Here is a 72,089-nt window from a genome sequence, read left to right as displayed (position 1 = left end):
AGGAGCCAAACTGTCATTAGTGGTGCTTGACAACATGGAGGGAGAGAAAGAAAAAGATAAAGATATTAAAGGATGAGTGAAGCGATAAGGAGAAGAAGGGATGCCATTAGAAGGGGTGAAAAGAGCAAAACCAATTACTGAAAGGGAGATAGAGATGATGGTCAGAGTGCTGGACCAACACGACAATGATTACAAAAAAAACCCCAGCAAATGGAAACAATGCAGAAGCAGATTAATATGCTGCGCAAAATAACTTGGAAAATGAAAAAGCAATTTCCAGATACAGAAGCGATGGTCAGATATGAAGATCAAGGAGCAAGGAACGTTAAAGAAAATACAATTGAACATTAAAAAAATTTAGTATTACAAGTAGTAATTAAAACTTGGTAATTAGTGTTAGTAATAAATAATAACAATAACGATTAGTTAGGGTTAGTAAACTGTAGCATCTATCTACAGAAAGAAAAATACGTGATCAACTATCTACATCAAGCCAGAAAATGTAAAGATTAGAACCCATAGCCAATGTGAAAATAAATCAGGAAAGCATAGACATTGGAATTGTGACAATAAAAGAGGAACCTGAAGAAGGTAATTAAAAATCATTAAAAAAACATAAGGTACCCTGTGCCTATATGTGAAAATTTCACATCTGTATTTCAGTTGATGTGAACCATCACAGCAGCATACCAGGACAAATCCAGGAGGTACATCAGCACAAAGTGATTTCTAGCACTGTCTAAGGTGTGCAATGGTAGTTGAGTGTTAAAAATGATATTGTGTCCCATTTCATTGTTAAAATAAACTACATTTCAGTTACATTCTTCATTTAGATGCTATAATCCTTTCAGATGAAAGTTTGAAAGGAGAGGACAAACTTCAATAGTTTTCAGGCTTCCAGTGATGCAACAAATGTGACTGAAAATATGTGAAAGCTGTAAGAATATCTAAACTAGAGATGGGCGGGTCCGGTTCCCCGAGAACCGAACCCACCCGAACTTTGGGTATACGAGTACCGAGCTGAGCAGCTCGGTACTCTTCCGCCCGTTCCGAATCCAAATCGAGGTCGAACGTCATCGTAACGTCGTCGGATCTTGGGGCTCGGTTCTCGAGATACTTCAACATTATAAATACACGTCTCCACAGCAATCCATCACCATTTGACAGAGAGAGAGAGCAGGGTGTAGTCACAGGCTGATTAGAGCAGGGACAGAGAATCCAATATTCTTCTTGCAATTGCTCTAACAAAAATCGCTAGGGAAGAGAGGAGGATAGAGGTTTATTATTTTTTGTTAATATTTGGCACTCCCCAGTGCTTTTGGGGTGTCCCCCATAATTGTGCATAAATATTTCTGGCTGTCAAAAGTCATATCTGTCAGCAGTATCTACCAACTAATTGTTAGCACTCCTCAGTGCTTTTGGGGTGTCCCCCATAATTGTTCATAAATATTTCTGGCTGTCAAAAGTCATATCTGTCAGCAGTATCTACCAAATAATTTTTAGCACTCCTCAGTGCTTTTGGGGTGTCCCCCATAATTGTGCATAAATATTTCTGTCTGTCAAAAGTCATATCTGTCAGCAGTATCTACCAAATAATTTTTAGCACTCCTCGGTGCTTTTGGGGTGTCCCCCATAATTGTGCATAAATATTTCTGGCTGTCAAAAGTCATATCTGTCAGCAGTATCTACCAAATAATTTTTAGCACTCCTCAGTGCTTTTGGGGTGTCCCCCATAATTGTGCATACATATTTCTGGCTGTCAAAAGTCATATCTGTCAGCAGTATCTACCAAATAATTTTTAGCACTCCCCAGTGCTTTGCGCTCAGAATGGATTCAAAGCAGTCCACATATGATCAGAATGAGCAACCAGGTTCTGTCACCAGTCCTGATGTTTGTGTTCCCAGTACGTCATCTGGCCAAGGCGATGTCAAACAACAGAGTGTTTCCAAATTAGTGCAAAAAACAAAAACCCCAAAAAATGTTACTGTATTGAAGCGAAAAAGAAGTGTAACTGAGCAAAAGTTAAGTGACGATAAAATAAAAATTGCAAGCATACCATTCTACACACGCAGTGGCAAAGAGAGAATGAGGCCTTCACCTTTGACTATTAGTGGCAGATCCCAAAAAGTTACCCAGCCTACAATTGGTGCACAACTACTGTTACGCGTCAAAGCCGAGCTGCAAGATAACAGTAAGGCATTAGAGGAGAATGTTTGCTCTGATTCACAAATGTCAACAATCCCTGTGGAGAGTTCATCCAACAGTGGGATGTCTAATCGTGAGCATTCTGCTGATGTGTGCCTTAATAGCCCGAGTGTAGCCGGTGATACCCAAATTGAGGATGCCACTTTGGAATTAGAAGAGGATGAGGGGGAGATTTGTGTAGGCGACGAGGGCGCTAATGAGGATGTTGATGAGGATGAGGTTGTTTGTGTAAGTCCTGCACCAGTGGCAGCAGTTCTGGCACGTGACAAGAAAAAGGCCATTGTCATGCCTGGGCATAAAACAAAAAAATCCACTTCTTATGTGTGGAATTATTTCTACCCAAATCCAGACAACAATTGTATAGCCATTTGTAGTGTATGTCAAGCCTCAGTCAGTCGAGGGAGGGACCTTAACCATCTTGGAACCTCGTCAATGTTACGCCACTTAACGAGAGTTCATGGCAAAGTGTTGGGAAAAGCTGAAAGTTCTTCCCAAAAAAATACAAGCACTCCATCATTAGCTAAGACCCTCCGCTCACCGACATCCCGACGGCTACAAAATACACCCACCACACCATCCTCATCAATATCCTCAGTAGCGCTCGGAGTTAGCCCGGCATCCCACTTAAGGCTGGATGACTCCTGCACTATTATTGATTCCTCTGAAGAAAGCGTTAGTCCCACTGCTGCTGCTGTTGCTGCTGCTGGGGGTGAATCGTCATCCCAGAGGCAGGTCAAGAAAATGAGCAGTCCTACATTTCAGCAATTAACTGTGAAACAATCATTTGCGAGGGTAAGCAAATATGACAGCAGTCACCCAGTCGCCAAGCAAATCACAGACGCCATGACTGCAATGTTAGTGTTAGATCTGCGTCCAATCTCCACAATAAACGCAGCTGGTTTTTCTTAGTTAATTGAGGTTTTGTGTCCGCATTACAAAATTCCATCGCGACACCATTTTTCCCGTAAAGCAATCCCACAACTATACCAAAAAGTGTGTAAAAATGTAGACATTGCGCTGAAAAATGCCATTCTGCCCACTGTTCACTTAACCACAGATATGTGGACAAGTGGAAGTGGCCAAACCAAAGATTATATGACTGTGACAGCCCAGTGGGTTGGTCATTCACCTTCACCAGCAGGAACAGCAGCAGCATGTACACCACTACGTAACATTTGTCACAGGCAGGCCCCTCTTTGTATCACCGGCTTCACTAACAGGCATACGGCTGACAATTTGTTACGCAAACTGAAAGATGTGATTGATGCATGGCTTATACCACTCGGACTCTCCCCAGGGTATGTCATTTCTGATAACGCCAACAATATAGTGCGAGCATTACAGCTGGGTGATTTCCAACACATTCGCTGTTTTGCTCACACCATCAACTTGGTGGTGCAGAGCTTCCTACGAAATAACCGTGAGGTGCAGGAGATGCTTTCGGTGGCCCATAAAATTATAGGCCATTTCAGGCATTCAGCCACAGCATGTAGGAGATTACAGCAGCTCCAAGAGCAGTTTAACTTGCCCTGCCACCAACTTAAGCAAGAGGTGGTAACTAGGTGGAATTCCACCCTGTACATGCTTCAGAGGATGGAGGAACAGCGCAAAGCCATCCAAGCATATTGAACAAGCCATGACATTGGGAAAGGAGGGGGATGTATTTCACTCTTGCACAGTCTTGAATCCTTTCAGTCCTGTGCAAGGTGATGAAACCATTTGAAGTTGTGACGTGGGAGGTGAGTGCAGACTCTGCTAGTTTGAGCCAAGTCATTCCTTTAATTAGACTATTGGAAAAGCAGTTTGAGAAAATGAAGGTGGAGCTGAAAGCAAGCAATTCAGCAAAGTATGTTGGCCTTGTTGATCAAGTACTTAATTCGCTTCACAATGATCCTCGAGTTATTAAGATCTTGAACTCGGATCAGTACGTTTTGGCAACTGTGCTTGATCCAAGGTTTAAAACCTACATTGAGTCTTTACTTGTAAATGAGCGAGATGTGAACTTTTGCAAGGAGCTATTGCTCAGCAAGTTGGCCGCTGAACTGGGCCTCGGCTTGACAACGTGTCCTCCTTCACTTTCTCAAGCTGCTGCTGCTCGTAAAAAATTAAATTTCCCAAAAAGAAGCAGAGAAGACGCAGGGGGCAGACCAGAACAATTTAACATCTGGGCTGATTTGAAGGATTTTTCAAAAAAATGTGTCACTTTGCCCATAACTCCATCCAATACGAGTATAAACATGCAAAGGATGGTGGAGGATTACTTTCAAGAGGTAGTTGATATGGAAATATCAGACAGTCCCTTTCCTTACTGGGAAGAAAAGCAGGCCATTTGGAAACCCATGTACAAACTTGCTTTGCAATACCTAAGCTGCCCATCCTCAAGTGTGTACTCTGAACGAGTGTTCAGCACAGCAGGGAACTTGGTCAGTGATCGCCGTAGAAGGTTAGTTCCCAAAAATGTGGAGAAAATGATGTTTATAAAAATGAACTACATCTTCCACGAGGAAGGCCTTCACCATCCAAAACATCCAAGCACTGACTGTTCTCTAATGGCGGATTCAAGCGGCGATGAATTGATAGTCTAAGATGATGACGTACACACTGATGAGGGTGAGGATGAAGCTGAAGATGATGACGATAACATCTTTTTAAAACTTTCTATGTAAGTGTAGGGTGCAATCTACCCCCAAAGAGGAAAGGGACTTGTGGCATTTCCATATCACGTACCATCTTGAAAGGTTGCTGTTAGGGCAATTTATCCTTAAGGGTAGGGTGTCATAGACAGAGTGACCCCAAACTGGCTTTGTCCATTTCTCATAATATTGTACAGTCTATAACGGCTGAATTTTTTTGTATTTTATAGAAGTGGAGGGGAGCCTAGAGAGACAGAAACCAAACTGGCTTTCTCCATGTCAATTAATATTGTACAGTCTATAACGGCTGAATTTTTTTGTATTTTATACAAGTGGAGGGGGGCCTAGAGAGACAGAAACCAAACTGGCTTTCTCCATGTCAATTAATATTGTACAGTCTATAACGGCTGAATTTTTTGTTTTTTTAAACAAGTGGAGACAGAAAGCAAACTGCCTTTTTCCATTTCTTTACATATTTAGCTATAAGTGTAGGGTGTAATATACATCCAAAGACGATGGCTGCATTGCCAATATGCATAGATGGAGAGGAAGACAATCTGTTTTGTGTGTAGAATAAATGAAGGCCTACCAACGAAGAATTAAACTGTTTTTTTGGATGATTTATTACCTCAACAATTAGATTACTTATCTCTAAAACAGTTGGAGCACTAAATTGGGTTATTTTAGGCCCAAAAACATTGATTTTCCAACAAAATAGCAAAACAAAACCAAACAAAACCAAAACCAAAACACGCAATGGCGGTTTTGCAAAACCAAAACCAAAACCAAAACACGACGGTAATCCAGATCCAAAACCGAATCCAAAACCAAAACATGGGGCAGTGACCATCTCTAATCTAAACACATTGGGCCTGATTCATTAAGGAAAGTTAAGCAAAACATTGAGTAAGTTTTCTTACTCAAGTTTTCTGTACATAACCATGCTGCAATACAAAGGGTGCAAATGAGTTTATTATTTTGCACAGAAGGAAAATACTGTCTGTTTTTCATGTTGCACACAAATACTAGATAGCTTCTTTGTACACTGAAATTTAAAGATCATCTAGGACATACCTACCATCACATTTTAAATTTACCTCCTCCTCCAATGCAACATGGTTTTGCCTTACGTGCTTACTTTTGCTTAATTGTCCTTAATGAATCAGGCCCATTGTCAGTAAAAAATAATGATGTTAAAAAGGAATTTGCTTAACTCAGCCCCGAAATTAAATTATCTATATATTTCTTTCATTATAATATAGTATATAGTGTTCAATTAGGGTTAAATCATCAGTACCATTTGATAAATAGTTAAATCATATAACCCATTATAACATATATAATATGTTTATGTAATGTAAAAATAAATTTGTAAAATATATATTAAAGACACAAATCTATATGACCACAGTAGAGTATCCAGGCTGTACCCTGGATACTCTATCCAGGGTACCTCCTGGATAGAGTATGTGTACTTGAAATGGTCCTATATGTATCCCTTTAATTTATAGAAAATGTACACATTTGCTTTTACATTACACAAACATAGTATACATACATATGACCATAAATGAATGTTGCTATATATATATGCCTTTTTCAAAGGTTATATTGAGTTAACAGTAGTTTATCTGAATGCTGTAAAGTTTTCATTATGCAGATCTTTATTGTGAGAAGTTTATATTTTAATAGATATGTATCAATCGTTGAATGCTGTATTCATGACAAGTTTGAACAACAGTTTATATAAATCTTTAATATGGACAATAAAAGTTTTGGAAACAAAATTCTGGTTTCTGTGGTGTAATTGACAAGCCTGAAATAAAGGCCTTCACAACTGACATGTGCTATGGTACAGAGATACGGTGTATACAGTAAAAATAGCAGAGGGAAGATGAGGACATAGGGCGCTGACATTATGTACCTAGATATTCTTGTTCTTAAAATGGTTATTATTATTATCAGAATACCTGCTCATCAGGAATGTTTTAGACGTAGTGAATCAGAGTCCACAAAACATATTATGCAAGAATGACATATCTTCTATTAAATGAATGCCTGAGCTTTCAAATGCAACAAACACAATTCACAGTTCATAGCGATGTAAAAGGGTTCACTGGAAGAGTATCGGGACCTGTAAATTCAAAGATCCTCCAAGGAAAAAGAGAAAAAATAAATAATGATGGTCTAGTATGTTACAAAATTAATTGTCACCGATTGCCGTGATCACTTTACACACTCAAATATATTCCGAAAGGCCACGTGATTAGTGCCACTTCTAGATCACAAAGTAATGAGACCCAAGGGAAAAACAAAAATGCTAAAAGGATAATGAGAGGTGATAATGATGGAGGCCTCCTTCTCCTGATATCAGGATTGTACTTACACAACTGTGTATATTTTTAAGCCTTCAAACTCCTTATGACAACTAATTTCATAGGGATCCACATCAATTCTTTTCCTCAAAATTTCCAATGTATTTTCATCAATACAAAATGTATCAGGAATGGAACGCCAGAAAAAAATGGAAAGGGGAATGTTAAATATGATTTTTTGTTAAGGCCTCATAAAGCCTTTGTTCAGCCATTTTTGTAACTCACATAGAAATATTATTTGCTAAAAGAGATTATTCGTTTTTCTGCTGATATGCAGTTTTACAAGATGTAAGCCCACGGGCTTGAGGTTAAGCTGACAGAGAACTTTTGCAAAAATGTATTAAGATAGGTGAACAATAGGTAGTTACATTTTCAGCTCGTAGTGTGGGAGCTGTGCACATGATGTTGGATATGGCAAGTCAGGAGATAAACCTCCAGCCCTTTATTGAGATAAGAATAATTGACACATCTGTCTTGAGAAGGGGGAGAAAGTTAAACACCTCAAGAATACGTGAGATAGTTAATCAGTAACGCATCCCATAGACTACTGTATGCTTATGACATAGGATTCATATATTCAGAAGGCTATAAAAACTTGTATCTTTGTATCAATAAACAGAGACTATTCCTTGTATACAGAACTTGGTCTGTGTCTAGTCTCTCCAGCTGATCGAAGCATTTCCAGATATACTTGACACTACAGGCAAACTTGGATCAGATTTTAGATCTAACAGGAAATATAGTGCTTCACCCTTTATTTTTACAGTATAGTAAATGACGGGTAGTTTCATGTGTACTGAAACCGACACTATGGACTTGACCATATGTGTTATACTGGCCATAATAGGCTAGAAAATATATATATATTGTAACAAAGGGAGGCATTTAGCATGGCAATATGCAGAGAAAGCATGGATGTAGAGTAAAACATTTGTGCAGTAATGCACCTAGATTGATGACTTATGTCTGACAAACAATAGTTTAAAATTTGGTTAACTTACATGGTTTGAAATGTTCCTCCTCAGTGCAAACAAACAGGGTGTGTCTGTCTTAGGGCAAACAGAACCACTGATGGGAGTTTCCTCTTAAAGGGAAGGTGGGTGTATCACCTGCCCATCAAGCTAAGGCTCGGGGAGGAGTATCATGTATAAAAGCTTACTTGTCTCATTTGTCCAGCGAGACCAACGCTGGGGAAGCTGGTTAGTTTTGAGAGAGCTGGTCTATGTCTAGCTAGTGTTTAGGATCTCCAGAATTGCTGTGAAATCTGTATCGTGTCAAAACATTTACCATCCTGACAATAAAACTACATAGAAAGGAAGAAGTTGTTCGCGTGTGCTTCAGCATTAGCGGGCTCTTGCCACAAGATATATATATATATATATATATGTATATGTATGCTCTAGCATAATGGATGTTTATCAACAACAGACAGTAAATGTACTCATAGCATACCAGAAAATAAATTAGACTTTCAAGAGACTTATACGTACATGAGTTTACATTTTATGATCAATACACTTTTGTCAACACACTGTTGACATGTTGTGTGGTACAGAGGTGTGACAGGGAAAATATTATTCATATCAAATTTAAGAAATGGACACATTGCACATCAGTAAATAAATGAAACTTTTTTGACAATATGTATTTCATATGTGTTATAAATTAATGTTGTTGTGGAACTCAAATAAATGGATGCAGTCGGCTAAATAAATCAATATTAGTTTACTTTGCGATTACAATTACTACACCACGTCAAATGACACAATCACACGGGTAAACAACACACACACTTATATTTACACGTACATTTGTTAATAGTACACATTTAAAAAAGTTCCAACTCACATTAGTTAATAAGTAAAACTTAAAGGTTATTTATACAAAGATAAATTTACATTACAGGTGTATTTATGGTTCAGGTATTAAGACATGTATGGTGTTTGGTATTTTATCATTCCTCATTTCACCAGTAGAAATCCGGTATCAGCGGCTAAGCAATCGCACACTGTGATCGCTAGTTATGATTATTATAAGATTGATACTCTATAATACTCTAGGTAGCCCATGCAAATAATTTGGTTTAAACTGGATTTAGTCGGTTCCCTCAGGCACTACATCTGCACAGCTGTTGAAATGAGCTGCCCCCACCACCTTTGGAGAGGAATTATTTGAACTGATGATATGCATTGTACTGGACTGACTTGACCCCTGGACCAATGAACAAATACCTTAGTTTATCTTTGCGTACATTGAGACATCATCACTGTTTTTATGTTAACTCAAATTGTATAGCAAGCCCCTGGCCCAGTATTAAATGTCTTTGACTGGCGACTTCAAGACTGAAGCTGTACCGGGACGCAGGGACGCAGGCGTAATGTATTCGGTTATACTTTTCTGTATTTTATTATATCTTCTTATGCATTATCATGTTTTGCTGTAATTCTGCTATCTTTTGCTAATAAATCTCTTTGTGCGTTTAAACCACATTTATCACATTGGACAATATTTATTTGGTAGTGACAATACGAACATAAAATTGTATACTCTTGCATAAAGGAAAACATAGATGACATGTAAAGCATGCAAAAAAGGTTTATTATTTATTAACTATGAAAAGATCACTATTTCCATGTGCTTTATGTTTAATGTTTAGACAACACAGCAGGGAGGATACAACATCATAGATTTAAACATACACACCCACAAAGTGTCGCTGTTGAAGGAGATAAAGGCAGAATTGTTGAACAGACAATCGTGGGTACTTACACACTTTAGAATTTGACTGACATCCTTCCATCGTTGATCGTGATTTTTAGGAAGATTATAACACCAAATCAAAAGATACTATTTGCTTTAGTGCAACAAAACAGGATCGAGGGAGCGATATCTTACCAAATGGTCGTTTATCATGTGATAATTGAATGAAAAAACTGTAAGGCCAGATTCATCATGGCATGCATACTTAATTGTTTTGATATGTGCTTATTGTTTTAAAATATGCATAAATCAGCTTTGCCCACTCCAAAATTCATCAAGGCATGGGTGTAGGTTTGCTGTGCTCTACTACACAAGACACTGCACAGTATGTTCAAAGTGTATGTGAATTATGAATTCGCAAAAGAGTGCACGGAAAAAAAGTAGAATTAATGCCTTCAGTTAATAATAAAGGCATTAATGATAAAATAGTCAAAAAAAAATTGTTTTCCCATTAAATACATTTATTAGAATGCTGCTAATGTGTGACTCGTATTGTAGCATGGTGGATTATTTTTGGTCTGAGTTTGGTGTTGGGGGGAGGCAATGAATAAAAGAAGGAGAGAGGGTGCTGCCAGTGAGAGTGTGGAGGAGAATGAAAGCAAATAGAGAAGAGGTGGTAGAAGATGTGCAGGCGGACGGAGAGAAGGCAGGGTATAATAACAATGGCCAGGTAGGCAAAACAATATCTGGGTCTCCCATGAGGAAGACTGTGTTCTCATTTCAAGCAAAGAAAACTGTTATTATCAGATTTTGGGGAGTGAGGCAACAAACATGCCACTGAGCCGAAAGCAGTTGTGGAATGAGGTTTGAAATGCTGTCAATGCAGTAGGCTCATTAAAAGAACACTATGGCACACTGCAAGAAGCAATATTCAGACATAAAGAGGCATCTGAAATAAAAGCTGTCTCAGTGAAGAAGGTCTGCTGCAGCAACAGTAGGTGCCTCACTCCACTGCTTGTGGAATACCTGTCATATGAGGAAGAGTTGAGGTGTATTCTGCTTGTGGAGCTTTTTGAATGCATCAATGTGCATGACATCTATAGTCCACCAGCACAGTAACAGGCTGGTGATTATAGCTATGATTTTACCCATAAATGTATGTACTGTATATGTTTTTGTCAGATTTTTTTAAAACAAGAATAAAGCATGATAAATATATACAAATTAATGAAAACACATTTACAAAGTTTAGTAAAGATACATGACGTGTTTGACATGATTTTACTTCATAGTTCGGTATTGGGCAACGGCGTCTTTAAGGGAACGTGATGCAAATTGTATTGCTGCTGTTTCTCAGTTACACCATGGTTTGTTTTAGCTGGGGCCTTACTGAGGAAGGAGGGAGAGCACAGTGCACTTGCACCTTCTCCGGGTATGCCCAATGACCTCCCTGCACTGTGTAGAAGAGGTCACGTGATGTGGAGGTCAGCTGACCCCATTCTGATAAGAATAGGAGCAGCCAGCTGACTTTGGTGAGGGTGGGGTGCTGTTGCTCACCGCTGTCATAGTTTATAGCGTATGCAATCATCATAATAATAATAGTACTATTGTCCCATGGTTCTATCAACAGGTTCCTCAAGCAGACAAACTCTGCAACTGCAATTGAACTAACCACAGATGAAATTGCAGCTGATGACTACACCTATAAAAACGCTATGATATCAACATGTGTCCAAAACAAAATTCTTATAGATATGTTTATTTTTGCAGGACCATCATGCCAACATGCAGCAAGGACTGAATAGCAGTCATATTTGCCAAAATCTGTTGCTACACCTACAGAATCATTACCTTCAATGTTGTCGACAATAATTTTGCACCACCTGAACCTGCTGAAAGTCAGACAACTCAGCATGAAGATACTTCTTCCCCACCACAGAACCCTGTTATTAATATAACAGCTGCATCCAAAGTGACTTCATCCAGAATTGGAAAATGCATCAAATTAATGCCCACTTACAAAGTGGCTTAAGCTAAAATAGCATTCAACTAATGGAAAACAAATGCGTATTTTAAAAGCCCCTGAGAGAATGAATACCCATTTGGTACAAATGTCTGGAATTTTACAGGGCTTAAAGCGTCTGTCAGGGAACTTGATGCAAATTGTATTGCTGCTGTTTCTAAGCTACACCATGGTTTGTTAGCACATCTGCTACTTCTGTCTACTTCCATTGAAAGTAGTGCTGCAAGCATCAACATTTGTGATAGCTCCACCTCCAGGATAAGGTACAGACCAAAGTAGGGACCTCCAAAGTGAGTCATCCTCTTAAAAAGAAAGAAAAATAGTTTTATATGTGATAAAACAAAATATTGTAATTTAATTTATTTTTTACAGCTTCCTCGATGTCTACTGGTATTGATAGGACTATATTTTAGGTCAAGATTGTGCAGCAGACAACAACCAACAATGATATCAGTAACTTTTGCAGGTGTATAAATAAGCACACCACCAGGTTTATCAATGCACTAGAACCTGCTCTTCAAAGGTATGTTCTATCACAGACAAATTCTAATATGTGCATCATTAAATTTGTGCTTGGTAGTAGGGATGTGCACCGGCGACTTTTGGTGTCTTGGTTTTGTGTTTTGGATTCGGATTTTCGCAATGTTTTGGGTTCGGATTTGTTTCGCAAAACACCTGCCGAAAGGTATTGGTTCGGGTTTAAGGTTTTGGATTCGGATTTGTTTGGAAAAAAGCATAAAAAGTTCAAAAATCAAGTTTTTGGGCTTAATTTCACTCCTACGCTATTATTAACCTCAATAACATTCAATAGCAAGCATTTCCACTAATTTACAGTGTATTCTGAACACCTCACAATATAGTTATTAGTCCAAAACGTTGCAACGAGGTATCTTTCTGAACTGCGTAGTGGAGTGGTCCCCACAATATAATAAGAAAACCATCAACTGGTCTTATCGCACCAAAAAAATGTACCTGGGCTGCGTAGAGGAGTGGGTCACCACAGTATAATAAGAAAACCATCAACTGGTCTTAATCGCACCAAAAAATGTACCTGGACTGCGTAGAGGAGTGGGTCACCACAATATAATTTAAAAACCCTGAACTTGTATGATTCGCACCAATAAATGTATCTGGACTGCGTAGAGGAGTGGGTCACCACAATATAATTTAAAAACCCTGAACTTGTATGATTCGCACCAATAAATGTGTCTGGACTGCGTAGAGGAGTGGTCACCACAATATAATTAATAAAAAACCCTCCACGGCTCTGAATTTCCCAAAAAAAAATTCTGGACTGTGTAGTGGGGTGGCCTCGGTACTAAATTTGATACCTGGGCCACAATACCTCCTCCAAGTTCCAAGTGTAGTGTTTATAACATATTAACACTACACTAATTCTAGCACGTCAAACCCTCTTGTTTTAAATAATGACAGGGCATTTAACTTTTGATTTAATTTTTTGAATTTGTTGACATTTTCTTTTACTTTTTGAACATGGCAAACGACTGTTGAATGGTCACACAATGCCAAAAAAATAGTTGCAAGATGGAATTGTCCTTGGGCCCTCCCACCCAACCTTATGTTGTTGAAATAGGACATGCACACTTTAACAAACCAATCATTTCAGCGACAGGGCCTACCAAACAACTGTGGCTGAAATGATTGGTTTGTTTGGGCCCCCACACCAAAATAACAATTCATCTCTCCCTGTACAAACTAAATAGGCTCTACTGAGGAAAGATGTCGTCCTCATCCTCAACCTCTGATTCCTCTCCCCCTACAGTGTGTACTTCCTCCTCCTCACACATTATCAATTCGTCCCCGCTGGACTCCACAACCACAGGTCCCTCTGTACTATCTGGAGGGCAGTGCTGTACTTCATTGAGGAATTGATTATTCATTTTTATAAACATCATTTTTTCAACATTGTGAGGAAGCAACCTCCTTCGCCGCTCACTGACCAGGTTCCCCGCTGCACTAAAAACTCTTTCCGAGTACTATAATCCTCCACCATTTTTTCAATTGTGACAGCATCCAATGCAGCGACAGTAGACATGTCTGCAATGGTTGGCAGGTCCTTCAGTCCAGACCAGATGTTATTAGCATCCCCGCCAGCGGCTCTTTTAGGAAAACTGAGCTTTTTCCTCGCAGCCATAGATGTGGAAGAAAATGAGGGTGGAGCTGTTGGTATGTCACGGTCCTCTTCAGAGGACAATCTCCTGACCAGAAGGTCTTTGCACCGCTGTAGACTTGTGTCCGCCGGAAACAGAGACACAACATACGCTTTAAACCGAGGATCGAGCACGGTGGCCAGAATGTATTCCTCTGACTTTAAAAGAGTGACCACCCTCGGATCCTGGCAAAGCGTACGAAGGGCTTCATCCACAAGAGCTACATGCTTTGTTGGATCGCAATGCTTTACCAGCTCCTCCCTCACTTTCTCCAGCTGCTTCTGCAACAGCCTGATCAGGGGAATGACCTGACTCAAGCTGGCAGTGTCGGAACTGACTTCTCGTGTGGCAAGTTCAAACAGCTGGAGAACCTTGCACAACACGGAAATCAGTCTCCACTGCGCTTGACTGAGGCGCATCCCCACTCCTTTGCCTATGTCGTAGGTGGCTGTGTAGGCCTGAATGGCCTTTTGCTGCTCCTCCATCCTCTGCAGCATATAGAGGGTGGAGTTCCAGCACGTCACAACCTCTTGTTTGAGGTGATGGCAGGGCAGGTTCATGCTTTTTTGATGTGACTCTAGTCTGCGGTAGGCACTGGCTGAATGCCGAAAGTGTCCAGCAATTTTGCGCGCCACCGCAAGCATCTCCTGCACACCCCTGTCACTCTTGAGGTAATGCTGCACCACCAAATTAATGGTGTGGGCAAAACATGGGACGTGCTGGAAATTGCCCATATTTAATGCCCGCACAATGTTACTGGCATTGTCTGACACCACAAATCCCCATCTAAGTGGGGTAAGCCACTGGGAGATAATTTCCCTCAGTTTCTCTAATATGTTGTCAGCATTGTGCCTCTTATTAAAGCCTGTAATACACAATGTTGCCTGCCTTTGCACACATGCACCACTGGACTGATACTGCAGAACACAGCACAGCACAGCACAGCACAGCACAGAACTAAACAGCACAGCACGAGATCTACCAGAACAGAGGACCACCTAACACACCCTCCCTCTACCCTGATCAATGCCCGAGTTAAGATGGCGACGACTAGCGGGGAATTTATAGGTTCCGAGTATCGCGAGATCCGACAGCGGGATTATGACTCAGAGCCTTGGTTGCAAGTTTTCATTTGGCGCCAATACCCGGATCTGTCTCGGATTGGAAAGGTTCGGGTGGGCTCGGATTCAGGAAATCCGAGTGCGCTCATCTCTACTTGGTAGCAGGGGTAACACCCATATAACGAATCACCTGAAATAGCACACCATATATATTTGAGACGTAGTCAATCTGTTGATGACGATCCTCACGAGAGACAGGCCGTTGCCATCAAAATGTCGACAGTCAGTAATATTGACAGATCCACTGTGTCTACGTGGTTAAAATGATGTCATTGTGACTGTCGACTTGTACTATTACCAGTACTAGACTTTGCCCGCCGTGGACAATGGCATTATAGCAGGGGAATCTGCAGCATGGGGTCCCCTTGCCATTATTACAACCAAACCCACTGTGCAGCACATGGCTGAATTCTTAGGGCAATGGGGTATGCCAAAAAAGTACCTCCAGGGGTACCCAGCCCTGTGCTGAAAGCACTAGGGCTTTACAAGTGGGGAACCACAAGTGCCAACATGTCCTGAAACCCAGAACTCACTGGGACCTGTAGTGCACCAAGACAAAATGTTAATTAAACACACACCTCATTTGAAAAATAACTTTATTTGAAGTAATTATAAAACACCCACCCCTGTAATACTCACTTATGTCCAGGTTCTTCATCTGTAATCCATGCTTGACTATAAAATTATATCCTAGGATCTGGCAGCTTTATACCTAAAAAAAATCCATATATTTCATTTCATAAACATATATTGCAAATTATTACATGTGAACCATATAAAAAAAATAAATGTCCAAAACAATGATTGCTTTACATAACTAGTAAATATCCCTCTGGCATTTCCCCTAGGTCACAGTTGTTGCATAGTGATGACTGACATAGGTATAATGTGTTTTTTGGGGGAGGGGGCACAATATTTGTCTTTTTTGTTATGTATTAATTGTTTTGTGCCTGTGTTGGCATTGTGACTGATGACCTTACAACCAGTTGACTGTCACAATGTCACCATATTAACCATGTAGACACACTGAACCTGTCAACATTTTGGTGTCAACAGTCTGGTTGTCTACAGGTCTAGTTCGTTCCCAATCCATATATTTAATTTCATAAACATATTTTGTAGTCAACACATGTGAACCATATAATAAAATAATTGTCCAAAGTAATGATAGTTTCTACTTACCTAGAATATTTCCCCTAGGTCAAAGTTGTTGCATAGTGATGACTGACACAGAATGTAGGAGCTAAGACATGAGCCAGGATATCATGTTTCTACAGCATAGATAAAGGAAAGAGTCCCTAAGGTGGCTGAATGCATAGTCTAGTAGTAGTTATAAAAGAGTCAGAGGTAATGAAAATGAGCAATGTATTAAAACTAACAACGCATGCTTTAGCCGCTGTAGAGTGAAGTATTTGCCTTAATCCCAACTTGCTTAAAGACCCCTGTCGCTCCAGATTTGGCTTTAGATTTACTTCATCTTTACCCGACATCCATTTCAAAGCATGATCGTTACCTAGTGGGCCACATACTGATAGCCGCTAAAGCGGCAATAGCACAAAACTGGAAGTCCCATGTTCCCCCAACTATTACTCTAATAATTTCTAAGATACAATACAGCTTTGAGATGGAAACAACAGATTCGCCCAATTCCTCATCTGCATCAGCCCCTATTATGAGATGGTTTAGATGGCATGAATATATTACAGATGGCCCAGGTGCTCGCCAGGATATCTCTGGCTACCCAATGACTCACTCACCAGCGGCCCTTATAGAATCCCCCCAGTCCACTGACCAGCCCCCATCCCCTGGTATTCTCCCTTTAGTGGAGACATCTTCAGACCATCATAGTGAAAGTTAATATGTCTTACTGTTTTTTATATTTTTGAATATATATATATTTGTATCAGACACCGTCTCCGTCGCTCTTCCTCTCAGCGGAGACGGATGCCTGCTTCAGCCGCTCTGCCCGGACGGTTGCCGGGCAACCAGATAACCGCGCCCCCTAACTCTGTCGGGCGCTTGCACATTGGCTCGTCCCGTTGCTAGGCAACGGGACGCTTTGCCCGGCATTTCCTGTGCCAGCCTATCAGCTGTTCCCTGCTTCTATTTAAACCTGGCTCTGGCGCCAGAGTAACAGGTTCCTGCCTCTAGCTACCACTGTGCTGTATTCCTGTTGTGACCCGGCTTCTACGACCACTCATCTGTATCTGTATTCCTGTTGTGACCCGGCTTCTACGACCACTCATCTGTATCTGCATTCCTGTTGTGACCCGGCTAGCTGACCATTCTCTATTCTGTGTTCCCATCCTGTTCCTGCGACCTTGGCCTGTTTGACTTTGCTCCTGGATTTCCCCTTGTACTTCATATACCGATTGGCTTGACCCGGACCGTCTGACTCCTCTTCACTACACCAGTAACTGTCTGATAGGACCACAACCTTCGTACCCTTTGCAGCGAAGTCCATACCTCCTTGCGGGGGTCCCTGGTGAGAACCAGGGGTACGTTAGACTCCGCACCTATCAGTTCAGTAGTGCCAATACTGGTTAGTGTTCCTCTCATATCCGTGCCTGACATATTGTTGATACTGTGCGCCTTGGTTTACCTGTGTGATTCCCTTCCCCCTGCGTGGGGATTACTTATATGTGTCCCTTTGTATGTATTTTCTTCCCCCCCCCTTTTTTTTTCCTGTATCCTATATACTTTTGTAAAATCTCAATAAAAATATTTATGCAAAAAAAAACAACGAACAACGCATAAATCATACGTTGTTGAGTTATACGTTGTTGCTTAGTTTTAATACATTGCTTATTTTCATTACCTTTGTCTCTGTTATAACTACTACTAGGCTACGGATTCAGGCACCTTGGGGACTCTTTCGATTATCTGTATCGTTTGGAAGGGCTGGAATCCCCCTCCCCCACTTTTTCCATTTGTTGGCAGCCATTAGACATATGTCCATATTACTATATCTGCTTCTACAGTATGTTTGTATCACAGATCTCCTGCACATTGAGAGACTGATAATAGTGTTTATATTTTTGTATATTTCTCCTCTGTGTTGAGATGGTCTCAGACAAACATATGTTCAACCTATGGCTCCCAAGATCTTAGGTAGTCCTGAGTTCGTATAGAAAACACATACTAACTTGTGCTGCCCATAAAATGTCATTGGAGCATGCAGTTAAAGGCCCCAAATCATCCCTCACCTACTCAAAAGTATAAGAGGTTCCAGCGGTTCAGGGGAAACACCTGCATCACCTCCTGATCTGTGACCTTACTTGAAATAGCTTCACTCTGCAGAAACTCCTCCACACATGCTGTTACTCCTCCTTCTCCCTCATGCTTCTAAGGCTTTGTTACAGAGCAAGTAGAGCAATCACACTATTTCAGCAAGTGTTGCCATTTTCACACACCTTCCGTAGCTAAAAGATTTTGTCAATTTTTGTAGGCATTATATTTTAATGGCATATAGTTTTAGTAATCTCGCCTTTCAGAACCACGTCTAAAATTTCTGCTTTATTTTTTGGTCAGTTTTAGAAAACCACAAACTGTGCAGCACATTGCACAGATTGCTTTCTTTCCATGTGTGAAAATTGGGACAGATGTTTCAGATCTAGCTTTTTGAAATAATACGGCTTGATGTACAGTTTGGACTTTAGTATATCACATAGTTTACAAACTGCATATTAAAAGGTCAAAACCATGTGGTTTGTATTAATATATAGCATTTTGATAAGCATTATTTAAGCTATAAGCATATAAATAACTACCTGGCTGCATTTTCCTTAACATCAAGTAAGAGCCAACAGATATAAGCCTATGTACATAAGGAAGGGCAGTAGTACATAAAAATTAGTTCAGTGCAATAGAAATTATTTTGAGACTTGCAAAACTATATATACTTTAAAACATATTGTTAAGATATGCTATTTGTGATTTTATCTTCCATTTGTTTGGGCTGCTTATGTTTACCAGAAATTAAGCATAGAAAGTGCTTCATCCGGATCAATGCCAATTTAAATTAAGCCATTCTTGTTGATGAATAATTTAGCTAGGTAGACCCAGTGAAGTGATGAGCTAAATTTTCAAAACTGCTCCATGAAATATTCACCTCATCTTGCAGAATTTTACACTGCCTAGCAGCAGATTTTTGCCTTAACTGTTGTGTGTGGAATCACCCCTAACCACAACACAAAGCAGAAAGACTTGACACTGTTAATTTATAGACTCTACATTCTACAAACCTTACAATTCAGAATTTTCAGATACAGTTTAAAATAGCTATTCTGCACAACAGCCACCCATTGTGGATTTATACCATAGGGGTATGGGATATCAGATGGGATATCATTCTATCAGCTATGTCTTTTGAAATCCACTTCTTCTAGCGATAATAATCCTGAGAGGAGTCTCAAAAAAGGATATTAAAGATGAGCAAAGTTTTTGTGATTTTTAGCAATCAGATTCCCCTGTGGATCTTGCCATTTCGCAATGGCGTTAAGTTCTGGCAATACAATTTTTTGAGCTCTGCTTTTGCTTCGCCATTATGTGCAGTGACCATTCCACACTGTATTTGGAAACTTGCATTTTGCAGAATTAATGGTCTATGAATGAGACCACAAAAATTTGAGATCAACATGTTTTATCAACTGTAATACACAAGGGGTGACATGTAATTTAAGTTATATAGGTATGACTAGAAGACCCTCGAAACAGAGATTACTGGTATATCTCTGTAATGCTGAACAGCATTTTCTTAATAATGAAAATATAATGAAAGTAAAATGTATATATAAAATCATAATATTGAAAAGTATTCTACAAAAAACTACTCAACCAAACAATTTATTATGTATGATGAAAAACACTGTGCCCCCTAAAAGATGAAGCAACAATATTGTAAGAAATATATTGTAAGTAAGTACTGCATTGATCTATACTTCATCATCATCATCATCATCATCATCACCTATTAATATAGCGCCACTACTTCTGCAGTGCAGTATAGAGAACTAACTCACATCAGTCCCTGCCCCATTGGAGCTTACAGTCTAAATTCCCTAACACACACATACACACACACACACACACACACACACACACACACACGGAGAGACAGACAGGCTAGGGTCAATTTGATAGCAGCCAATTAACATACCAGTATGTTTTTTGGAGTGTAGGAAGAAACTGGAGCACCCGGAGGAAACCCACGCAAACACGGGGTGGACATACAAACTTCACACAGATAAGGCCATGTTCGGGAATTACACTCATGACCCAAGTGCTGTGAGGCAGAAGTGCTAACCGCTAAGCCATTGTGCTGCCTGGGGGCTTAGTGATTAGCACATATAACAACAACGGTAAATACATGAGAAACTGATACTGTCCAGAGGCCAGTGTGAGGCAAAACTCCACAAAATATTTTAGAAGAATTGTATTATGCAGTAAAGTTAAGCCAAGATAAAATTATCTCAATGTTACTGATTACATCATTAACCTGTCTGGATTGCAAGATTACAGCAACTGTGGATAGAGATAAAAGCAGGACATAAAAGCAGGACATAACAAATAAAAGTCACATATACTTAATATAAACTAATGATAAATATAAATATAAAAAGAAAATATAATTAAATAATTTGAAAATATAATAAATAAAACAATTAAATTAGTCAAAACAATTAAGTTCATAATATTAAGGAACTTAGATAATGCTAGAGCACTTTTCAACATTCACGTTTTATTCAATCACTCATATAAGTCACTTGCTATATGCGGCTTAAAGACATAAGTTCATTGCACATTAGGTAATCAACATGTAAGTTTAGTTCATATTGCATTCATTTTCAACTTAATAAGCCTACACTTAACATATACGTTAAACACAATTATTGAGGGACCTAATAAACAGAAAATTCACTCATCATAGATGGAATGCAATTTTACATGGATCGAGAAAAACTTATATAATGAAGTAAATACAACTCATTTAATTAGATAATGGCTTAGTGGTTTACAGGGACATCACTAATACTAATTCTAAGATAAAGGATCATTCCAAAATATAAATGAAAATAAATAAAAAATAGGAAAGAATAAATAAAAAGTAAAAAATGCAAAATTGAAAGGACAAAAAAATGATAAAAAAATAGAAAATAATAAACATAATCGATTAACAAGTTAGCAAGTCCATAACATAAAGACATCAATAGTGTGTACAAAAGCATTATAATCATGTTAATTTATGTTAGCGCACCTTTTAGAATGATTGCATTTTTATCACTTAATAAATCACTTGTTATATGTGGATCAAATACACAAGTACACTGCACAACTTTAATTTAACATAAAATACTATAACTATTTATCACTTAACAAATAAGTAAATACAGTTATACACACTATTATCAAAGGTGTCACTCGCACCTGCTTTATACACACTTCATTTACGAGTAGTATTCTACATCAAGTTGATAAAAAATGTTAATGGAAGTTTGATGCTTACAGATAATAACAAATATCAATTACTTCAGTTGGATCTGGACAAATCTGTATCAAATAAGCAATCTAATATACCTTAACCAACGAATAGGGCAGTGATCTGCGGGATGTGGGAACAGCACTATTTTTAATCCAAAGAAAATAAATCTTTTGATTGAAGGAATGGAACAAATTTTGTTGAAAGGTATAATACTAATCAACTATCATGAACACTAGAATCAAAATACAATCTGCATATATATATATATATATATATATATATATATATATATAAATTTATACATATACATATATATATATATATACATATATATATATATATATATATATATATATATATATATATATATATATATACACATATATACATATATACATATAAATTTATACATATACATATATATATATATATACATATATATATATATATATATATATATATATATATATTAAATACATGATAAGATTAAATACAGCATGACATATTTGAAACATATCAACACTATTCCGAAGATGAGATGATTATGTCAGAACTACTTTTTAAAATAATTTAAACATTTCCATATGAAAACATATGATTAGATAGGTGAACTTAAAATCTAGTGAAAACTCAGAGCTGAGGAGAAAGACTTCCAAAGTATTATCTCTATGAAGCCCGAAGGCTTTCAGTGTTTTACAAAGAAACACATGGGGTTCACTGCAACAATACAGGTATGTATACTTGCTTTATAAAAAGCAGTCAGTCTGTAGGAGTCATTCCATGCAGTATCCTCTGTTGAAGTTATATTAACAATAATGAAATGCGTCAGTAATATAAGTGTTACACACTGGTATATTTATGCTTTATTTTGTTGTTAGACTGTGAAGGATTTGATAGAATTTGATCTTTCTAATTGTGATTACATGCACTTACTTTGGGAGTTCCACTGATGGAGATTTGCAGCATGTCAGCTGCCTTATTATTCCACTGTGCTATGGACCTTTCAGAAGCAGACCTCACAACAGCTTATCACTTCTAATGGCAGACTCCAAGATCGCTCTCTCTGCATCCTATGAATTGCTGCTAATCACTCTTCTACAAGGATTGAGTGGTTTTTACAGATGAAAGAGCTAAATCAGTAAAATCGATATTGCAGATAAAGAGAAATCTGTCAGTTGATGTTTTACTTAAGCACGAGATCCATAGCTACTTATGATTGTGGATACATCTATGTTGTTGTTGTGAGAATCTATTACAGAGTTACATCATACTCCCTACTATTAAATCTACAAGATCTACAACTATAAACTATAAACACATATAAACTCCTAGCACCACAGTAAAGACATTATTTACTTCATAGAGGAATCATTTTGTCTAATCACAATAGTTTACAAAGGCAGCCATCTTGCAGGCATGAATGGATTAGATCAACCTCCCTTTTCTCTACTGTCTGAAACTCAGCCTGCTCTAAACACACTGTATATCATCTTGCTGTCATATTAACTAGTTTATTTATCCAGCAATAAACCGCATTATATCAAAATCAAAATTTTATTATTAATTATTAAAAAGACAAACAGTCAAACAAAGCAAAATAAAAATAAAAATGTATTGTGAGTGTGTGTCGTGTGTTAAAATATAATAGACAACACGGAATCCCACAGTGGCACTTGCTTTCGGCATTACAAGCTGGAGACAGTAATCCCACAGCTAATTTGTTAAGCAAACGTGCATTTATAAAATAGTTAGGTACCTGGTGAACCTTTGATTTTGCTGATCATTACCACAGATGCATAAATAGGATATATGCCGGTTAAGAGGGCTACGATAGTAATAATGACTGACCGTTTGAGGTGGTATTGGTTGTTGCATACTATTTAAGTCCCAATAAAGTCACTCTAATACTAGAAGCACTGTAATAGCGTGTTATTATGCTTTCAATTGGAGAATTCATGCTACCATCTCATACTGTAATTTGTATGGATTTAGACTAAAGTCCCATACTATATAGCTTACGTGTCCTAATTACCACTTAGGAATTACTCTAAGTCTCGTATGAGATATTGCAAATCCAATATATAGGAAGGACTAAGAAATATGTTAATAGAGTGGGCGTTGCTACAGACCATCTGTGTCGGTGCATTTTGATACTATGGGGCAAATAAACTTCCGGAAGTAAGAGGTAAGAGTAATCTCGTAAGTGCAGCAAGCTAAGCAGTGTGTGCCTGTATTATGTAATAACAGTGAACTGATATTGAACTTTGAAGAAATCAATATTATATATGATCTTAAATGACTTTGTTGAACTACTAGGCACTATTAGGACAAATATGTCTGATTCGTGCTATAAAATAACAGGCATGGTGTATGATGTTACATTCCCTTAATCTACTCCATACCTGAACTGCACTTTTCAGCCATGTTGTTATCAGAAAGTATCAGTGAGGTATCTGTAACATATCCATGGAAAAGTACTTCAGGGGCTAAATTCCACCTCCACAGGGAACACTCAGATGTTAAGTGAATTAAGATATAATTTTTATTTCTGTTTGCTCCCCATTGTCCACTAGTGAGCTTTACAGCCAGCCAGGAGCCAGACCCAGTAGGGGTCACCTGATTGAAGACACCTGCGAAGGTTGGGGAGGGGAGGGGGCTGGATACTGTAAGCAGCCCACCAATCAAGACCTTATGCAACTTCACTGGGCAGGCACATCCCAAAGGGGGATTAGAAGGTGATAAAAGAGGCTACCCGGGAAGTTGGATTTGGGTGATTAAATTTTGGCCAAGAGGTGATGCTCTGCCAGAGAGTTGCTGTGGATCATATCTCACTGGATTTATCTGAACTGATTTCCTGACTTGTTGGACCTGCTACTGTTAAGGGGACTGTGCTGTACCTATCCCAATTGATTTCCTAACTTTTTGGACCCGCTATCGCTAAGGAGCTATGCTGTTTTTAATCCTGTTCTGTAGAATAAATCATCCTTCTATTTTTCCTCTAATACCGTGTCTGAGTGATTTGGGAACCACGTATCTTCACATTTGGTGGCAAGCAGTGGGGTCACTCGGCCCGGTGTCGCAAGAACCGGGAAGGCTGCAAAGGACGCAAGCAGTTGCAGTCCAAGATCCTTGTAGGTACAGCACAGCACGGGCTACACAGCACCCAATGGAAGCCTATCAGAGGAGTTGCAAGAAACATGGGCCATGAACAAGTTTTACTCCCTAAAACTGGATGAACTCTGGGGATTATGCCGGGCAAGGGAAATTGCCACTACCCAGGATGACTTCAGGCCACAACAAGTGGAAAAACTACGGAAATGGGACCTGTGCCTAATCGATGATGCGGGCAGGAAGGAAATAGCAGATGTCCCAGCAGTGAAAGCCATCCAAGTTGGAACTTATGTTGCAGAAATCCTGGAAGCCAAGGAGTTGGGTAAGGACCAGGAGCAACCTCGTATATTGGTGCTGAGTGATGGGGGATTCATATGTGCAAAACTGTCTGAGGTGGACTTTATTAAGGAAAGTCAGGAGAACTTTCCAGATGTGGTGGGGGAATGGTCCAAGGAGACTGGGGTGAGCTACTATACTACCTCACTGCCCAAGGAGCAGGAGCGACTGGAACCCTCAGACCTTACCGTACTCTATCAGGAGCAGTCAGTAAGGATTCCGGAGATTGCAGCTACCATACAGACATCCCCCACCACAGGCCAGTCAGCAGTGCACAGTGGAAGCTATGACTATGGTCAGCTTCGTCATGAGCTGCAGCATGTCCTCGGTCATTGGATCCGGAGAAAAGGACTTGAGCTGGTAAAAGCAGGGCTGATTGAGATATTTCCCAGCCTTCAGGATTGGGTGGCAAAGTGTAACCCACAGTCCTGGGAAAAAACAGAAAAGGAACAGAGTGAGGGCTCGAGGCGACCCAGCAAACTAGGACAAGCGATACCATACTCGGGACAAGTCTGGAAGCGGTGCCATCAATGTGGATACCGGGGGGATCTTCGACAGCAGTGTCCTAGGTAAGGATGTCAATTAGGCCATTTACCACCCACGGGGGCTGTTGGCAGGAGCCACCCCCGGCAAAACAAACACTACCATCCTGATGCGCCAGAGGCAAGGGGGTAAGTGCCACTTGCAATGCTGTGGCTGACATGAGGCAAACAACAGGAGGACGCCTTTACAGGTACTTGAAACCTGTATGGGTGGATGGCAGAAAAGCCCAAGGATTTAGGGACTGTGGGGCAGCCATCATCGTGGTACGGTCCGAGTTGGTGGTTTCCAGAAGTATTATCCCCAACAAGTACTTTAAAGTTAGGATGTAGGTTGGACAATGGGCAGAGATTCCAACAGCCCAAGTCCAGTTGCATTGGGGCCATTGTAACAACCTAGTGGAAGTTGGAGTTATGACGGGAATGTTCAATAAGGTTATTTTGGGCAAGACATCAGAAATTATTTTGATGGAAAATATGCCCATATAAAAGAGAGTCCCAGGAAGAGGAAGAACAACCACCCCTACACGCATGCGACAACCAAGTATCAGCAAATTCTCTTTTACATCTCTGGGCCTCTGAGGGTGAGTAGCCAAGACCATCCTGATGGGAGGTTAGTCCTGGGACAGGAGGATAAATCTAGACTGCAAGAAGCCCAGTTGCTAGATCCAGATCTAGAAGGGATGCGGGCACTAGCAGATATGTCATATAAGACTGGGGTGGTAGAGGATTGTGCTTGTTTGGATGGGTTACTGTATACAGTGTCCAGCCCAAATCATAAGTACAGGTTGGTAGTCCCACCTGAATATCGGGATCGGTTTATAGCTCAGGCCCATGGGGAAGGTGGTACCGATCACAGAGGAAAAAGAAGAACACGAGCCAGGCTCAGACAGCAGTTCATGTGGTTAGGTTTAGCGAGGGATGTAGACTGCTACATAGCCAACTGTGCAGACTGCAAGAATATGTTAGGGAAAGGCTGCAACAGTGACAGTTGGACACAGGAGGGGAGAAGGCAGCATAGAAAGCAGGACATTGATGACTGAGTGATGTTACTCTCAGTAGTCCCTGTAGGAGATAGTGTGCAGCAGGATTCCTGCAAAAAGCCAGTCCATAAGCAGACACAGGCTGGGGAAATGAGTAATCCCAGTACAGAAGGGAACTGGTAAAGGGGGAGGCGTCGCCAGACAGGACCCCAGACAACCACGGAAAGGCAGTCGGTAAGGCTATTAGACAGTAGGGCTCAGAGTAGCTACTGGAGCAGGAGACCGAGACTTCCCGCAGAGGCTCTGGGAATTGATAGGTGCTGGCGGCTACAAGAATATAACAAGGTGCAGCAAGTGAATGCTGGAGGCTGCGCACAGCCCAGCAGGAAATTGGTTCATCTCGCGGGAGACCACATAAAACCTGCAGTGGTGTCTGCAGAAGAGACTGGGGCTCAAGTTTAAAAAGTAGGGGAGGAATGTGAAATAACAGGCATGGTGTATGATTTGACATTCCCTTAATCTACTCCATACCTGAACTGCACTTTTCAGCCATGTTGTTATCAGGAAGTATCAGTGAGGTATCTATAACATATCCTTGGAAAAGTACTTCAGGGGTTATATTCCACCTCCACAGGGAACACTCAGATGTTAAGTGAATTAAGATATAATTTTTATTTCTGTTTGCTCACCATTGTCCACTAGTGAGCTGTACCTGCTACTGTTAAGGGGACTGTGCTGTACCTATCCCACTGGATTTACTTGAACTGAATTCCTGACTTGCTGGATCTGCTACTGTTAAGGGGACTGTGCTGTCCCTATTCCTTTGGATTTATTTGAACTGATTTCCTCACTTGTTGGACCTGCTATCGTTAAGGAGCCGTGCTGTATTTAAACTAGAGATGGTCACTGACCCCCGTGTTTTGGTTTTGGATTTGGTTTTGGATCTGGATTACCGTCTTGTTTTGGTTTTGGTTTTGCAAAACCGCCATAGCGTGTTTTGGTTTTGGTTTTGTTTGGTTTTGTTTTGCTATTTTGTTGGAAAATCAATGTTTTTGGGCCTAAAATAACCCAATTTAGTGCTCCAACTGTTTTAGAGATAAGTAATCTAATTGTAGAAGTAATAAATCATCCAAAAAACAGTTTAATTCTTCGTTGGTAGGCCTTCATTTATTCTACACACAAAACAGATTGTCTTCCTCTCCATCTATGCATATTGGCAATGCAGCCATCGTCTTTGGATGTATATTACACCCTACACTTATAGTTAAATATGTAAAGAAATGGAAAAAGGCAGTTTGCGTTCTGTCTCTATAGGCCCCCCTCCACTTGAAAAAAACAAAAAATTCAACCGTTATAGACTATACAATATTAATTGACATGGAGAAAGCCAGTATGTTTTCTGTCTCTCTAGGCTCCCCTCCACTTGTATAAAATACAACAAAATTCAGCAGTTATAGACTGTACAAAATATAATTGACATGGAGAAAGCCAGTTTGTTTTCTGTCTCTCTAGGCTCCCCTCCACTTGTATAAAATACAAAAAAATTCAGCCGTTATAGACTGTACAATATTAATTGATGTGGAGAAAGCCAGTTTTTTTTCTGTCTCTCTAGGCTCCCCTCCACTTGTATAAAATACAAAAAAATTCAGCCGTTATAGACTGTACAATATTAATTGATGTGGAGAAAGCCAGTTTTTTTTCTGTCTCTCTAGGCTCCCCTCCACTTGTATAAAATACAAAAAAATTCAGCCGTTATAGACTGTACAATATTAATTGACATGGAGAAAGCCAGTTTGTTTTCTGTCTCTCTAGGCTCCCCTCCACTTGTATAAAATACAAAAAAATTCAGCCGTTATAGACTGTACAATATTAAGAGAAATGGACAAAGCCAGTTTGGGGTCACTCTGTCTATGACACCCTACCCTTGAGGAGAAATTGCCCAAACAGCAGCCTTTCAAGACGGTACGTGATATTGAAATGCCACAAGTTCCTTTCCTCTTTGGGGGTAGATTGCACCCTACACTTACATAGAAAGTTTTAAAAAGATGTTATCGTCATCATCTTCAGCTTCATCCTCACCCTCATCAGTGTGTACGTCATCATCTTAGACTATCAATTCATTGCTGCTTGAATCTGCCATTAGAGAACAGTCAGTGCTTGGATGTCTTGGATGGTGAAGGCCTTCCTCGTGGAAGATGTAGTTCATTTTTATAAACATCATTTTCTCCACATTTTTGGGAAGTAACCTTCTACGGCGATCACTGACTAAGTTCCCTGCTGTGCTGAACACTCGTTCAGAGTACACACTGGAGGATGGGCAGCTTAGGTATTGCAAAGCAAGTTTGTACATGGGTTTCCAAATGGCCTGCTTTTCTTCCCAGTAAGGAAAGGGACTGTCTGACATTTCCATATCAACTACCTCTTGAAAGTAATTCTCCACCATCCTTTGCATGTTTATACTCGTATTGGATGGAGTTATGGGCAAAGTGACACATTTTTTAGAAAAATCCTTCAAACCAGCCCAGATGTTAAATTGTTCTGGTCTGCCACCTGCGTCTTCCCTGCTTTTTTTTGGGAATGTCAATTTTTTTATGAGCAGCAGCAGCTTGAGAAAGTGAAGGAGGACACGTTGTCAAGCCGAGGCCCAGTTCAGCGGCCAACTTGCTGAGCAATTGCTCCTTGCAAAAGTTCACATCTCGCTCATTTACAAATAAAGACTCAATGTAGGTTTTAAACCTTGGATCAAGCACAGTTGCCAAAACGTACTGATCCGAGTTCAAGATCTTAATAATTCGAGGATCATTGTGAAGCGAAATAAGTATTTGATCGACAAGGCCAACATAATTTGCTGAATTGCTTGCTTTCAGCTCCTCCTTCTTTTTCTCAAGCTGATTTTCCAATAGTCTAATTAAAGGAATGACTTGGCTCAAACTAGCAGAGTCTGCACTCATCTCACACATCAAAACTTCAAATGGTTTCATCACCTTGCACAGGACTGAAAGGATTCAAGACTGTGCAAGAGTGAAATACATCCCCCCTCCTTTCCCAATGTCATGGCTTGTGCAATATGCTTGGATGGCTTTGCGCTGTTCCTCCATCCTCTGAAGCATGTACAGGGTGGAATTCCACCTAGTTACCACCTCTTGCTTAAGTTGGTGGCAGGGCAAGTTAAACTGCTCTTGGAGCTGCTGTAATCTCCTACATGCTGTGGCTGAATGCCTGAAATGGCCTGAAATCTTACGGGCCACCGAAAGCATCTCCTGCACCTCACGGTTATTTCGTAGGAAGCTCTGCACCACCAAGTTGATGGTGTGAGCAAAACAGGGAATGTGTTGGAAATCACCCAGCTGTAATGCTCGCACTATATTGTTGGCGTTATCAGAAAAGACATACCCTGGGGAGAGTCCGAGTGGTAAGTGGCATCCTCAATTTGGGTATCACCGGTATTAAAGTAATTCTATCGTTTTCAAATAAGCATTGCCCAAGCGATTGTATTGTGTTTCTAACGCACAAAGTGATTTATTTTAGCAGATGTAAATAGTCAACAGTTCAATACATTATTATATAATACAGTACAGTACAGCCAATACCAAAAGATACATACATACCGCTGCGCTTTGCATTCGCTTCGCTGCGCTTCCACGGGTCCCAGTGAACAGTATATCTGCTTAGAATACTGTGGTCAGAACATGACTGAGGCTGGTGGGGGTGCAGCTATGATTATATATACAGTCAGTGTTGCAGAGTGAACAATAGAGATGACGTGGCTTGCTTCTATAGGTCCAGACATCAGATGGGTCCAGGGTAAACAGGTCATAGGCTCATTCAATCTAAGGAATCCAAAGGTGGGGGTCGTCTCTCCAGGGGATAAGCTCCTTTCTTCCTGTCACTGCTCCAGAGTCCATTAACATTTCATAGCCAGCATCATACAAAGGTTTATTGCCTAACATCAATAACTAGAGTATGCAATATGCAATCTCTTCGGCGATGGAACCGGACAGCTGCTGATGAATAGAGTTTTAATATGATACTAGACATGACACCTTTCCTATAAGCTGAACCTTAAATATCACTGAAGTGTACATATAATCATATTATATAAACTAATAATAAACCAAATACTATCTGCTCATAAATTACAGTGTAACGAACTAGCATGAATATGAATTATATAAATAACTAAATGTTGTAATGCGAGTGTGTACGTGTGTATTATACCGTGCGATCGCACTACGTGCTGTGTTAGATGGCGTACGGATCTGTGTTACGTGGCGTACGAATCACAATACAATATTAACCAATATACTTTCATTCATCCAATTATACGACTTCGACAGCTCCACCCTTTGATAGTACAATAAACTATCACCTTAAAGATGTTATATGCAGGATCTCAATACCACGTTTCATTGCTATGCAATGCAAATCCCCCTTGGTGTATGACCACGCTGTTTGTAGCTCTAAACAAGTTATCATAAGAGAGAATCTTAATCCTCAAAACGATTATTTCTTTTACTATAGACAGTATACTTCTGGAGCTTGGAGATAACCTTTTGTATGCCCTTCAAGGGTACAGTAAAACACGTAATACATTATTTGGAAAGGTACAGAGTACAATAGAACATGTATCAGTTATACAAAATACTCTACTACAGTTCTTCAAATTTAACAGGTTCATCTGTCCAACGCATGTCTTTAAGCTCAGAATACATTTAAACACTTCATGTTCATCAATAGCATCATCCTATGTCTATCAATGAATGCCATTTACAATCTATTTCAGCTTGCGTTAATATACACTCTCCTAATAATGTCATCAGTTCTTTTCATCAACACTTGTGGGCGGGCTATTGTCTGTTCTTTCTTCCCAGTCTCCCAATACTCAGGTTTAATATTGGGAGACTCCAGACTAAGGGACCTAGGTGTCGTACTTTTCCCCTAGTGACCTCCCACCCATAATTCGGGTACCTCAAGAATATTTAGTGGAAAGAGAACTAGTCCTACTTGATATAATCACTGAGGCACGTGAGAGCATGCCCAGCACTATGTTTGGTCTATGTTTGGTCTAAAACCTTCAACGCTGGGTGTACCTCTTTTTTTTTTAACTATGGGGTCAACGTACTTACGGACGTAATGCTACTCAGACAATAGCCCCTCGCACTTTCTCCAAGCTCCAGGGTTTCCAAATTTTCCTTTACCCCTGAATTGAATAGCGTAATTGGCTGGACCGATTACGCTACTAACTTCTCCTCCGTCCCCAACTCCTCAATATCATTACCTGAACCAGCCTCTGTCACCTGTCAACAATTAAAAGAATTGACCGTCCTGAGAAGAGAATGAAATGAGAGAAACACAGAACAGGAAAACTACAACTTCATGATGGACAGCTGTCTTAGCCTTTGCCTCAGGTGCTACTAACTGCATTTGAGGCCTTGCAGAACAGATTCATGAGTGCCCTTGGACCCTTCTCTGAGTGTTGGCTCTTCTGCAGTGGGTGGAATGGGTACCAGTGTCTCTGCTACTTTTGGTGCTGGTAGCTTACACCTGGTACCTGTCTCTCAAATAACCTGAGTCTAAGAACTTACTGTTCCACAACTTACTCTCCCGGTCCAACATCCTGACAGTTAGTGTAACTTTTCAGGAAACAGTGTTTTGAACGTTCTCGGTTGCTGTCTCACTATTTACCTTCCCTCTCATGGTCTAAACTAGCCTCTCAGTTACAAATTCATCCCAGAGGGGTCAAGAACATTTCAAAAGCCAACAGGTTAAGGGTCTGCCGAGGAGTGATCTTTTGGTAGCGGGGAAGGACTAGTGGCCGAAGCTATCAGTCACTTCAATCAAGTTCCAACTCTTATTCTATTCAATTCGTTCTACCGAGTACCGTTACTTTATGTTCACACGGGTTTGTGGCTAATCGAAAGCATGTAATTTTTACCACTACTCATACGTTATACATTTATTATCAATAACATGAATACCCTTATCACCTATTATAACTCTAGGGCTATCACCTTGAACAACAAAAGCTTTGAGTATGACATAATAATACATTATTAGACACATTTCAATACACCTTTAGCTAGACATATTTTATTGGTACACCAGTGTTGTCACATAAAACCCTGCTGTCTATTTGACAGCTATGTTCGCCCTGGTGTGACAGCTATGTATGGTCGTGTGTGTAAGTGTGGACTTTACTAGCATCTACTTCAGTTGGTGACTGTGTAACTGTGTAAAGTATTCTATGTAGTGTCCTACTCATGTGCTGGTATTGTTATAAAAAGATTTTTCAGTCAACTCAACATCGCCCCCTAGACTAGAAAAATGCTGAAGATCAATGTATATCAATCGATTTTCCCTCTGCCAACTCACATGCCATTCTCAGTACCTCACATTCAGCTACTTGACTAAGTGAGAAAGACAAAGGGGTCTATTTCTATAACACTTTCTTCAAATATAACAGTACCCAGTACATGTCTGTCTAACAGTGAAAAATATAAAACACGAAAATTCCACATTTTCTAGGGTTTCACATTATGTCGTATCTTGTGGTAAAAATCTTACTCCAATGTTCTACACAGAGATGCATATCTGTATGCCTATCTTCTAGCAATCTCCTGTCTCCACCCTTTGTGCATCCATATAAAGGCACATTTTTGTACAGGAGGCACGAACCACAAAAACAAAAAAACAAAAAAACAAAACAGATATGCAATCTATAAAACATGAATCGTATTTCCACAACAGAATCTTTCTGCTTAAAATCAGCAGTTTCTATACACATGAAAACAAAACCCCTGACTGTTTCTGTAACTCATGTCAATCTAGTGTGTGTATCTCTGAATTTGTCTTATGTAAAAAAAAAAAAAATAATATAAAAAAAAATATGTCTTAGCCTCATTGATGAGACTGTGTCTGTTTTTATCTCTACTAGAGCAGAGAGAGAGAGAGAGAGAGAGAGAGAGACTAGCATAGATGTAAAAAATGAGAAATAAGAAAGCAATGAATAATAGGAATACAAAGATTTGAATACAAGGGTTTGAAAACAAACATACATGCAGAAAGGGAGATTTTTACAGCAAAAATGACAGCTGGATTGGACTCTATGGGAAAATGGCTGTATTCATTTAACTATGATCCCTCCTCCTACTTGACTAGATGGTTTTACGTCAACCATGCAATCCAAAGTCGTCCGTCATTTGTTTAAGAACTCGGTATCGCCATAACTACATACCTTTGCAACGGACTTTCCTAACTTATGATAGAGAAATTAAAAATGTATTCTTAGTGACTCATATTTTCTCTGAAATACATAAAACAATATTTTGGAGCAAAGTATGTACATACATCATTTTTGGATAATGATTCTCAGCCAAACAAATTATCATGAGTCACTGCAGCCTGAAACAAAGAGTGTTCCAATGAGCCATTGTTAATTAGTCTTTCAAGAGTGATTTTTCTATTTCTCTATCCATGCCCTGTAAACACTAAGTCTATATTTATTTTGTGTGCCCTTTATCTGTGAGAAGAAAAACAATATAGTTATCTTAAAACAGCAAATGAAACAAACATTTCCATTCTTTACCATTGGCCAGCAATTTAGGAAAGCAAATATGTGACAACATAAAACAAACAAGCAACATCAACAAAGTATACCTTTTAAATCAGTAACCTGCACACTAATACTTACCACAGTTTGACATTTACCCCGCCTGATTGTAGGACTATAGGTGTGACCTGACTCCTAGCGCTGACTATCGCTTTCCCGCACAGCATTTGCTGCTATAACATGCGTCTTCTAGTCTATGTGAATTCCTCCTTGGAGGATATCTACGTGACCCACCCCTATGTGTATTGTGTCTTTCCTTTTTACAATCTCTCCTAATATGTCCTTCTTCTCTGCAATTGTAACATCTCACTATTCTAGGTTTCCTGTTATGTGGGTTGTATGCTGGTGGTCGTGTGTGCAGTCCCTCTAGTGCTGGGATACTTACCATCATTACCCTATCACTTAGTGTCTCTTTCTGTTTATTTATACTTTTATCATGTCCTATAACTGACTCCCTGAGAGCACTTACAGTGATTCCTTTCCAGTTTGGTAATGAAGTTTGCACCCTTCTTTTCAAGTTTTCCCTGAGGCCATCCATTAGAACTGAAACAGCAACCTCCCTGTAGTGTACATTATCCTTTATGTCTGATACCCCAGTATATTTGGCCATCGCTATCAGAGCCCTGCAAAAATAGTCTGTAGCATTTTCACTGTCCTTTTGTTTGTTGGTAAAAATTTTACTCCAGTCCACTATCACTGGAAAATATATAGCCAACTGCGTGATTATATGTCTAATATTGTCCTGATTATCATCCTCGGTTAAGGATTCATCCTCCTCCAACATACAATCCTTAATGAACTTTTGTATATCAGTATTGAGAGGAAGATAGGTCTTCAATAATACTCGCCAATCGTTATTAGTTGGCTCGTACACATTACCATAATATCTAATAAACTTATGACATTTGGTCAAATCTTTCCTAGGATCAGGGAAATCAGACAAAATTGAAAATATTTCAGACCTAGTCCATGGATCATGCTTTGCTACATGTTTTAAGGGAACGTCACCATCTCTGTCCGCTTTCCCATTGGGAACTGCTGTTGTGCAGACAGGATGTAAACCTACTAAATCACTACGTTCTGAGCTAGTTGCTGGAATTGCTGTTGCAGTACAATGAATATTTCCCCTTGTGTTAACCTTTATATTATTCTCACCACTTTCAGCTGTTGCCCCTGCTGGTGGGATCGTTCCTTTTCTTTGTCCTGAAACATTACTTTTAACGTCACTTAAAACAATATACAAGTTACTAGTTACAGTTTTTTCCTTTTTGGTATTGGCTGTACTTTCCGCCCTGACCGAATTTGTCGGAGGCGTGCTTGCGCTCAGTTCGCCACGCTTTGCAACGCACACTTCCGGAATGCTTGTTTCCGGTACGCTTACTTCCGCTGAACACGCGCTTCCTTGCCACGTGTACCCTTCTTGTTGCCACAATTTTAAACAGCTATCATGTTCAATTCTTGTTTCTATTGATTTAATCAGCCGCACTTTATCTTTAACATTATTTAACACCTCTGATTCGAAACTACCTATGTTTGGGAAAGGTCTCTCACAATCCGTGGTCATCTTGACCCACTTGTCGCAATATGCCGTTGCGTACGCACCATATTTATTATGCATAACATGCCTTGCCGAACTAACCGGCCATTCATTAGGCAGCACAACACAAACTATCTCTAGCGTTTGCTTCGCATCCATTGTGAAAACAACTTATTTCTCAATGCTACGCAAAAAGACTTTTTACCTGTTCTCCTTTCAAACAGAGCCTACTAGAGATTTTTATCCGTGGATGGTTTCACAGGCTACGCCCACACACCTCCTAACACAGAAATATCACTGCGGACTAAGGGGCTATCAGCTCCTCGATACCCTTGACTCTGTTTCACAAAATCTGTTTTCACTGTATACCCTGTATACTACTTATTTAAATCACGTACTTCTTCAAAACACTGTATGCTACATAAAAATCCACATACTACCATATCACCGTATACCCGGTATACTACCTATAACACCGTATGCTACATAAAAATCCACATACTACCATATCACCGTATACCCTGTATACTACCTATAACACAGTATGCTACATAAAAATCCACATACTACCATATCCCCGTATACCATGTATACTACCTATAACACCGTATGCAACATAAAAATCCACATACTACCATATCACAGTATACCCTGTATACTACCTATTCCCACACCATATACAGCTTAGAACACTGTATATTACCTATAATAGTGTTCTTATTTCAAACACAACCTTGCCCATCCAGTCCCCCTGGTCAGGCAGCAACCAATATCTCTGTCTTTTCAATAGTAAATCACCTCTTTGTCTGTCTTCAACAGTATGCAAATTCCTCCCTTATCTATCTCTTTTCAACAGTATGCAAACTCTTCTCTTATCTTTATGCATACCATTCACATACAACCTTTTGTTTTCTGCACAGAAAATAGATTTCCCAAACAATGGTAGTTTTACAGATGTTTTAACAAATGCTTATACTATACATATATAACAGACTATGCATATGATTGTTTAAACACATGGTAACAATACCGGAAGTTAATACACATACACTAGGCAATGCAATACCTTTGAAAATGCAAACCGACAATATAAAGAAACATTTTTCTTTCTTGTCCCTAGATTCTAGTTAGCATTCCTTCAGATTACACAACTGCGGACATTCGGCTTCTCAACACAAAATGGACAACAGGTTTTGAACACATTGCGTTCTTTCCCGTAAGAGACGCGTCCGTCAATATCCACCCTTTGTTGAGGAACCGAATTCCATCAGCGTTGCATACCTTCCGGCAACTTAACCTCCTAACTCAAGAGCCCCCAAATTATTAAAGTAATTCTATCGTTTTCAAATAAGCATTGCCAAAGCGATTGTATTGTGTTTCTAATGCACAAAGTGATTTATTTTAGCAGATGTAAATAGTTAACAGTTCAATACATTATTATATAATACAGTACAGTACAGCCAATACCAAAAGATACATACATACCGCTGCGCTTTGCATTCGCTTCGATGCGCTTCCACGGGTCCCAGTGGACAGTATATCTGCTTAGAATACTGTGGTCAGAACATGACTGAGGCTGGTGGGGGTGCAGCTATGATTATATATACAGTCAGTGTTGCAGAGTGAACAATAGAGATGACGTGGCTTGCTTCTATAGGTCCAGACATCAGATGGGTCCAAGGTAAACAGATCATAGGCTGATTCAATCAAAGGAATCCAAAGGTGGGGATCGTCTCTCCAGGGGATGAGCTCCTTTCTTCCCGCCAATGCTCCAGAGTCCATTAACATTTCATAGCCAGCATCATACAAAGGTTGATTCCCTAACATCAATAACTAGAGTATGCAATATGTGATCTCTTCGGCGATGGAACTGGACAGCTGCTGAGGAATAGGGTTTTAATATGATACTAGACATGACACCTTTCCTATAAGCTGAACCTTAAATATCACTGAAGTGTACATATAATCATATTATATAAACTAATAATAAACCAAATACTATCTGCTCATAAATTACAGTGTAACGGACTAGCATGAATATGAATTATATAAATAACTAAATGTTGTAATGCGAGTGTGTACATGCGTATTTTACCGTGTGATCGCACCACACGCTATGTTCGGTGGCGTACGGATCTGTGTTACATGGCGTACGAATCGCAATCACACGGCAAAACAATATTAACCAATATACTTCGTTCATCCAATTATACGACTTCGACACCGGCTGCACTCGGGCTATTAAGGCACACATGAGCAGAATGCTCATGATTAGACATCCCGCTGTTGGATGGACTCTCCACAGGGATTGTTGTCATTTGTGAATCAGAGGAAACATTCTCCTCTAATGCCTTACTGTTATTTTGCAGCTCGGCTTTGACGCGTAACAGTAGTTGTGCACCAAATGTAGGCTGGGAAACTTTTTGGGATCTGCCACTAATAGCCAAAGGTGAAGGCCTCATTCTCTCTTTGCCACTGCGTGTGTAGAATGGCATGTTTGCAAATTTTTTTATCGGCACTTAACTTTTGCTCAGTAACACTTCGTTTTCGCTTCAACACAGTAAAAAAAATTTTGTTTTTTGTTTTTTGCACCGATTTGGAAACACTCTGTTTTTTGAGGTAAAAAAGGTGGTGGATTCCGCGCTCCCTGTACATATAAGTAGGTAGGCTGCCTATAGGGTACGTGAAAGAGAGGGGTGGGCTTCATCTCTCCATGATATAAGTCGAAAACAGATTTTCCCAAAAGCGCCAAAATAGTATATACTGTAAGCACAAATTTATTCTCAGTACAATTTATAATTACACAACATATATGATCAGTGCACTGATACAGGATATCGATATTGTTACACACATACATATATACAACAGGTACTGCAAGGGCAAGCTTGTGAGCATAGATATAGCCACTGTGCATTACAGTTCGTGATATAATCATGTGCAGTCTAAAAACAAGCTGCTTGTAACCAATTCTCAAGTAATTGTTGTTCAATGACAAGATGATTCATATGGTATTCCAATGTATGACGTCCCGTTTCTGCTGCTCACAAGGTATAAAGCTATAACAATAAGTCACACATATCCATATAAATCCAGCCTTCCGGGGATAAATGAGGTGGCATATCGCTTGGCAAACCACTTATTTGCAATCAGTGATTGTTTCAAATAGCGCCAAAACCGAGCAGCACGGGACTTGTTTCCATAAATAAAAACTGGTCAGGGACACGATGTAGTGGAAGAGGAGCATCATGAGCGAAAGATTAGATTGAGAAGTTGTCCACCATGATATATATGTTAGAGGAGAGGAGGCAATGGGAGGATGGAAGATGAGTTTAGTTTTGGACATGCTCAGTTTGAGATAGTGTAGGGACATTTAGATGAAGAGGGTTATAGACATGAGATAGCAGAGGGAGAGGTCAGACAAGGAGAGGTATCTTGGCAGAGGACCAAGAACAGAGTTTTGAGGGACCCCAATAGAGAGAGGAAGTTTATGGGAGTGTTAGTCATGGGGAAATACACTGAAGGAGCAAGAGACGTAGGAGGTTATTCAGGAGTGAACAGTGCTGCAAATACCAAGATGTGAAGGAAGTGTAGAAGAGAGTGTTCAATTGTGTTTAAGGAGGTAGAGAGGTCAATGAATATGAGCAGCAACAAGTGACCTTTTGACGCAGTCATAAATAAATTGCTGGTTGCCTCATTTAAGGCAGTTTTGATGGAGTGTAGAGGGGGGAAATCAATGAAGAAACAAATTAGGACATCATATTTCTAGATTGAGCCCAAGTTCAGTCATGATTTTAGAGCAAAAACATTGACAATAAAAAGAGCTTTACGCACAAAAAAAGATAGGTAAGAACAACACTTTATTGCATTTGCCATATAATTTTGAAAGCAGCTTAAAAATGTGTTAAAATATAGTTCTATTGTCTTGAAAAATTCATCATATACCAAAAGAAAATGCTGTTTTACATATCAAATTTAAAAATTGTTGTTTTAATTTACTATTTCCTTTTTAGTGTGTGATTACATTTTCTATGGATATGTGTGTGATAAATCATACCTTGTAAGCTAATGGATCTTTATTTTTTATAGCTATATATTATTGAAATCTATAATTCTATTTTAATACATTTTAATGCATTTTGAAGCAGTACAATAACATTTCTTTTCAACAAATGCAATTTTCCTACAATCAGCTAACTTGCAACTTAGGAATGTGATACAGTACTTAGGTCTCTGTAGGTGGATTATCAAATGGACAGACTAAAAAGTTTGTGTGAGTAGTGCAAGAATCAGGAAAAATAGATGAATGTGATGAAAATGATGAAGAAGATTATGATGATAATTATGCTGGTGATGGCAGTATGATAAGCAACTGGCTACTAGTTCTTCCAATATTTATTGATATACTAGATCTCTGCAGGATGGTTTCAAACATAAAATAGCCAATTGAACAGTCTAACCCCTTGGCTCTGTCCTTTTCTCCTTAAGCCCTCACCTTGCCCCTACAGTCAGTTGTACCAAGTTTCAAATAGAGCAGGGCCACAATGTTTAGCTTTCACTAATGTACACTATACTTGCCAATGGCACTAAGGAGGAACAGGAATTATTGATACCAGAGGCCATCTAAACATTTCTTGAATTATGATTGACTCTTTTCTATGGCTCATTTTTCATAACTAAATTCTGCACACTCTTCTTCCTCTGAAAACTTTGATATAATTCATTCTGGCTACTAAAGCCAGCACCCCTTACTTGGCTCAATGCTTCAAGGGCTTCCAATTTATTAAAGAATACCCTCATCTGTACTTTTAATTAGTTACATATTCTTGGCATTACACATCTCATTAATTTTCCTTGATTACCTTTATTGCCCTCTTCTTTTATTTGCTGGCTATGCACAATATTTAAGAATATATATATATATACACAAGTTAACCCGTGCATGATACTCATGCATTCTAGTCAAATCACGCTACTTAAGGTGTTAAAAAGGTTCTTGTCATGCATTTGGGCCTAGCCCAGGTCTCCTCAGGGGAAGAGCGTTACTTCCCGACGCAAGCGCCCTTTTTAACGTGGTTTTGTCCACGTGTCAACACCTCATCATTTTTCTCCATCACCTCATCCTTCATCTTCATCGCCACATCCTTCATCAAGCTACTTAAGGTGTTAAAAACTCCCCAACTGTCACCCCCGGCAACCACCAACCACTCCCAACTGTCACTTCTCCTTCAAGAAATATATAGGTCAGTGTATAACTCTGCCCAGCAGGTGGCGCTGCAGCTTGTTTTGTTTTTTTCACACACGCCACTAGGCATTTATGTAGTAGATAAATATATATATAGTTACATCCGTATGTATTGTTTGCAAGATTTTCCGATGCGATTTCAGTGGTTCCAAAGCACACAGATTTTATTCACAGAATATTACAAGGCAAAGATTGTGGCACACGCCGGTCCCGTAGACAGGTTCCGGCATTGTTACCTTCTGCATGAAAGCAGTGTTCAAGGTTACTGACTTTACTATCAAGGCATCATCTGTATTTGGTTCTGCGCATGTGCTACCTATTATCCTCACTTGTGACCTTTTACCTGTTCCCATTGGTTTTGAGTGTTTTTGGAGCGCTATTTAAACCTCCTATTGCCCTATGTTCAAATGCTTGTTCTTCGAGTTACTTACTCTCTGTAGGATTTGGCTTCCTGTGCTCTGACACTCCCGTCTATGCCTTGCTTATACGTCCTGGATCAACTGGACTCCTCTCTGCCGTGCTGTTAACAAACTGCATGTTGCACCTGTGCTCATCATGCCTGCTCTGGAATCACCATCTACGAACCAACTAGTTCAACACCACTGCTGTTTCTCCATTTAAACTGGAGCTGTACCTGCAACTTACTCGTTGTTCTGAATCACCTTCACGGATCAGCTAAGTTTTACTTCTCCTTTACTCTGTTGAACTGCTGCTTAACGAACTTCCTGTAGCACCTGTACTCATTACGACTGCTCTGGAATCACTGTCTACGGATCAGCCAGCCTAACACCAACGCTCCTTCTATGTTAGAACTATCGCTGTACCAGTAACTCACCCGTTGTTCTGAATCCCCATTCACGGATCAGCTAAGTTCTATTTCTCTGATACTTATATATACTGAACTGTCGCTGTACCAGTAACTCACCTGTTGCTTGAATCATCATTTGTGGATCAGCTAAGTTTTAATCAATGTCTGCCTCTGTTTGAACTGTCGCTGTGTCAATGATTCACCTGCTATGCTCTGAGTTATTACCTACAGATCAGCTAAGTTCTATTTTACTGTTGTTCTTGTACCAATCTTCCAATGTTTGCTGTACCAGTGATTTGCCTACAATATTTGAGTTACCATTTTGGACCAGCTAGTTCTATCTTTGTCTCTACTATCATTGAACTGTGGTTCAACAGTATTTTATCTGTATTTATCTGCATTAGTCCTGACGTATCATCCATATCATATTCCAGTATTGCTGTAATTTGTATTGCCAATAAACCAAAGGCTATCAAGCATTTGCTTCCAGGGCTCTCTGATTGTCCGTTGTTTCAAGCTCCACTGTCACTCTGCCAGCACTTACTCAGTAAGCCGCAACCTGCGAGATAGGAGCAGCGAAGCCCTTACCCTCTTGCGGGGGTCACAAGTGAAAACCGCCTAATCATTAGACTCCGTGCTCCTGAGTGAGTTCTACACCTAGGCAGAAACAAGGGATCCACTAAATATTATTCAGTTTCGTAACAGTTTGGCATGCATACACTTGCGCTGTTAGCACTAACACAAGCTTCTATCAGAACGTTCTGGTTTCCAAAACCATAGGTTAACAATTTATACACTGTGCATTCTTAAAAAGCAGAACAAAAATACACACTTACAGTATTAAGGTCCACATTCATAGGTCGATAGGTCAAGACCTCCCAAGAACTCGACTTGCCATTGAATGATTCCTCTTGTCATTGTCACTGAAGTGGCCAGGTGTCCTTCCTCAGGCTCCCATCTCTAGACCTGTATAAACCGGTTCATTTCTGACATCTCACACACATCTCACACACACATATATATATATATATATATATATATATATATATATATATATATATATATTTATTTATTTTCCAGGAAGATGCATATACCTAAATAAATGTGTGTGTTTCTTTTCAAACTTTTATAAAATATACAGTATATGTAATAAATTAGCTGCACATACAGTTTTCAAGAGGATCGATAATAAAAAACAATAGTGGCAGCATATTCATTGCCGTGTATCATCTCTCCAAGGCTTCTCACATAATTGCCAAAGTCAGCTGTTTCAGTCTTTCTAATCAAATTATATTAATATAGTGAATCCATAATACCTTTGAATAGGCGAATTGTTAATTATAAATGGATGAAAGCTTCCTTTGTGGAAGCACATGGACAAATGAGCCCATAAAAGGGGATACACATGTTATTAAAATTACTAAGAGCAATAAATAATATGAACAGAAAGTGTAAGCTCCAAAACAAAACAATAAAGCATACTTGGTGTATGTTTTACCCTAAAAGACTTCTTCTGGGTCTTTTTAGGGCACTGTTTCTAAGATTTCAATTAGTCTCAACTCAATACTGAAAATAAAGCCAGATTATAGAAAATAAAGAAATACTTAAAAGTTTTACCTGAAAATACATTTTGAGGGCAAAGTGTTCAAGCTAGTAGCAGAAAATAAAGTCACCTTATGAACAGTCCCTGCTAAAACTAATAGAAATATTTAAAATGCTATTTCAAACTATACACTATAGTCAACAAATGTAATGGAATACACTTAATCAGTGGAAAAATAGGGTGACTCGCATTTTATAAATTGCACTTAAAAGAAAATGAAAAGGGAAATCAACATTTGCAAGTAAGTTTTGCTGCCTTATGTTAGAAAAAAGCATAAGTTAAAGTGTGTCCTTGTCAGTGTGGAAGTCAAATAATTGGATGAAGTAAACCAAATTGATTAATATTGTTTTACCGTGGGATTGCGATTAATAAACCATATGTTATGATGCAATCGCACTGATTCATAACACACACATTTATATTCATACTTACACTTGTAAATAATGCACATTTATAAAGGTTCCAATCCACATTTATTTACTAGTAAAATGTATTAGATTAGATGTTTATACATAGATGATAATATATTAAAACTATCTAAGGCTCAGGATACAGGAACTGTATCATGTTTAGTGTCATTTTGATCTGCACATTACCATCGCTAGTCTGCTACTTTCGGCTTTGCAATCGCTTCCTGCGATCAATATTTATGGTAGATAAAAGATTTAATGATCAAAATGACATTGTGTTTTAAATTTGTTTAGAACTGGTCTGTTTCCTTGAGAAGCACATGTTTTCAGCTGTTGGGGGAAGAGGATCACACCTTCCCAGAGAAATCTATTGAATTAGCCTATGACCAGCAGGCACCTGGAACATCATTAAACCCTGAGCCAATAAAGACCCTAGACATTTTGTTTGTGTACATAGTGACATCACCAGTAGTTTTTTTATATGCTGAAGCTGCATATATAAGCATGCTGGCCCATTGTTCTCCCTCTCTTTGTCTGACTACACAGCAGACATGATTACCTTATCCAGGGCCTGGATGAAATGTTAGAGGAGATGTAATGTATTACGTGTTTTTATGCTTTCCTGCTTTATTGTAATATATTTTATGCGTAATAATGGACTGCTGTAAATGCATGTATGCATGCTAAATGCATGTGTATACTGCTATATTTTGCAATTAAACATCTTTGTGCTTTGGAACCACAACAATCGCATTGGACAATATTTTATTGGAAAGCGATAAAATGACTTTATCTGCTTGTGACCTTGAAAGTTCAGCCAACAAGAATCATTTCAATATGAAAGAATATTACTCAGAGCTCTGTCTCCTCCTCCCTTACTTATCCACCACAGTAAAAGATATTGCATTTTTGCAACTTGGTTGTTTGTGCTGCATTAAAGCTGATACCTCTGTATCTCTATATTTTGGTTTCGATTATAAAAGAGCAAAAAAAAGAATAATAATATTTGAAAATAATCTTATGTTTACCTGGAGGATGAAGAAATAAAGAAATATTGATGGAAATCCCTTTTAAGGTGTCACCTGAATAATGGAACAGTAAAAGGTGTTTACGTATGTGCAGAATTATTACTGCTAATAATTCTATCAATTCTATTTTTGCATATGCACCTATACATAGCTGTATACCCATATCTGCTTTGGGCCCTGCCACTATATAAAATCACTCTCAGCTTACTCTTTCAGAAATACTTTTCTATCTGGAAAAGCGTTTCACTAAAAAAAAAGAGTAAACATTTTGCTTTCAAACATTGGGATAAACCCCTTAATTATATTATTAAATAATTATATTTCAGCAATATTTTTATTTAGCATTATTCATGAGCGTTATGGACTGTCTGTTAAATACATCTTGTATGTGCATTTTTTTATTACATTGGTATTTGTTAGTTTATAAATGTGCTTACTAAAGTATTGACGATAAAAAAACCCTTTAAGATGACTTCAGATTAGTGGGATCTCTTTAACACTTATGAAAATCAATTCTTTTGCAGAAAGAAAAAGTTTTGTCCACTCAGTAACCAGAATATGTCATGTAAATGATCCCTCTCCATCCCTTGATTCTCATTTAAAAATCTCCTGCAAAACAAATTCTTGTTCTTGCATATGGGTTCAATTAAATGTCCATTTATGTGCCTAGCCAGCATAAGTCGCCTAGCAGTTGATTTAACATTAACTGTTAAATAATGCCCTTATCAAGAGTTATCTTATCCAATAAATTACAACATTTGATATTTGGTTGGTGAAGAAAGGTCACAAAATGTATTTTAAATAAATCAATTAAAGTGGTGGTGAATAAAAAGCACAACCAATTATCTACCAGCCATTCCAACACCAAATTTGTGGCAACCAAAAACATACTCTGACACTTCATCAGAGCCCCACTATCTCTTGTTTGGCTCAGTAGCTGGGACCTTACCGAAAAGGCAATGCACCATAGCTTCAAGGTGGAGAGTCTACTAACGATGACCCTCATTTATGGCTGTGGATTGGCATAATTTTCCACCACCAAGCCCCTTTTGAAAGAAAAAATTATTGATTAAACAACAATTCAACGTGACAATCAAAAATAAGAGACTGGGTAGGCGGAGGAATTTTCAGTGTCAAGAGAAAGAAACCAGCATAAACATATGCTTATTAAATCTCCCCAGCTCAGGCCATCCTCCAAAACCTTTACAGATTGGCTGCCTAACTATAACTCACAGACCCAGTGTCATTAACTCTTGCAGGGCTCTAATTTCCTTCTTCACCACAACCTGGGCGCTTATATGCTCTTGAGCCAATTCCTGCCTCAAGATGTAAACTTGATACCTCTTGGAAACATTGTTATTTTGACATACAGGTTTATGCACTTCCCATACAAACAGGTCTAGTTTCATAAACATAGGGACATGACTTATAAAAAAGACATGGAAACATGTTTTTACATATTTCTAATTGACCCTTTATGACTTATTTTTTTACATAAAACTAGCTAATGCTCTTTCAATAAACAGCTGTGCCAGGGAGTTTTAACAGCAAAGACACCCTGATGAATTGAAATTGTGCGAATTAAATATGTTAGCTTTAGTTTATCTATAATTTAAATTAGCTGGACCAGCTTATTACTGTTCACAGAGCTTTGACAGTTTTTTTCCTTATTAACCATGCTCATTACAATGAATAGCTGCAGTATGAAACTCGCTGTACATCACCAATCTCCTCCCTGAAATCATTGATTAGCAGAATGTCCAGTGTGCAAGTGAGGTGAGCAGCAATGTAATATGTGATAGCAGTGTATTCTGCTATATAGGGGCTGGTGCAGATATACACTACACAAACTACCCAGAAAATGGTCCCACATATATTTGCCTTAGAAATAAAATACTCCACCAGTATTTGTCTCTCTATCTTTCTCTCTCTTGACCTCTCCAAGCTAATTAAGCAAAAAAAAGAATTATTCCAAAAAACAGTATCGTGAACATTTTAACCATTGCATAATTCACCTTGTAAACTATTGTATATAAGCTAGAAAATATGCTCACGGTCAAAATAAAATAAAAAAGAATATACAAAAAATATAAAGGTACATGTAAACTAATACCTTCATGTGTTTAATAATTTTTAAATAGAGAGTATTTTTTTAAGCTAAAAGACTAAAATAGCTAAAGAAAAAAAATGCATAAGGTAATACTATATGTGGAATAACAGAGGGATAAGTCTTTGATTTAACTGCATGTTTACTAAGTATGCATGCTAAATGCATGTGTATACAAGAAGAAATTCAAATTTCCTGATACATTTTGTCTCCATAACTTCAATAATTGATGTCACACTACCCAGCTGGTCTGAGATCTTCCAATACGCAATCAGAAGGCTGGTGGTTGCTAGCTACACCATAAACAGTTATGCACCCTTCCCTTTGTGTCTGTTCTCAATAAAAACTTTTTGCTCGTGACTCCATCACCCTACCCCTCTCACCTACCTCCCCCTCACATCCAATGTTATTTTATTGCACTGTGATACGCTTTAAAGTTTGAATGGTTAGTGCAGTACTTGATGTATATAGTGTAGGATGTCATGTCTTGTACTTTATGCCCTGTATTGTACTAAAACGTATGCATGATCATGTCTTACGGTGTACTGTGTACACTTGAATGAAACGTATGAACTGTGTTTTTTGTACTTTATACAAAATAAAGCTACTTTTTCAATCAAAAATAAACAGTGATGAGTGTTCCCTATAGCAACCACTGGGTCATTTTTCTGATGAAATACTTAATAGACTAACTCCAGATCAAATTGAACATGTTGCCTAAGCATCCTAATGTATGGGTCAAGCATTTATGTTAATAGAATTGCGTGCGCTGCTCACGATGAGGACACCTGCACCGACGCTACACCGACGTCGGCCCGGGTGCTGTTCTGCAGCCTTCTGACCCAAAGGAGCCAGGCGGTCACTGACACAAAATAGTTAGTTGAATTCCGTTCCTGGGTCTCAACCGACACCCCACCGCTCCTCTAGTAAACTGCAGTGTGGGAATAGCTGCATTTCAGGCCATCACTCTCTGCCTTATGATTAGTTGCTGGATTGCCTCTCTGCCTTCTGATTGTGATGCCTATCCCTGAGCCCAGGAGTCTCTTGTAAATGACCCTTGGTCTGATTGCTTGTCGATGAGCTCTGGAGCCCCAACTACATGACATATTCTGTAAGGGTAATTGAGATCAGTCCCTTTTTCTCATCACAGAGTGACTGTCCTCCAAATAGACTGCTGGTCCTTATGGCACCTTCTCAGAGGATCATCGCTCTTACATTCCCTGCAACTTTTCCTCTTTTTCTTGTGACCACGCAAGCTAATACCAGTGGACATTTGGCATATACTTCACTTGAACCGCAATTGTACGTTATTAGGGACCTGTCTATACTTTCCTGGGCCTTCTAGCACCACCTAGTGTCCATCGTTGGTTTTACTGCTCCATCCTGTATTAGCTGCCACACATTTTTGGAACCAGTTTCTCCTCTTACTGACTGCTGCTGTATCCTGGTGCCTTGTCACCGGACAAGAACCCCTGACCTTACTGCTGCACTGGATCCTTTTATCCTGATTCTGCAGGAATGTGGGTTTTTTTTTATTTCGAGTAATGCCTGATGTTGTAACATATAAGTGATTGTTCTTTTTCCTACAACCTTGCTAGCAATTCCATTTTATTTGGGATGAAAAAATATTTAGACAGAGCTGCCACTACCAAAATGGGCAAAACTAGACAAAGCCAATCGGGTGCTCAATCCCAGCATTAACCTCCTTCTGCTACTGCTGTGGCTAGAGAAATGCCCCTAATTATTATGCTATTACTTGAACATAAACTTGGAGAAATGCAGACCTCTGTTACCTCTATGCAAACATCTATGGCCTCTTGTTTAGAGTCTACTGATAAGCGAAAGCCCTGAAGATCTAAAAGTCCTATTTATGTGGGGAAGGGTGGATAGGGGGTGGCATGGCTAAGTGGCAGTAAGCACAAGATGTGCTTGGCTGGAGCTCTGCCACTTAAAAAAACAGATTTCTAGAGAGGAACCCTATCCCTCTAGACTTTCTGGGGCGCATCCAGACCGATGCTAATCCCATAGCCTGTCGCGGCTTTGAGGCCCAGCTAGTTGCTGTGGCCGTCCCAGCCCTGCAGCAGTGTGATGCACAACATTTCTACATCTCACTTAGGGGACTTTCTGCCCCCTCATCTACCACAGATGGCACCTGACTGAATCCCCGTCCCGCTCTGCCCACCATTAGCGCGAGTCCTCCACCGCCGGCATCAGCATTGGGCTTTCAGGCCCCGTGCACGTGGACATCTGGGTATGAAATCAAAAGCCGGCCCATGGAACTGCCCACCTGTGGACCCCTAAGTCCAATGGGAAGTGAGGTGCAGCCAGTGAAATAGTGAATGTTTTTAATTTGAAAACTTGCAACATAAAGCCAGTGAAATAGTGAAAACCCCAGCTGTGAGGGACAGAGGAACTCTGAGGTCACCGCCATCCGACATCTTACATTCCACGGCAGCAACAGGCCACACCACTTCTCTCTTGAATGGCCAGTGAGGGCCAACTAAAGGAAGCACCACTTCTTCACTACTGCTGAAATAAATGTGGCCCCTCTGCATCCTACACACGAATCCAGATATAAATAACTGTGTGGGCGGATGATCACAGTGTTCCCCTGCTTAATGTCGCTTCTCCTTGCTCTCCTGTGATACCAACGCGATGCATACATTCCCTTGTAGCCTGGCCTGGCCCCTACAAGAGCTAACTTACATACCGTTAACTGTGGACTTCCTTTAAGACATGGACTGCCTCGCTGTGCCCCTTTACCCCCCAGCAACTGTCTGTAATTTAGCCATAGGAGATTGAAGGCACATTGTCCAGACACAAGACCAACTTGTGCACACAGGACAGCTTAGATTAGGTGGGATACCCTGGTCATCAGCCATAATCCGCATGTAGGTCACTGCAACCTCACCATACTATATGCCGGGAGCCATACTACATTCACATATGGCTCCCCTGAGCTCTGTGCCTCACACCACTGCCTTTACGCCCTCTGCATCACCATCTGTTTCAACATTTGGGCAACTCCCTAGCTGAGGGAAGGTCAAATATCACCTAGAGTTGGCTTTAGTAACATTTGTCTCCCTCAGACTAACCTGTGTGTACCTCCAGGACCTTGCTCCTTGGGCCCTCTGTTGCAGAAGTGCTCCTCTTTGTTTGCATATCTCATCATTTTCATACTTTAATAGCAAATCTATTTCTCACCACATTTGTGATTTGAACCTGTGACTACTTCAATCATTAATAGGTCAACATCCAGAGGCAAGAAGGGGTCTTCTGTCAAAATTACACACCATTTTCCCAAACAAGACAAACTTCAGACCAGAGGACCTTGAGGCGGAGGACATACCATCGACTAAGAAAGACCTACACACTGTAGACCTTAAACAAACCCTCAAAAGTGAACTCCAAAAAACTGTAGGGGAAATAAAAAAGGACATATCTGAGCCAACGTACATCCGCCCTGGAATGTTCACACACCCAGTATCAGACCTTCAAAACTGAAACTCAAATGGGACGATCTGAGGGAGATCACAATGGAACTGTGGAACCAAAGCAATAAATACCACTGGGGTTCTCTTGTCACCTGGTGTTAGATACTGGCCAGCTATCGATCAGAATGCTGGATGAGGGCAGGAATCTCCTATGTCAACTCTGACTTCGGTCATCTCCTGGCCTGGCTCTAGATGTAGAGGCCTCTGACTCCCATCCACCATGACACTAACTGTTGTTTCTTGTAATGATTCTCTTTAGGTCACCTGCTGAACTCCATATTTCATATGCCTCTTAAGTTTGTTGACTAGACCTGCCTTTCTGGAATCCACCCTGATCCCCTCGAATTTCTCTCATGTTATAATTACCTTTACATCCCCAGCCAAATTTTACAGGTGCTGCATGCACCCTTGTTTTTCAATTGTTCACAAAATCTCTAGATATGTCCTTCTCTATGTTACCGGTTGCATCCCACACATACTATACCTCTCCAATCTGTTGATTTTACCTGTTTTTGTGTGCACCGCCCTGATCGCCCCTTAGGTTTATACCCAGATTTTTATTATCTCTACTATGGTCTCTGACGAGGTTCATGTGACCTGCACACACCCATATTCTCAGACCGGTTATAAAGTTTCCTGATATATTCTTATTTCTATAGCCTATTGTAGCCCCTCTTTTAATTTGCCTCTCAAGTTGGTTGAATTGACCTAGCACTGTGTGCACATCCACGATCCTTCCATTTCTCTCATACATTTCACTTAACACTATCCTGGCCTATGACCAGAGGCATGGACACAGCACACAATCAGGTTTCCCAAGTGTTTACAATTTTGCTTTATTGCATTGTTACCTTTTCTTCCTTATTGCTCTGGATGATGACTACTCCAACTGGTGGTCATTCTTATCCACACCCCTACCACATATGGACTACCACAGTCACCACCCTTTCTAGTCCTTTAATTACTCCCCGCTTTAAGAGCAGTTCTCTGTCCCTACCTTGAGCCCTTCTCCCCTTGGGCTCCCACGTAGTGGGTTATCTGAAACCAGGTGTCCTCCACTACCTCTACTCCCAACATTGCCCCCTCATCTCCCTAACCCATCTCTTTTAAATTCTTCCTCCCCCACCCCCTCTTTTCTTTCCTCCCACACCACCACTAGTGCTCAGACATATCTCGTTTGAGATCCTAGAATACCCCATAAGTTTGCTCCTACTCACTCCCGGCAACTCTCGCCATGCCTCTTACAATTCTATCACTAAACATCAAGGGTTTAAATACCTTTCAAAAACGCTTTCTCCTTCACTCTTATATTAACAAGCACCATGTTAGTATTGTACTTTTAGAGGAAACTCACCTCAAAAAGGGCCACCATCCCTCGCTGTCCTCCAGGTGATTCCTGATGGTCTTCTATTCTAACTATACCTCCAAGCGTCATAAAGTTGCGGTTATGGTTCATAGCTCAGTTCCACTAAAAACAGTTAATGACGCAGAGGGTTATTGGGCATTTTGTTGTAAAGGAGACTTTCTAAGATGTGGATCCTAGTAGAGGGACTTTTGGGTAAGAGGTTATCATAATAGTCAATCCACCTGCTTTGGCTAGATTGTGCAGTACAAAATAATGAAAAATTATCTATTCCAGCACAGATTCACTGTGATATAAAATATGAGTGGTAGTATACAGTACTCCAGTAGACAAGGACCAATTTACTCATGGCTGTGAATACCATGGGAATAAGTACATTTCCTAATGTCTCTTAATACAATAGAACAGTCTATGCTTATAAGAGTCAATAAAATAGCAGCAGATGATAACTTTTTAGAATAGACTGAAAATACTGTTTGCATTGACGGATACTAACCTAACATTAAACTAACTATAAAAATATCTAAATATAAGCCCTAAGCTCAACATGAAGACAATAAATCTAGAAAAAATAAGTGCTTTAGTATACACTGGACATTTTATGTAGTGACATAAATGTGGACCATGGGATGTGTGTGGTGTTCAAAGCTTCTTACGATTGGTTAATTACCTTTCAAAATACTATAGTCATTTATATGATTTATCTAAACCACTGAGACAATTAACACACTCAAGTGCACTCTGGGAATGGACTGAAACATGGCAAACAGTCTTTGTGTCAATAAAAAAAGCTATTGCAGAAACTATAACATATTATAACCCGGTACAGTTCTTGGCTTTACAATGTGCTAATGTCACAGAAAAGGCTATGAAACACTAATCCAGGAGAAATAAGCTGTAATGCGTGAACGTATAGTCTTATACTAGAAACTACAAAACATGATTAGTTTATGATAAAGAAAAAATATTAACTATATGCGTGTAAAATAAAGTTTCATAATATTTTCAAACTACATATATATCACAGGATGTTGGGTAGATTTGTGTACAATTGAATAATGTAAATAAATAATCTTCAACTGCAATCCTATACAGTAGTCTTAAAAACTAATTTCAATAATATTTAGCAAATGAGGAGCAAAATAGAAATTCAGTATTCTAAGTTAACAAGGATATCTACATGTGATATGTTGGGATCCAATTTAAGAGTAAACATTTTTTTGGGGGTGGGATCAAGACTAGAAATATAAGCATGGCAATCTAACAACACCACATCAGGGGTGGGCTGGGCCGGGGGGCAGGGGGGCATCGCCCCCCCCCCCCCGGGCCGCTCAGAATTTTAGCTGTTAGGGCCGGCCGGCATATGACACTCTCTCTGCTGGGGGGCGGCCGGCCGCATCACGTGTCATGTGATGCGGCCGCCTGTGTGCCCCCCGGGCTGACATCTGCCAGCCCACGCCTGAGCACTAGATATTTTGGGCCTGAGACATTAAGCAGAGCAAAGCATAAAGATGGAGTAACTTTGCACCTGGGTAAAAACCATGGTGCATTGGAGGGGTAGGTAAATGTAAAATGTTGGGACAGATTTATAGTTGGGAAAGGGCATATTCTAAATCAACTGTAAATTTCAGTGTAAAAATAAAGCCATCAAGTATTTGTGTGCTACATGAAAAAACAGCCAGTATTTAATTTATGTGCAAATTATAAACTAATTTGCACCCCTTGCATTGTAACAGGAGCAAACCTACATCATTTTTTTACTCTCGTTAATGACTCAGGCCCTTTGACTTTAAAATATAAATATATGGATAAGATACTTGCAAAATTTCACCTTTGTGCCGATCGCACTGGATAGCAATTTATTATAAGAATTATTGTTAATGGCTTTTTTTTTAAACACACAGTACACATATTTATATAATATAGAGAGAGAGATTTTACTGGTAGTTTGCATCACAGGACATCAGGGAAAGATGCAACAGTGGAGTGAGGTGCTCATATGCTCCTCTGGCAGACTGACCAAATACAATTGTGCCAACATGTTTCAGTTCCACCCACATGAAGCCACTTCAATATTTTTTTCCCATGGTCACTTTAAGTTCCCAATCTGCCCGGGTGTGTGTGTGTATAAGGGCAGGGTAATAACCTTATATTAAGGTTGACTCTAATAAATTGCATTCTGCCTTGTTAATTTTGTGATATGGGGCTTGGTGTTTGAGAGTTACATTTTAAAAAGTATTATAGCTATTAAAAACCGTCTATGAGTGCTACATGCCAAATTTCAGGAAAAAATTATGAAAATCTTGCCTTTTTTATCTACTTTCTGTTTTGGAGGAGGTACATTGGTCATTTGGCTGCTTAACAGGGTGTGTGTTCCCTCCATTCCCCAGTCATTTTGTGAGTGATGAATGATGATGGCTGTGGAACTCTTAGGGCTAGATTTACTAAGCTGCGGGTTTGAAAAAGTGGGGATGTTGCCTATAGCAACCAATTACATTCTAACTGTCATTTTGTAGAAAGTACTAAATAAATGAAAGCTAGAATCTGATTGGTTGCTATAGGCAACATCCCCACTGTTTAAAACCCGCAGCTTAGTAAATGTAGACCTTAGTCTTTTTCCTTTTTCCTCCAGGTTGGATATAAAGCAACTCTGTGCCAGTGCCACTGCCACTCTGAAAAACTTCTAAACTCCAAGGAGCAACTCTGTCTGACTCAGATAAATGTACACATAGGAGTTATATACATATATACAGTGCCTCACTGCTGCTGGCACGTACATACTGCACCCCACCACTGCCTGCCAGGACATATATACTGCATCTCACTACTGCCAGAAATACATACTGCACTTTATTACTGCCAGGACATATATATGACACCCCACCACAGCCAGGATATACACACTTCACCTCACCACTGCCTGCCAGGACATACATATATACTGTACCCCTTCCACTGCCTGCCAGAACATACACACATACTGCACCCCACCACTGCCTGCCAGGACATTCATACTGCACCCCATCACTGCGTGCCAGAACATAAACACATACTGCACTCTACCACTGCCTGCCAGGACATACATACTACATCTCACTGCTGTCATGAACTACAGAGTAGTCACTACCCAGTATTTGCGCTGCTGAGCAGGTAGGCGCCGAGTCTAATGCACCCTTGGTCTTCACCAGGGACTCCCGCAAGGGAGTTTGGACTTCGCTGCAAGAGGGTGCGCAGTCGTACTGCCCGGACATACATACTGCACCTCACTATTGCCACAACATACACACTGCACTTTATTACTACCAGAACATACATACTGCACCTCATTACTGTCAGGACGTACATACTGCACCACGCAGTGGTCGTGGATGATCATTTGAGAGAAAAGCTCATGGGCTTATAGTGTGGCAAATGACAGAAAATATGGTGGGCATATTTGATGGCATGTGTGACAAATGTTGGTGGGCATATGGGGTGATGTGTGACAAAAATTGGTGTGCATGGGTAACATCTACAGAAAAGCTGGTGTGAAGGGTGTGATATTTGAAAAAAACCTTAGTGAAAAGGGGGTGACAAGTGAAAATAAAACTGGTACGCAGGGAGGTTACATGTGAAAGAAAAGATGTTGCGAATGGGGTGTCATTTAAGAGAAAGACTGGTACACAGGAGGTGATGTGAGAAAAAAGCTGGTGTACATGGTGGTGGCATGTGTGAGAAAAAGACATGCACTTGACATGGACATAAATTATTTTGTTTATTTGTGATAAAAAAAATTAGTGGAAAGTCTTAATGGACGCATTCCTTGCGCAATACAGATATGCTATGTCCTCACATCCTCTGGTTGGCTGCAGTTTCAGCACTATCATAGAGTGAGCACTTACAAAATGGTGGAGTTGCTAATTCACAGAATACACACATGCAGTCTATGCAACTGAAGGTCTGAGCAGCTATGTAGCACAATAGACAGTCCCCACAACCACCCCATTTAATCCTCATCTATGGATGGTAATTTATTTAAGTGTGTATGCAATTTTGGAGCAACATATTGGAGCCTGGTGATAGCATTGGAGCTACTGATAAGCCTTTAGAACTGGGCTAGTAGAGGTCTTCACCTATAGCAGCCACCTTTCCCATAGAACTGAACACATTTGAGATACTCGGATGCCCCCCGGACTTATCTCTATGGTAGTAGAGGCTTATCAGGATAACCGCAGTGTAGGACAAGGTAACTGGAAGGCTGGAGGCAGAGGCCCGGGACAGACCTGGGTGATGGAACCATGGCCAGAAGAAGGGTCAGAATACAGGCTGAAGTTCGGGGCTGGCAGCAATCGAGCAGGTCAAAAATTCAGGCAAAGATCAGGGTCACAGGCAAAGAAGCAATATCCAAAATCCAGGCAAAAGGTCAGGGCAATAGGCAATCAGGTAATATCCAAGAGTCAGGCAGGGTCACACCGAAGAATCAATCAGGATTGTCAGGAAACAAGCAGGTCAGCACACACAGGCAGCGAATGCTATAACCGGCAGGGAGGCTAAGCACTCCCTCACTTAAATACATGAAAGGCCCAATGAGAATGGGGAGGCACAGGAGGGCAAATTATCCCCAGCAGATTTTAATTATTTAGATGGCATGCGCATGCGCCTGGCTGCCTAGTTTGGCGGGTCGCGGCGGTGAGTTACAGAGCATCCCGGCTGTTGCCATTGTGGCGGCCGGGATGAAAACCGGAAGTGATGTCCCAGTCGTCATGATGACGGCTGGGCCACAAGCAAGGGGCAGAAGCGAGTCGCAGCGGTTTGGCACCGCAGCGGCTTGTGACACCTGGCTTTTGAATGTACTGGGATTTGGCACAGCAGAATCTTATATTGAGAGAAATAGCTCTGTGCATGAACCTTAGACCAATGATCGTAAATGCATGCATTTCATGTCCGAACGCAAATGACACTTATGACTGCCTACAACTTGAAGGATGGAATTGGGGTATGAAGGGGTCGACGAACATAGGCAATGTATAGTATGGGCATTACTAGGGCGTTCCAATGTAGATGTGGCTGATTCAAATGCTGAGTTTCCCTAAAGTAAGCTGTTGGTTTTTAACTACATGTATGCGTGCCACTAGTCAGCAAAGAAAATTTGTTTGCAAATAACAGAGAATTTAAAAATCATTATGGGCCTGATACATTAAGGAATGTAAATGCCGATAAGAGTCGTATTTTCTCAAGCCCAGAACCGGACTATACGCCAATAAACACAAAAACATCCAATTCATCTGTGAGCGCAAAGGACCCTTGCAGCAGCCTGCGATTTTAGGGGTGGAATGGGGAGGGGACTGGGCATAGTCAATGTACAGTAAGAGTGCGCCAAGCTCGAATGCCCAAATAAACCTTTGGGATTCTCAAAGGTGCATGTTTTTTATCATATTACTTGCAGCGGCTACAGATCTGGTGTAAATGCTTATTACTAGTGATGACAGCTGTGTATGCATGCTAGGACATGTGTTTGCAATCAGGATCAACTGTAAAAATGCATTTTATGTACAGTGGGCATTAATAACATCATGACAAATGCCATGGAGTGAAAAAAACAAACATTTCTTTTAACAATTTTGTCATTACTGACTATGGTCCTGATTCATTACCGATCTTATCTTGTGCAGAAGTTGCGTATTTTAAAGAACAAACGCAGAGATAATAAAGTCGCGATTCAATAAGGAACGGAAGTTAAGAGACACGACCATCTTAAGCCATTTACGCAACGGAAAATAAGATGCAACGGATCTCAACCAGTCAGTTCATCTTAAGATCCGCTTCTTATTTAAAGATAAGACGGTGTTACGTAACAGCAAATGTGGGAGGTGTGAAGAGTTTGTTTACAAATTTAAAAACACAGTCGGAGTGTATTGCGTAGAACTGTTATTACCTAATTATTAGCATTAGCATTTATATAATTATGTTACCTGGAACAAATGATTTTAAAGTGGTATTGCTGATATTAATTGGAAAAACACACACCAGTCAGGGAAGGGCTAGAGTGCTTTCATCACAGGGTAGGGAAGGGGGTGGAAAGGCCCACCACATCTTCCTAGGGGATTGTGTGGAAAGACCACCTCATTCATTGCACTTATAAGAAGGGGAGAATGTGAAAGTTTGGGGATACTTACTACCCTCCTCACATACTTCATTATTACTAAAAATAGACAAAAGTTAAGGTAAGCAAGTTACCTTAGTGGTTAGCACTTCTGTCTCTCAACACTTGGATCATGAGTTTGACTACAAAACATTGCCTTAGCATCTGTGTGCAACTTGTGGGCCTGAATCATTAAGTGAAGGAACACAAGAGGAACTGTGGCCAAACCAGCAGATGTTTGGAATTAGCAAGGGGTAGTATTAGGATAATATTTAGCACATAATAAAAAAAAATATTATTTTTTCATGTAACACACAAACACTTGATAGCTTCATTTTAACTCTGATATTCAAAGTTGATCTACTACATGCTCTACCTCATATTATAAATTTACCCCCCCTCAAATGCAACTTTGGTATGCCAAGGTGCATTTTTTATTTATTACAATGTTTTACTTTCAAAAACAATTCTGGTCCACAGGACACATTCACATTATTATGCATGCTGTCATCTACTACTGTGAATGGCCTAAGACTCAGAGGGGTGTGGGTTGATTTTTGAGGAGACAGGCTCCTTTGAGGTAAATACAACTATTTTGTTGGAAAACCTTGTTTTTTCTTCATCTACGGCTTGTATGTTATGTACTCAGCTTTACAAAAAACATTGCAGCCCGCAATCCAGCAGCACGGTGACTTAGTGGTGAGCACTTCTGCCTTACAGCACTAAGGTCATGAGTTCAATTCCCAACCATGCCCTCATCTGTCTCAACTTTGTGGGAAATAAAGTTAACACCATCACCATGACCCTTTCCCAAGCCATGTTGTGACTTATGTAAATTAAAGCTTAATGTGTGTGGTAAATGTGCATTCATTATTTGCAAAATTCACATGAATACATGTTTCATAATTACACTATAAAAGACACACACACTTTTTTTTATATATACAAAATTAAATAATGTCAACATTAGGCAACAACCAAAACAGATTTTTTTTTAAAAAAAACAAACAAACAAACCTTAAACCACATCATAAAATTTCTCATAAATTAAAATGTTTGGTTTTTTTTTGGAGCTTTTGGTATTTTTCTGGTATTTTGCAAGTTTCTTCATCAAGGAACCCATTTCTGGTGTCTCCTCGAAAAAACATGGAAAATAACACAATTAGCATGCTTAGGTTATTTCTCATACATAAATTACTTCTTGCAGTGTTTGACGGAATCAGCAGAGGTGTGAAGTGTGACTTAATTTTAAACTGTCTGCAAAGGTTAATGAGATGCAAAACACTTTAGTAGCCAGAGGACTGATACTTCTTGGTGCCATATAATAATCATCATCATTTATTTGTATAGGGCTAGCAAATTCCATAGCGCTACACAATTGGGAACAAACATTAATAAAACAATACTAGGTAATACATACAGAGATGTTAGAGGGCCCTGCTCGCAAGCTTACAATCTCTATATATAAAAAGAATTATTAAGGCCATCATGGTCAAAATCTGGGGAACGGATAACTAGCTATCGGGCAAATAGCAGGTGGGAAAACAGTGCTTTATGATGACTATAAAGGACCTATACACAAAGATAAAAAGCAGACAGTAATTTACTTAGGTGTACAATTTCAGACACATATTTTAAACCCTTACTTTGTGACATATTTAATTGTGCATTACTTTGCTTCAGGCATGTGGTCCTCTAGGTCCCAGCATGGCCATACAGACATTGAGTATTCTTGGCCTTGTAAAACTAGTGCTACTTTTCCTAAACCTGCTCATTCTGGGACCAATATTGGTTCAGTGTACTTTTACTTACATGGAATATTGTTATCCCATACACACACTGTTTAGTTAATGGATATATTAGTTTCATACCATGGTGGATCCCCTATGTAGGGGTGTGTGCCAAGTGGCACATCACCCTAGGGAATGCAGGCCAGTGCAAACTAATCAGGGCTTACTTGCCATTATGGCTGGGGGACACTATGCTGTTGGAGGCCAAGCAAATTGCTGATTAATAGTGAAATTGTCAGCTCCGAATTTGGTACACTTTTTGGAATATTCTTCTGGACTGTCATGGTCTGGAGACTGGATAGGAGACCAGGGGCAGGGGGGAAGACTGGCTAACAGGAGATGAGATGGCAGAAAGGTCAAACAAGCCGGGTTCGGTACACAGAGAGGCATAGAGGTCCAAAGGTTGAGGCAGAAGGGAAGTGGAGGGCAAGCCGAGGTCGGTACACGTGTAGTAGATGCTGGTAGACAGAAACAGCAATAGGAGCAGGAGCTAGATCACAGGCACAGAGCCCAATAATCAGGCACTGGAGACAGGAACTGGCCAGGCTTTTATAGGAAGTCAAGGGGTGGTGCTAAGGCATGCTGGAAGATCAGGAGATCACTGGAACTGATCTAGAACACCGAATAAAGGCAATGAACTATCCAGCAGCCAGAATAGCTCCGTCAGCAGAGCAGCAGCCCAAAGAGGCAGAAGCCCTGGGTTCAAATCCTGACATGGACAGCTGTTTAGGGGGTATAACAATTCTACTTTGTGGGACCTTTGTCTGTACAAATGTATTTTTTTATTTATGTTATGCTTTATTAATGGATTCCTGCTATCCTCATCACAAACTTACTGAAGATTTTAATTTTAAGCAACACAGAGGGTATAGTGGTGTTATTGACATTGAGGGAGATTGGAAGGCGGTTGGTAACTCAGGCATGAGGGACAATAATAAGCTCAGTTTAGGTATCATTGTGACATCCATGGGAGAATGCAGAGAGACAGTGGTTTACAACAGATAGTACTGAAGGAAATAGATCAGAGAAAGCAATGTACATTTAGGTGTCCTCAGCATAGAGGTGGTATTGGAGGCCAAATGAGCAAATTACTGCCACAAGAAAAGGGGTGAACAATATTAAAGTACAACATTTAGAAAAAAAAAGAAAGTAACCTTGTAAGACTTCAATAGAGAGTGGGAGTGGAAGGGAGAACGTGCCAGAGGTGAATACACTACAGGAGCAGTTTGAAAGGTAGTAAGTGAACCAGGAGAGAACTGTGTCACGATGAACAATGGAGTGAAGGATGTGTAGCAGAAGAGGGTCTTCAACAGTGTCCAAAGCAGCAGTGAGTTATAGGAGAATGAGTATTGAGAAATTCAAAATATTTATTCATAAACACCTTTTCATTAATCAAATAAAACACAACAAATTGTACATACAAAATTCTTTAATTAAAAAAAATAAAATAAAAAAATACAAATACATGGATGTTGGTTTTATTCCATGGTTAAATGTGTGCTGGAACCCATAATGGCTGCCTTTATCTGTTTAAAATATTAGAGAAAAAGAGATCAACCTTAGGCCATTTTGAAATAAAATATTACTTCACTGTGTGTACTTTGTACACACCTGTACTTTCCAGCTGTAAAATCCACAATTTCTGATGCCTTAACTGTAACGCAGCTCCCCCAGTAACCTAAAAAGACTAACATTGTTAACTATAGATACTTACATGCTTACTAAAACAACTCCTTCAGGTCTTGATCCTCCTCCATGAAATTATACTTGCAGCACCCCCTTTGTGCTCCAGCCGATGCTGGCTGTTGGAACAAAATACACACATTTAGCTATTTCCTAAAATGGTGTCTGTTTCTCACTCAAAATGAAAGATAAGGTAAGATATCTCCGTTAGAACACATTGACTAATCAGTGACTTAAAATCAATAAACAGACACAACACTTACTTTATGTACTTTACCTGGCCAGAAAAGAACATTCACATAGTGAGTCAGATATATGATTAACACAGATTATTGTTGAATACTGAATATTTTTCAGGTGAAGCAGACATGTCCCAGCTAAGGCCTGGTAGTACATCAATGAAAACCTTTAGATTGGTCTTTTTACAGCTAAGCTCTAACAGTCAACCATCAACATTATTTTTATAAGTGCTATGGCTAGAAGACTCACATCTGAAAATCTCAGCAGGGGCAGAGGCAGCCCTTACAACCCAATTTCTTTTGTCACTCAAAACTGTCTGGTGCATGCTTTTGTTTATATTTTGACAAATTAAACATGCCTTTACATCACCAAACAACAATTTTATTTTTAGGATGTTAGAGAATTGTAAAAGTGTGATATAAACCATATTAGAAAAATATTTTACCTTGCAATTCAGTCTGGAGCATGAAGTGAAACCAGAGAAAAAAAATAAGCCCGCACTCGTTATATCCCACATTATATATGGTACCAGCTGCTTGGCAATAAGCCTGCGTTCGGTATATCCCATATTGTATGTGGTACCAGCTGCGTGGCAATATAAATGCCCATATATGTATACAAAACAAAAAGACTGTTGTCAGCGCTTATCCTTTAAACTGCATATCTGTGTGTATCAAACAAAATGAAAACATGAGGTATTAGTACATATTTTGATCAAAAGTTTTAAGCCTGCATCCCAAAGTCAAGGGCACCTCATTATATGCAGGTCCTATACTGACCTATATGCTTTAAACACCATTAAATGTGAATTATTCTGAGATGCATTTGCATAGACATTCTTATTTAAAATTTTTGAAAAAAAAATATGATCCTTCATGTCGGTAATTAAGAAGGTGTGTGCAATTGTTCATTAACACTTTAGGGTGCCACTAGTGCCTGTATTGTGTTGTATGTTTTTCCCATCTGAAGTATGCCTTAGTGGTTAGACAAACCAATTGCCAACAGTAGAGTCATGAGTTCCAATTCAGAGTCATGCCTGTATCTGCGTGGACTGTTTATATCCCCGTGTTTCTGTGAGTTTACTCCAATGTGTCACTTATAGAAGAATACGCTAGTATATGTTTTGGTGTTGGCTCTGTCTATAGAGTATTGTATTGTGCATGTATATTTATTAAAGATGTTCACTGACCCGTGTGTTTTGATTTTTGATCTGTATTAAGTTTGTGTTTTGGTTTTGGATCTGTTGGATCTTTTAAATGTTGCTCTTTTTCTGTTCCTACGTTATTATAAGCCTCAATAACACTAATTTCCAGTAATTTTCAGTCAATTTTGACCACCTCACAGGTCACAATATTATTTTCATACACTTTCGGCTAAAGACTGCAGCGACCTGGCTGGATGCTAAGTGACAGAGCAATGACACAAACATACGGCAGTTCATTGCACATCTAGGAAACATTGCCACACAGCAGTGGCAGAAAAGAAAAGTGGTGCAAGATGGAATTGTCCTTGGGCCCTCCCATCCACCCTTATGTAAGATATTGAAAAGGACATGTACATTTCAACAAAGCAAGCACTCCAGCGAGAAGGAGTGCCACTTTTGTGGCTGAAGTGCTTGGTTTGATTGGGCACCCACAAAACAAGCTACCAATAGCTTAGCTGCCTTAAGCCTAACAGTGCTGTCAATGAACTCTTCATTATTAAACCATGTCTGCTCGTGCTGCATCTTTAATCTCCTTCTCTTCTCTGGATATCTCCCTCTCATCACTAAAGAACTGCCAAACTTATTTAGACACAGGAATGCATAATGGATATTACAAATGGAGTGGCATTACATCTGCTTCAGACAGATTGTGACACGGAACATGTGAGCTGCATGGAATTCGTCCTGTTGGAATACGCTGCATTGAACAGAGAGTTAAACCAATATATAGATGCGGTTGAGGAGACTGTACTTAGATTTAAACGTGACCCAACGGATGAGATCCCTTAGATTGTAAGCTTGCGAGCAGGGCCTTCTCACCTCTTTGTCTGTTTTACCCAGTTTGTTTATTAGTTTATTATGTTTGTCCCCAATTGTAAAGCGCTACGGAATATGTTGGCGCTATATAAATAAATGATGATGATGATGATGATCCCTGATTTAAGAGAGCTTGTACACAAGAGATACACTGCGCTTTAGAAGAATGATACAGAGGAGGCCCTAAGGCAGAATGATCAATATGTCCAGTTTAAAGAACAGCTAAGACACCTGAGAAAACAAATGGGTGTGTCACCGACCCCTGCAGACGAAGATTTGACATTAAAAAATTCAGAGTGAAGATGTTAAGATGTATGTTGTGCATATTTAGTTGTGAGTGTTTTAAACAAATAATGCTTTTTTTTACTCTTTAGTGTTGTTATTCAGCGCTGCTGCTGTAGCTTTTTTGGACTTAAACATGACCCCGAGCTTCCTTAAGTATTAGCAAGAAGGTAAGAAAAACGTTAAGCATTTCTTCTTATCTATCCGACAGATCCGGAGGTAAATGCCTATTCTTCTTAAGTCAGTAGTTCTCCATCCAATCTCTACCCATTCCCCCCCTTTACCAACCGTTTTTCTTAAGTGGTTGGAGAACTTCTTAAATGCAGTTATGAAGGATTTTCATCTTAACTTAAGAAATTCTTAACTTGCGCAACGGATTTTGCTTTTTATCTCCCTTTTCTGGGCATGCGCAGAGACTATTTTTGCAAGATCCGCAAAAAACGGCAGATATGATAATGAATCAGACCCTATATTATTAGCAGGTGACAATCATTGAATATTTTTTTAAAAAAATTGTGTATTCTTTTGAGAGTTTATATTCCACATATGTATTGGACGCATCATTTCAGTGTATTGTCTGTTAGAGCGCAGCGTATCTAGGCCCATATTCAACAAGACATGTTTCTTCAGGTCTGTTCCTAGCTGAATTTGGATGTGCATATGCCTGATTTACGTGCGTTTTTAAAAAAATATTATTTTTTGGGGAAGCATTCTGATGGGACTTTATATTGTACAAATGCTGTGTGTATCATGTACTGTGTTCTGTCTGTTATCATATGGCAAGTAACGTTTAGGCAGGGCGTACTTATACCAAGTTTCAAATTGAAACGTATATTGAGCTCCACTTGGATTTGAAAACAGTAGGAACTACGCACAAGTTCTGTGTTCATTTTTGTTAAATGCAAGTTGTATGCATGTTGCAACCGAACATGAATTATGCCCAACATGCCTATGGAATAAACATAATTCATTTCATATAGTTCAAATGAGTATCTGTACAACAATATTTTTAATAGAAATTTGACAGATCCGAATTTTGGGACACCTAGCTGGACTCGGGTTTCTTGCGCTAAATTCGGAGTTGAAAATGTAATTTCCTGGGAAAATGTTGGATTTTGTGACTTTTGAATCAATATTTTGTATATATATAGCCCTCCCGTGGTTCTCATGTGCCATTTTAGAAGTTATAATCATGTGAATAGGAAGGCGACTACAATTCTGTGCTAAGAATATCAATTATATAGGGTTGGGCAGGATGAAAGATATAATATATTTGGAAGTAACTGTGACTGTGATTTTACTTCAGTTAATAAACTGCTAACTGATAAGTCAGCTAGAATTGTGTGCTTATCAATTGGATGTCAGAATTAAGAAATCATGGTTACTGGTTATTAAAGTACATAGCAATCAGCCACAACATTTAAACCACATGCCGAATATTAGGTCCTCTTCGTGCTGCCAAAACAGCTCTAACTTGTCGAGGCATGAAACCCACAAGACCTCTGCAGGTGTCCTGTGGTATTTGGCACCAAGATGTTAGCAGCAGATCTTTTAAGTCCTGTAAATTGTGAGGTGGGGCCTGCATGGCTCTGGATTTTTTCCCAGCACATACCACAGATGCTCTATTGAAATGAGATCTGGGGAATTTGGAGGCCAAGTCAACAACTTGATCTCTTTGTCATCCTCAAACCATTTCTGGACAATTTTTGCAATGTGACAAAGTACATTATCCTGCTGAAAGAGGCCTCTGACATCAAAGAATACCGTTTCCATGAAGGTGTGTAATTGGTCTGCAACAATGTTTAGTTAGATGGTATGTTTCAAAATAACATTCAAATGAATGCCAGGACACAAGTTTTCCCAGCAGAACATTGCTCAGAGCATCACACTGCCTATGCCAGCTTTCCTTCATCTCCATAGTGCCTCTTAGTGACATCTCTTCCCCAGGTAAACTAACCCACACGCACCCAGCTGTTCACATGCTGTAAAGGAAAATGCTATTTATCAGACCAGGCCACCTTCTTCCTTTGCTCTATGCCAATTTTAGGCACATTCGGTGGTGGACAGGGGTCAGCATGGGCACTCTGACCGGTGTGTGGTTACGCAGCCCAATATGCAGCAAATAGCAATGGGCTGTGTATTATTCAAAGACCATAGGGAAAGAAAAGAAGGTGTATATAGTAACGCCTTCTTTTTTATTTTCCTCTTTTACAACTATTATCATCATCACCATTTATTTATATAGCGCCACAATTCTGCAGCGCTGTACAGAGAACTCACTCACATCAGTCCCTGCCCCATTGGAGCTTACAGTCTAATCCCTAACATACACACACACACACAGACAGACACACAGACTAGGGTCAATTTGTAGCAGCCAATTAACCTACCAGTATGTTTTTGGAGTGAGGTAGGAAACCGGAGCACCCGGAGGAAACCCACGCAAACACAGGGAGAACATACAAACTCCACATAGAGCTATTGTTTATAGCCTATTTTAGGGATAAGATTATTTAGGGGATTATTTAGTTGAGATGCTGGAGGAGATGGTGAGGAAGGCGGCAGTAGAAGTGAAAAATGTAGCTGAGGCATTGGATTTGAAAAATGAATATGTGGTAGTGATAGGACTGGAAAGGAGGTGGAGGCAACTGAGGACCCTGAGCTGGTGGTCAATATAGAGACAACATAACGTAGCATAAATATTCCTGATTTCCTAGAATAGATTAAGTAAATCTCATATTTTGGATGCAAGACACTATATATATTCCATGCTAAAATGTTACTAAATCTATATGAGTGTTTATGTGTAACTTCAGGTACTATATGGCAGTTTAGATTTTTTTCTACATAATTGCAGAATTTGTCCATGAAGAAATAACCAACCCAGTTGCTACATCTCAGCTCAAATCAACAAAAAAAGGGCCTGACTCATCAAGGCACGTATCTCCCGATTTTGAGCATATCGTACGGAAAATCACTCTGCACATGCCCAGAATCGGGACATATGTCTGTGAACACAGCTCTGTCTGCTCCATCTTCAAATCCAAAGGACACTTACTGCAGCCTACGATTTTGGGAAGTGAACAGGGTGGAGAAAAGGTGTTTTGCCGTAGTAATGTACAGTACGGGCGTGACAAACTCAAGCACATGCAGCCACATCCGAATCAAGCTCTGGCCATCTCAGAGTTACTTTTTTTTCCTGCTCTTTCTCTTGCTCCAGCTACAGCGCTAGTCTAAGTCCTGATCAGTAGTGATGATAGTCTTGCATGCATGATGTGTAAAAACATATTATATGCTCAGTAGACGGAAAGAAATCCTAATAAATGTTTTTCATGGGGAAAAATTTAAGAAAAAAACTATTTTATTAACTGTTTTATCACTAATGCCTATATTAACAAGTGACATTAATTAAAAAAAATATTTTTCCTGTGCATTGTTTTGCAAATTTATAAGCCACATATATATTGGACACATCCTGCAGCATCATGTATAGTAGATCACAGCAGACTTATACCTGATTTCAACATACACGTACCTTGAGATCCACGCCTTGTTGAAATGGGAAGTGGGCAAAGCTTAAATACTTAATACTAAATGCAGGTTGCGCTCAGTATGTGCTCCTTGATGAACCAGGCCCAAACTGTTTACTGAATCACTTCCAAAACTATGTCATTCTGCAAGATACATGCTTTTTACAAATAACCTAAATTAGCAATTTGTAAGGGGCATGTGGAAAAGTAATATCATCACTAGAACCTTGACTGCTAGAGGCCATCAGAGAGAGAGATTTGCGTTTTGCAGTAGAACACGCTAAATTTGTATCTTTACAAATAAGTACATTAATTAGCAAAGCTGAAAGACTGAACATTTATTCATATGATGCAAAAAACAAAAAAATATTTACTAACTTACAAATTAAATATTCTAATATACAAACGCTTCAAAATGGTGCTAGAAGAACTCTATGCTAGTGATTAGCTTTTAGAGCTGGTTGCTTTTTGATGTTATTATTGTTCTTAGTTTGTTATTGTTTATTGCTATTAATATATTGCTTCAAACATGTTACAGTTTTTTCCAAGATGATTGTATTATTTTACATATATTATAATAATTGCTGATAGTGAGCTGACATAATACTGCACTACATTGACAAAATAGTCATAATATAAGCATAGGAAGTGTCTGACACAGAGCACATACTAGTGTAGGTACAGTGGCAGATGCAGCAATTACATAATAACTGTGGTATATAGTTGTAATATAAGTATAGGGAATGACATACAGCACATAATAGTGTTGTACAGTAATAGATACCTAGTGACAATTGTGGTATACAGACAGCTCGATCTACTGTGCAGGTATACACAGTGATTAAAGTTAGATGTATCTGAACTTTGGACGCAACTTTATGCTAATACAATTTATTTTAAGCTGGATATATATATATATATATATATATATATATATATATATATATATATATATACATACACCAGAGGCATCTATACATAGCATTTTGAGCTGGATGTATGTTGGGACACATAAAATGCAAAGACTTACATAAGGCCTCAAAATTGCAGCCTGCTCTAAATCATTACATTAATTTAATAGATGATTAAATTTAGTCCTTTTACTAAAGCAAACAAATAATAACTACCAATGGTTGATGCCTGTTTTCAGACATAATATATAAAACATGTTGTTTCAGAATGTTCTGGTAGATTCCCATATGCACACATTAAGTTCCCTATTAATTGAGGATATCCATTATCTCAAAAACTAGAGCCAACTCCTAAAATTGTAGGTTGCAATAAGCATTCTTTGCTTTTGAAGATGAATTGAAGGTTGCTGCATTCTCTGTTGTATGATTCATTTCTAGGCATGCGCAGAGTGTTTTTATGCAAAATACAGCATGTATCAGCATTTACATTCTTAAACATTCAGGCAACTAAAGAATAGAAAATGTTATCACTGCTAAAAAAGAACCATCTACTGAATAAAAAAATGTATAATTCATGTTTTATGACAATGTTTTGACACAAAAAGTTTAAATAAACCACAATATTCTTCTAAACAGAGACCTTTCCACACACAAGTCTTTTACAGTGTCCCCCAAAATTCAAGAATTGTACCACTAGTGTGTTCTTCCGTAGTGTCAGCCTATAGTTCATTGCTGGAACCACTGCCACAATATGTATATTAATTCTTATTGCCAAGAGTTTTTAAATTTTCTTACATCAAGGATCATGTACAGTATTAACATTATTGAAAGACATGAAGGTATATAGATATATAGGGTATATCTAAAAGTATGAACTATAAAAGAAGGGAATGCAATACTCAAAAAAGCATTGACACGTTTTACTGAAATAAAAATTAGCAGCATTATGCAAAGAATCCCACATTATTGGTATAGACATGGTCAAAATTCAAAGGATCTATTGGTACACTCTGAGTATAAACAAAAAGAAAAACAATTTAAAATACAGCACGGCTGATAACTAAACTGCCAGTTGATTACAAGTGTGGCAGATGTGCTAAGTGTTCTTGTAATTTAAAAATTTTGTTTTGATACAACAAAAATATGTTACAGATTCCAAAAATTGTACTCACATCAAGGTACAAAGTTTTATCAATTGTGATAAATCAAATATAATATATCATTAGACTTGTTTATGGAAGAGTTTTTATGTAGGTTGTACAATACACCTCTTAAAATATAGATTGAATGAACATAAAAGTAAAATACAATTGCAGTAGCACAACACTTTAAAGCACATTATCATTCCAATGCAGTGAACACATGAAAGACAGTAGAAGAAGAGATCATTATAAATGTATTTTTACCAAAAGGATCTTATTGGAGTAACCATTTTGAGGTGCTCAAATATATTACATTAAATAGAGAAATAGAATATATATATTTTCCCAAGATATTAGTGTAGAAAGCATATTTCTGATATGCTGTATATGAGTTTGTCTGATGGTAAGATTGTGTACTTTATTGTTTATCATCATTCTAATTAAATACCCTCATTCAAATGCTAGTTAAAGATTTATTGACTGAGTAAAATTAAAAGAAATAGTCCTAATAACTTGTTAACAATCATTTAAATGTGGTTGATATGAAAAAAAAACCAAAAACAAATATGATTATATCTCCCATATATTTTAATGCAATACTTCCTTTTGAAAATGTACATCTACATTCTACATATTGATGTTACATAAAATATTTATGATTTTTGAGTAATTTTAAAAAAGTTTCTGGTATTGTTTAGTGAGGCATCTCATTCTGATTTACTGTACATTTTTTATGGAGCTATACTGACAATTTAATGACAACTGTTGATCAATAATTAATGGAGCATGGGCACTAATTATGTATTTATAAGTTAGTTATAAGATGTTATGAATGGATCAATGAATTTGCAATTTTGTAATTTGGTAATATCCTACAGAGAGATACTTCTGGACACTTATTTATTATTATATTTTTGTTGGGAATTGATTACAAGCACAGGATACTTCATATAAATGTAATATTCTTTGAGAATCATTGTTTATGGATAATTTAGTATATATTTTGCTGATTAAGTTTAAAGTGAAGAACAATCATATATATGTGAAATATTTTGTATATGTGAATTGTTTTGTACTGGCATTATAATTAACATTTTTTTGGGAAGCATAAAATGTCCTATCTTGATACTAAATTGATTATCTGAAAATTGCCCCACTTTTCATTTTTAATGAAGTTATCAATAAAGTAAAATATTAAGAAGAAACGGGACTGCATGTTTTTCATGTATATCATGATTGTATCTGGTGCAGGTTCAAAATAAATAAATTAAATTAACAAAACCTTTTCCATTTAACAAATGCACACTCTTACTTTATGCTTGTGGGCCCAAGGTCTTTATCATAGCTTTGTTTTAAATACAAGATATTTATATAAATGTGCATGCTACCAGAATACCATATCTCCTTTAAGAGGAGTGAAATGATTCCCAGCAGGAATGCCAGAATGATAATTTATGGTGCTGTCAGAAATGAGATAGGCAGTTTGCAGTAAATACGTTGGGTGTGGTCAATGGGTCAAATATATAAAATGATGCCCATGTTCACAGGTTTTTAGTTTATAAAATAAAAATTAATACATTTATTTTTAATGTCGAAGAATATTTAATTCCTTCCAGTTTTTTACCATTCCTTTAACTTTAATGATTTGAGCTCAGATTTGTTTAATACAGTTGCAGCATACTATGAGTAGGAACCAAGGCTCTATGTACACTATATACTTTGTTTTTATGGAGAAGAGCAGCACCGTATGTAATAATAAATAAAATACAATGCAGCTCTGCAGATCAGTGATGACTCAGCCACCTCAGAGGTGACAGGGATTTGGATACATTATTATTATTATTCTTAACCTTTATTGATTTAGCCCCAGCATATTTTCAGTACCGCTTTTGTCAACAAACATAGTAATGAAATGAGACTGGGTATTATAGACAGATAGGTAAGAGTGAAGGTGCGATTTATGAGGAAATTCAATATAGCAACCTTGTATTTAAGAGGGGTGAGAGTTTGATTCAGAGCAGACCAGTAAGGATGGTTTTGCAATTGTCCAAGCAGGAGATAACAAATGCGTGAAATAAAGATTTTGCAGTGTCTTGAGTAAGATATGTATGTATTGAAATGTTTATTAGTTATTTAGCAGGACTTAGATATAGCTTAAATGTGGGAAACAGAGGATAGTTCTGAGCCAAGGATCACACCTAGGCAGTGAGTTTGAGCAGTAGGATTTATTGTTATGTTGCTACCAGAAAGTACCCAACGTTGACAAACTGAGTGGTGACACCATCAGACAAAGTTCCAAATATTTTAAAGAAGGATCCACTGTCCCCGCTAACCCAGATCCCAACTCTGAGCAGCGTTCCCCCAGCCAGAAAGATGGCCAGGTTGAACAAGATCACCAACACTTTGATGCAGGTTAAACAACTCCTAGTTCTGGCTGCAGCGCATACCTCACACCAATCAATAGAAAAATAAATGTCAGGTAGGTAA

Source organism: Mixophyes fleayi, chromosome 2 (genome assembly GCF_038048845.1).
Source record: "Mixophyes fleayi isolate aMixFle1 chromosome 2, aMixFle1.hap1, whole genome shotgun sequence".
Classification (NCBI taxonomy): domain Eukaryota; kingdom Metazoa; phylum Chordata; class Amphibia; order Anura; family Limnodynastidae; genus Mixophyes; species Mixophyes fleayi.
The sequence above is the reverse complement of the archived record's forward strand: the minus strand, read 5'-3'. Positions refer to the sequence as shown.